The following is a 63,466-nucleotide window of genomic DNA, read 5'->3' as shown; positions in this document are numbered from 1 at the left end:
TCTGCATCACTGTAGCCGTCATGGCCGTCATCGCTCTGGGACACCACTAAGTTGGGCCTCTTGCCATCACAAGCCTCTCATTACCGTCATTGACGCTGTCATCCTTCAGGTGCGGTCTCACCTCTCTCACGTGGGTGTCCTGAGACCCAACACCACACCCTCAGGCTGCGCTGGTAACGACAACCGTTCCCCACTCACCCATCTTTTCCACCCTCACGGCCCACTCTTCCAGCCAGCCAGTCCCACCCATCTTCTGCCCCCTTACTCAGGCACCCTTTGAGGCCAAGGATGGATAGGACCAAACTCCAGTCTTCACTGGGCCCAGTGTGTGCAGATGTCTGGGCTCAGACCCCAGGGACTCTGGGGCTCAGGAGGAGGAGCCCCTGAGCGTCTCGGATCCTAGGGATGATAGATGATAGCTGGGCTGGGTGGATGGTCAGGAGGATGCCCTGTCCTCAGTGAGTGGCTCCTGAGGCCAGGCAGACGGAGTGTGGCTAAACAACGGGCGCTGCCTGGGCCTGCAGGCTGTGTCCAGGCAGCGTCCCCCTTTGTAAGCCAGGGTTAGGAGGACTGTTGGGAAGGCCCGGAAAGAATGCAGCCCCAGGCACAGAGATGGCAGGACCAGAGGCTGGCCACACACAGCCTCAGCCCGAGGGCTGGACTCTGCTGCACCCCAGCTGGCCGGAGGGCCACTTATCTTTATTTTTCATTCAACAGCTGCTTTGGTGGCTTCTTTTGGGGACAGAGTATTAAGAAGCCCAAAGCTCACGTCACTGCTCTGAAGAGCTCTGGGCTTGCCTGCAGGTGGCTCTGACCCCAGGTAGGAAGTGCTGGGACCCGCCAGGTAATGGGGTGGGAGGGGAAGCTAAGGGCAGGAGCAGTCAACACCTCGGAGAGGAAGACGGGGGCCCAGGGGCCCAGATGTCTGCCTGTGCTGGGTCCAGGCAGCCTGCCTCCTGTCTTCCAGCTGTGTCCCAGCCCTTGAAGCTCATGGGAGGGCAGGCCCGCGGTGTGGAGGGGGGCGCCAGGGGACCCAGCTGGGTGCTACAGAGATGGCACATGCCCTGGCTGGTGGCTTCGATTTGCCCAGGGATGGCACGGCATCCTCCTGTCCTCCAGGGAGGGGGTGTGTGAACTGTCACCCGCTGGGGCTGACAGCCACACAGCTGAGAGGTGGTGGGGATGCTCTGTGCCCCTGAGTGACACTGACCATTGGCTCTTTGTGTGGGGCCTGAAGCAGGAGAACTCCACTCAGGGTCTCTGAGGCGGGGGAGAAGGTGCCCGCGGGTGCCACTGGATGGTGGCGCGAGGACGCCCTCTGGTCTTGGCTTGTGTACCTGGCTGCTCCTGGTCAGTCCTGTTGGCTTCGACTGCCGCTGGCTGGCTGCTGGTGGTGGGGGAGGGGGAGGGGGAGGAAGGGACAGGGGTCTTCTAGGAGCTGCCCTGCAGCCTGCAGTGCACAGGCCGCAGGACGGAGCTGGGCTCCTCCTTTCCAGCGAGGCGTCTTTGTGGATCCGGGCGTCTTGAGGGTGCCACAAACACACGGCCGGCAGGCTTCGCCCAGCGCTCCCCACCCGGGGAAGGTCCCAGGTCAGGGACTCAGGGCTGCAGAGGTGGCCTCCCAGCCTGGGCTGCGGGCTGCTCAGTGGCAAGGCCCGGCCTTCCCCAGCCTCTCTTCCTGCAGAATCCAGAGGGCTCCTTGGAGCTGGGACAAGTTCCAGAGCCAAAGAAGACCTCTGAGAAGAGGGAGAGTGGCCTGGGGCGGGCTCAGTGTCTCCCTGCCTGCAGGTGACGGGCAGGCTCCCGTCCTTCCTTCCTCCAACTCACCAGGAAGTAAACCTCGGGGGCCCTCTGGAAACCTCCATGCCTCCGGGGCCTCCTGCCTGGGCCAGGCCCAGAGCAGAGCAGGGGCTTGTGCAGAGGCCTAGCTTCGAGGCCCCTCTCCGTGGGAGTAGGGCTGCCTCGCTCCCTGGGCTGCAGCTCCTGGAAGGAGGGTCTCTGAGGTCTCAGGATGGAGGTGAGGGCACAGGGACTGGGGTCAGAGTGGGGGTGGGCTGGGCTGGTTCCAGGAGGTCAGCATGTGGCTCCCCACCTCTGTGCCCTGTCCCATCCAACACCACAATCACAGGGCAGCAGAGTGCCCAGGGTCAGGGCTTGGTCCTGACTGTCCTGGTCCTGAGGGTAGCTGTCCAGAGGCCAGAACTGAGGTCCCTGGAGGGTGGGTGGACCGTGCATGCCCGGGGTTGCATGGACCCAGGTGGGGACTGCAGGGTGGGCAGGAGCACGGTGCGTGCACACGTGAGTCGGCACACACACCTATCCCCCGCAGACCGCAGGCGTAGCCCCCCCCCCACCTCCTTGCCGTAGCGCCTTGCGGGCCTGGTGCCTGGGCAGAATGCAGAGAGCCGGCAGCCCTCTTTCAGCACCTTGGACAGGTCACCCTGCCGCCTCAGCAGCTGCTGGCGTCCACCCCTAACCTGGGGGTGCTGGAACTGTCCCAGAGGCAGGCTTGTCTCCGCTATGGGAACAGGACCGGCAGCAGAGGGCCAGCTGCTGTCACCTCTGGGCTATCTGAGGGCGGGAACTTTCTCCCTGGTGTTCCCTGGAGAATGCCCAGAGGGCCCCCAAGTAAGAGAGGAGTGCCTTGGGGGACATCCACCTGACACCAGGGCCACCAGGGTCACCTCTGCTCCCTACTCCCTCAGAGTGCTTATCTGGAAAATGTGAAGGGTGGTGGCCTCTCGGAGGCTTGCTGGGCCCCAGAGCAGGCAGGGTGGGGCACAGGCTGCCCCTCTAGGCATGCCCCCCATCCTGCCCGTGGCGAAGTCAGGCTGCAGCTCCTGCAGGGTGACAGGCCCATCCACTGCCCTCTCTAGCTGTGGGGCCAGATGGAGCTCTGTGCCCGGAGCGGCAGCCGTGCTGGGTGGAGGGGCCTGGCACCCTTGCCCCCACCTGCTGACCTCCCAGATGCCAGACTGCGGTCGGGAGGAAGTGCTGGTTTCTCAGGCACCACCAGGCGGAGGAGGCCCCCAGGCCTGGCCCTCCAGGACACTGCCCTAGCCCCCTCAGGACACCGTGCTTGCTCTCAAGGACTCTGCCCTCTCTTCCCCTCTCTCCACTGTCACCAGTCCCTTCCTCAGCTGTGTCCACCCACCCCAGCCCCCGGGCCCAGACTCGGCCAGCAGGCATCTGCAGGCCCCTGGAGGTGGTGGCTGGTCCAGCAAACATGCCCACGTGCCACTCCCCTGGTGTCCTTCTGTGGTAAAGAGGCCACCCAGCCCAGCTGATGGGTGGGAGGCAAGAGCCTGGACCCCATGGACTCCGGCAGTGGGTTTTGGCTCAGGGGAGGAGGCAGCTCTGACTCTGAACGGGGCCTGGCTCCGGCTTTCACACTCCCCCATTCTAGAGTGAGTCAGCCCCGCAGTCACCCACTCCCATGCTGACTGTCACCCAGCGGACCTAGAGCCTCACTCAGTGTGCACTTGTGGTGGGAGAGCGGGGGAAAGTGGCCAGGGACAGCACTGACTCACACGTGGGGGAGAGGCAGGGTAGCTCTGGGCCTCCAGGCATGAGCAAGACATACAGGGGGCTCCCACTTCCCTGGCCTCAGGGACCCACAGAGGACAGGAGTCATGGCCCAGCATGTGACCAGGACCAGGGCTCAGGGTGACCAGGGTCTGGGGTTGCAGTGTGGACTGGAGCCACGGCAGGTCTGATCCTGGGATTGTTCCCTGGTCCTCTAGCAGCCCCTCCCTGTCCGCAGCCCACAGTCGCTGCAGGACCTCAGCGGCAGGCCACCTGCACTTCCCAGGAGTCCAGCAGAGGCATGTGGTCCAGTGTCTATGCCCAGCAATACTGCCTCCACCCTCAGGCTGGGAGTCTGTCCTTGCGGAGGGACAACCCCACCTGGCAGGCTGGCTGGGCCTGAGGGGCAGCAGTGAGCCCAGACACCACTGAGCAGGCTCCCTGAGTGGGCTGTGGGCTGGCTGACCCTGGCTGCCCAGGGCTGGACCACAGCGAGCCCAGGACCCCTTCCCCTACCCGGCTGTGCCATCTGCCCGCCCCAGGGTGGGGCCTGGCAGGAGGTCCTGCATCCCTGGCTGTGGCACTGATGTAGGGGTCAAACAATGTGCCCAAGTTCCAGGATCTGGCTTCAAAAGAGGGAAGGGCAGAGGGTGTGAATGAATGAGTGAGGGAGGGGGGATGAGATGGCTGAAATCCTGGTGCCCGCCCAACCTCTCCGGTCCCACCTCCCTCCTCTCCACCTCTCCCCTCCCTCCCCTCCCTCCCACTCCCCTCCCTCCTCTCCAAGTCCCTCCCCTCCCTCCCCCTCCCTCCCACCCCCCACTCCCCTCCCCTCCCTCCTGTCCTAGGCTCTCCCACCCCCTCCCTCCCGCTCTCCTCTCTGCAGGTGCAGCTGACGCAGGCACCAGCCCCATCCCTGCTGACTCACCTCCCAGGTATCCGGCCTCCTCTGCAGCGGAAAGCAGCTTTTGTGTCTGGAGAACCTTGGCGTCAGCGCGAGAGCGAGCCCCCCACAACCGTGGGGGGAGGCGCGAGCCCTTTGCCTGTGTCCTGAGCCGGGCTCCCTGCCCTCTAGGCCCTGCCCTGGCAGGGCCCTTCCCCCAGGGCCTTTGGAGGGGCCCTCAGCACCTGGGCTGGATTCTGCCTCCTCCTCCCTGGAGCAACCAGGGGCAGACCCACCTCACATCCTTCACCACACAGCCAAGTCCCTTCATCGCGCAGTGGAACCAGCACCAGGTCTCGAGGGTCTGGTCAGCTGCCAGTGCTGCTCTCCCCAGTCAACAGCGGTCCTTCCACAGAGGTCCATTCCTGTCCACCCCCACCCTGTGGCCTGGGGTCCCATGGCCCATGTGCCCTCGTTGGGCACATGGAATTCCCCATCAGCAGTGGGAGTAAGCAGCCAGAGGGTCGGGGCACAGCAGTGGGGACCTGCAGCCACATGATGTCCAATGAAGCTCTCCGGGGACCTTGAGCCAAGCCAGAGGAAGAGGCAGAGGCTTCCGGCCAGGACAGGGTGGCCGCTGCCCAGCCCAGGGGTCTCTGCTGCGCCTCCACCTCCGATGGGCTTGTGTGTATGTGTGTGGGTCAGGGGATTGGACCCAGGGAGCTCTCCACTGAGCTACCTGCCCAGCCTTTAGTGTTCATTTTGAGACAGGTATTGCTGAGCCCTGTGATCCTCCAGCCTCAACCTCCCTCCCAATAACGGATTACAGGTGCATCCTGAGGCTGGTTGTAGGTGGACAATGGGATGAACAGGTGGAGAGAGCCTGCAGGTAACCTGGCCCTCAGCACAGCAGGGGCTTCATTCAGGTCCCTGAGGCTTATGGTCTGGGTTCAAAAGAGGGAGGGACACAGGGTGTGAATGAATGAGTGAGGGAGGAGGCAAGGAGAGCAGACACAGGACTAACCCACAGCTTGCAGAATCCTGAACCATCAGTCAGTCCAGTTTCCATTGCTATAACAAAGTACCTGAGGCTGGAAACTTTATAAAGAAAAAGGTGTTTATTAGCTCACAGGTGTGGAGGGCTGAGTGCATGGTGCCAGCACCCATCCTCTTGGCCCTGGAGAGCCTCGTGGCCATGGTGAGAGCTCGTGTAGGAAGGAGAAGTCACAGACACAGAGATAGGAGGGGGCCAGCCCTGCCCTTCATAACAACCCTCTGGCTGAGGCAATCAGGTCCCCTGCAAACCACAGTCCCTTCAGAGGATAGCACTCCAGGGGCCTAAGGACCTCCCACGGGGTCCAGGCACCTCTCCCATGGCCACACTGGGAACCAGGCTTCAGCCCTTGGGAGACACACTCAACATTCACAGCACCCCTAGAAGGACGGGGCCTCCTTGCACCCCAGAGCCCCTGTGCTTACCGTGGCCATGGCTCTAACTGCAGGGCCAGCCACCCTGGCCCACAGGACACCTTGCCCTCTCTGTTACCCTCAGGGTCCACCTGCTGACCGCTGGGACCCCCATATGCTGGGAGCTGAGTCGGGGCCTGGAGCAGACACAACCCAAACTCCTCCTTGGTCTCTCTGCCCATCGTGCCCTGCCCCTTGGCCTCCTCCCCGGGGACACTCAGCAAATCCCTCTCACGGAAGAGACCTCTTTGCATCCCTAAAGGACTCTGCCTTCCGTGCGGGCCATTTGCAAAGCATCCCTAGGCTTCCCACCGCCTTGTCTCCAGGTCTCTGCGAGTGAGGAGCTGCTCAGCCTGGACCCACACGAGGCCAGAGGACTGGTGGGCAGCTGGCTCTGCTCAGGCTGGGGCGCCCCCGCTGTCTGCACGTCCCCTCCCAGAGCTGTTCCCACCCTAGGCACAGTCCCACATGGCTCTGGGGCCACCCAGGCAAAGGGCAGGAGGGGACAGGGCCGAGCCGTGCTGCTGGCTCTGGCCAGGGTAGGTTGGGGGAGCCGAGCCCAGCTGCCCCCTCTCTCCCTCCCAAACATCCCACCTTGGCCAAACCTGAGGTGAGGGTGGGAGCAGGGTGGCAGCTCGGGGGGCTGGGGGGCTGGGGGGCTGGGGGCCTGGACCTCGACGGCACCTGGGCTGGGAGGTAGCATGGCCACCCACGATTGTCCTGAGGCCACACCCCCTTTTCACCAGGGGCCTCCCAGGAATACCAGTGCCCAGGCCAGGCTCTGGCACACAGTGGTTGCTCAATAGATGCTGAAGATGATGGAGGATGAGTGGAAGAAAACACTGCAGTCAGAGGCACCAAGCCCCCAGTGGTGCTCAGCAGGAGAGCTACAAGTGAACCAGAGAGGGCAGGAGGAGCCTGAAGAAAGCGCAGCTGACTCAAGTCCATGCTGACTTGTCCACCAAGTGTGGTCACTCTGGGCTGGTGGAATGGCAGGAACTCCCCCAGGCAGCACATCTGTCCTAGAATAAGGACTGGGAAGCCAGGAGAGAAAGCCAAGCCTGGCATTTTCTGGGTGAGGTCCAGGGAGCTGGACTGCTCTACAGGAAGCAGGAATATGGCCACGGCCCCCAGTGGCTGTGTAGCTGAGGTGTGGACCCTTGCATCCCTGAAAGACCCCAACCCCACCCTGAGCCCTGCTGCCTTTCTCAGTCTCTTAGACTATATAACTCTGTCTGTTTGGGGGCAGGAGGTGAGCCGTGCGTGAGTCAGGGGTGAGAGACTGCCCGCCACCCCAGCGGGGGTCTGGGGGAGTGGACACAAGTGTAGTGAAGTTCCAGGCCTCAGGCACTCTCCCTCTGAGTGTCATGGGTGAGAAAACTCCTTAGCATGCAATGAGGAGCCCAGCAGAGTTGCTTGGGTAGATGGACAGGTGGACGGATGGTTGGGAGATGGATGCTGGATGGATGGGTGGAAGAGGATGGGTGGACAGATGCACGGGTGAGTGGATGATGGATGGATAATGGATAGACAGGTGAGGATGTGGTTGGATGGATAATGGATGAATGGATGGTTGGATCTAAGAGCAGGTGGGCAGATGGGTGATGGATAGGGTGTGGATTCTGGGTGATGGACAGGTAGATGAGTGGATAGTGCATGAATGAGGGACAGAGGGAATGAGTGAGGGAATGACACTGGCTGAGCCAGCTGAGCGAGCGTCCCTAGCCCCAGGTCCCTGCGCTCTGCACACCGTGATGGAGCCGCCAGGCCTGGCTGCAGGCTGTGCTCCTGGCGCCCGGAGGACTCCAGGCAGAAGCCTCATGGACACACATGTGCAGAAGGTCAAGACCAGAAGCAAACCCAGGCCACGTCTCTGAACAGCCCGATGCTGGACACCATGGCACCTGGTCCTCACACATGCTGATGCCCTGCTGTGCCCAGAGCGCCTTGGGCGCATGGCAAGCGTGCAGCAGATGGTTAGGGACCTCCTTTTCTCCATGTCTCCTTCAGGCCTGGGCCCTGGCCACCAAGGCCTGTTCTTATCAGGATGGCCTCCCCAGAGCCTGCACACAGTCGGTGCTCGACGAGTGTGATAAAAGGTAAAGAGGAAGAGGTAAAGGCACCCCGGATGGTGCAGCCCAGCCCTTGGCAGCCTGGCCCTATGACTTCCTGAAGCATGGGGCTGCCCCGCCCCCCCCCCCCCCCCCGCTCACGTCGCCCACTCTATCCCTCGGGGGCCAAGGATATGGGCCTGCGACTCCACATCTGACCCTCAGCCTCTCCCTGGCTTTTCCAGGCCTAGGTCCCCTCCAGGGACTGGCAAAAGACCTCAGTGTCCTCCTCCCCCAACCCCTTCCCTCGGCCTGTCCTTCCTGGCTGCCTGCTGGCCACAGAGCACAGCCTCTGCACTTCTAGGCAGGCGGGCCACCTGGGCTCTGGCCAGCTGGGCTCCAGGGAGTGAGGGGGAGGATGAAAGGACCAGGTGGGTGCTTGCCCCCTCCCTCCCTCCCTGCCTGTGTGACTTCTCAGGTTGTGGTCTCAGCTTCTGCGGGCACTCGCCCTGGGCTCGGGAGACCCTGCCTCCCCCTGTGTCCCTGCAGAGCTCCTGCTGTTGCTGGGCTCTTGGTGGCCCTGGCCTCTTCTCTGAGGGCTCCCTGGTCCTCATCCCAGAGCACCAGGCCATTGACTGTGCCGGTTGGCCATCTAGACCACACGTGGTGTGAAAAGCACTGCTTAAGCCCTTGTCCTTGAGCACCGGGCTGGGTGACCACTGCCAACGCCATTTCCCGAGCATCCTGTGGGCCAGTGAGTCTCAAGTTTCCCAGCCTGAAAATATCACCACAGCATTCTCAGGTGCATTAAGAGGCTGGAAATCACAGCCCGGAGCCGGGTGTCCTTGGCATTCATTGACATAGGAATGGAAACGTGTGTATTCCCAATGCTCCAGTCATTCACCTACTACTTTTGCAAAAGCATGAAACTCTAAAATAATATTTATTCAAAAGTTCCCTGTAGTATAGTTTAAGGTCTGGTATTGTGATGCCTCCTGCTTCACTTTTCTTGCTAAGGATTGCTTTAGCTATTCTGGGTCTCTTACTTTTCCAAATAATTTCACGTTTGCTTTTTCTATTTCTAGGAAGAATGTCATTGGGATTTTAATAGGAATTGCATTAAATCTGTTTAACGCTTCTGTTGGTACTTGACAATATGAATTCTGCCTATTCAGGAGCTGGGAGATCTCTCCATCTTCTAAGGTTTCTTTCAATTTCATTCTTTAGGGTTCTGTAGTCTTCTTTGCAGATGTCTTTAACTCTTTTGTTAGATTGATTCCCAGGTATTTTATCTTTTTTGAGGCTTTTGTGAATAGTTTTCCTGTTTCTCTTTCAGTGGATTCTTAGCTGATGTATAGGAATGAGTCTGGCTTATGGGTGTTGAATTTATATCCTGCTACTTTTCTGAATTCATTTATTCATTCTAGAAGTTTTTAAACTATATGACAGAGCTATAGTAACAAAAACAGCATGATATTGGCACCAAAATAGACTTGTAAACCAAATAAAAGACACAGAGACAAACCCACATAAATATGGTTATCTTACACTAGACAAGGGTGCAAAAACATTCATTGAAGAAAATGAATGAAACAGACATTATTACTGTGTGTGTATATGTGACTGCATGACCAATGTGATTCTGCAACGTGTACACTCAGAAAAAGGAGAAATTATATCCCACCTATGTGTGTTATATCACGGCGCATTAATGCATTCTGCTGTCATGTGTAACTAATTAAACAAATTAAAAACCAGTTCCCATTAGTGATTTATTTGTTGCTCAATTTAAGTTTTTCTGGGCATCCCCCTCAGGCAGGATGGAACTTACCAGGTTAAACAGGGACACCCTGCCCCAGGCCTGGCCGCCTCCACTCTCCTCTGTGATTTTGCCTGTTTGAATCGTTTCCTAAGGGGGACTCCGCTGCGGGCCCCCTTGTGCCTGGCTCGTCTTGCTGAGAGCAACCCTGGTCTCCAACACACAGATGGCCTGTAGACTCCCTGCTGCAACTGAGCACCAGCCCATCCTTGGGCTCTCAGGGCAAGCGCTGGCGAGGCCGGAAGGAGGACAGTGGAGGCCCACAGCAGCCGGTGGCATAAAGAATTCAAAAAACTTAACACCAAAAAACCAAATAACCCAATCAATAACCCCATGCTAGACATGGGTGACGGGCATACCTGTCCTTTTAGAGGACGCAGTGACAGTTTGATCCCATTTGTAAACCAGAAACCAGGCCTGCCAGCCCACTGCACCATGTAATGTCAGCCAATAGAACCCAATCAGTAGGAGAGCCCAGGGCCTGGCTGCAGCACAAGGGACCCAGGGGCTGGCATCCACCCCCACCCCGCCACATGAGGGCTGCTTGACTATGAACTGGCGCTGGGTGGCACCGCGTGGGAAGCAGATGACCAGGGGGCGCTGCGAGAGCCTCCACTGGGGAGTATTTGCCAAGTACCCATGGGAACAGGCCCAGGACAGGCAGACGGAGGCTTTGGGAGTCTCTGCTGCCCCTTCTGCCTGGAGCTTTCTGCAGGTCACAGCCCCAGCAGCCCATGGCCTCACTGGCTGGCATCCAGGAAGCCAAGGTAAGACACACACCTGTCTCCAATGCAGCACAGAGATCCCAACTCAGTGAGTCCCCACAGCCACCCTGAGGACTGGGGCGAGGGGCAGGCAGGGAATGAGAGGACTGGCCACTGACGGAGTGTGGCAGAGGGCACTTCTACTCACTTGTCCTGGCTGCAGAAAGCAGGCCTCTCCTGACCCGGGTGGGCTGCGGACCTCGCTGCCTCCCCTGACCCGGGTGGGCTGCGGACCTCGCTGCCTCTCCTGACCCGGGTGGGCTGCGGACCTCGCTGCCTCTCCTGACCCGGGTGGGCTGCGGACCTCGCTGCCTCTCCCCTGACCCGGGTGGGCTGCGGACCTCGCTGCCTCTCCCCTGACCCGGGTGGGCTGCGGACCTCGCTGCCCGTCCTGAGGGAGCACGCACTCTGGGTGAGCAAGATCCGCTGTGGGGAGTGGACTCTGCCTGATATTAGGAATACACTGAAGTGAGGAGCCTGGTGCTGGGCAGGAGGCCAGGGGCTGCTCACCTGGAGAGAGACCCTGGCCCAAGGGTCCTGCAGAGGGGCTGAAGCAAGCCTGGGAGGCCGGAGTGTGACGCCTGGCACATTCCCTACCCAACACCCAGGAAGCCACACGGCCTCCCAGCCCAGTCCTCCCTCTGAGGCTGACCCCAGACCTGGGACCAGCCCTGCTCTCTGCTGTTAACTAATAAGGTACTGAGGGCTGGTGGCCTCGTTCCTGGAATCACAAGTGAGGAAAGATTCATGAGTCTCCTCAAGACACACAGCCTGTGCAGGGTGACCCCATCACTGCAGAGAGAGCCCCGACTCCAGGCCTCTGGGAAGACATAACCCTGGGTTAGAATCCACTGCTCCATGATGGGTTGGTTCGCTCTGGGGAGACGGCTGTGCAGAGGGCTCCCCTGGTAAGGGCTGTAAATCCGCGGCCCTCCACGGACCCAGACCTGCCACACACCCTGGGCTCAGGTGTTCCGCCACCAAGGGCCAGGGTCACAGGAAGACCCCAGTGGCAGAAGCCATCGTGGAATGGATCCCCTTCCCCTGGGCCCCACAGGCCTAGGCCCAATCATAGGGTCACCTACCACCAGCTGTGCATCCTCAGAGGCTCCTCCACTGAGTTCAGGCCCGTCCCTAGTAGGGAGGTAACAGGGGCTGCCACAGCCCCATCCAGGCCCCTCTCCTTCCAGGACTGCCTGGGCCTCCGTCTTCAGATAACTGTGCAAGACACATGGTGACTAGCCCCTGCCTCTGACCCCTGGGGGCCCGGGGTCGTCACAGCACCACACCCTGCAAGGCCTGGGCTAAGTCTAGCTCTTCCAGGAAAGAGAACAATTCTGCCCACGTGTCCATGTCTGCAAGGTGACTGTCACCCAACCCAGGCAAGGGCAGGTCAGCACTTTTCAAGGAAGGTCTTGGGTAAAGCAGAACTGCCCCAGGGGCACGGCAGCCCTCCCTAGGCGGCTCTCTGGGGCCCAGGTCCCCTTCCTTCCCCTCTGCAGGCAGCAAGGGCACTGGCCTCTGGGACCTGGCCTGCAGGGGCAACGGGCAGGGCAGAAGACAGGCAGGCTCTGGGAGGGCCAGGGGGCAGGGGAGAGTGGCACAAGGCCATCGTGGAATGGACCCCCTTCCCCTGGCCTGTGGCTGCACTCCAGGTCGGCGGCTGCCTGCCCTGTGCCTGGCAGAGCTGACCTGTGTCACAGCAGCCCAGGAACTGTTAGGTAACTTTGAGGCTCCCCGAGTGTGGAGTGGCTCCTCGCTGTGCAGGCCCTAGCCCTGGTCTAGACCTGTTAGATGGCCCATGGCCAGAGCCCCTGGCACTTAAGGTTCGAGGATACAAACACATACTGGCCAGTCACTGCTCCACTGGGCCAGCTGCCCTCAGGGCTTTCGGGCCAGGACCACATCTATGTAAATCATGTAAGAGGCAGTGGTAGGTGGCACATCCACAGGTTGGGAGCCCCCATTCTCACAGGGTCTGGTAGGTTGGCATAGTAGCCCAAGGTCAAGGGAAAGCAAAAGGGTGGGCAGCAGGGAGCTCGGCACTCCAGCCTGGAGGCCTCTCTGTCAAGGCGCCACATGGCCTCAGGGGCACACAGAGTTCCCCGTCTTGCTGCCACCCAGGACCACACTCTAAGACCTTGGCTGTGCCCGCCTCCCCTCTGTCTCAGGGCACCTTGCAGCCAGTTCTCACCCACTGGACCAAGTTCTTCTGGAACCACGGATCTCAAGCTTTGGGGATTTGTGGACTTTGGGGATCTGAGGCCACTGGCTCTTTGGATCCTTTCTCCTGCCCTCTTCCTGGTGTCCCCCTCACAACAGTGTACACACTGGTGCCCACATCCCCCTGACACTGCTGATCTTCTCCCTTCTTCCCTCTGCTTTTCCAACTACATAATTCCTACCCATCACCTTCAAGTTCACTGCTTCTTTCTTGCTCCAGGTCAGATCTACCTTTGGGTGCCTGCTGAATTTTTAATTTCAGTACCTGTCCTTTCCAACTCCAGAGTGTCCATTTGGCTCTTACAGGATTTACTGATAAACTCTATCTTATGCAATGCACTCTCAGTCCTTCCCTTCCCTCTCTCACCTGTGTCTTGATCATGGTGCCCTTTTGGTTTTTTGACAGTATTCATAAACCTCATAGAATTCTCTTTCTGTGGAGGGAGCATCTTGCTCTGGCAGGCAGTTTCCACCACCGGCTTTTCCCCAGTCGACCGGCTCTGCTTGGTTTTTTTTTTTTTTTTAATGTTTTTTTTTTTCCGTCTTTAGGTGGATATGATATCTTTATTTTTATTTTTAGGTGGTGTTGAGGAGTGAACCCAGCGCCCCGTGCAGGCCAGGCGAGCGTGCTACTCCTGAGCCACATCCCCAGCCCTGTGCTTATTTCTTAGCACGTTTCATAATTTGTTGTTGGAAAAGGCACCTTGCAGTCCCCTTGAGTGGACCACAAAGTCCACTCCAGCGTCCTGTGGCAATCATGAGCCTCACTGCTGCTCCCGTTTACTGTGCCGAGCGGCTGGCAGGATCGCTTCAGTGGTCACCAGTCACCCTCTCCCACAGCCTCTGCCGGAGCCTCGACTGCTCCCGGGCGCAGCCTGGGTACTGGTCGCCCAGTGACGGTGGTTTGAGTGTGCTGTGCTCCCCGACTGCAGGTCCTGGCCACACCAGCTGCTGGGCCCTCTACTTGTGGCCAACTGTGCAACTTTTTCAGTAGCGCCCTGTGATAAACCACTTTAGAGCTGAGCCCAACCAAACGTGGGCTCCTGCAGTGGGACAGTTCCCGAGGCCAGTGTTTGTATTGACTCCTAGACAGCTGTCTGCTGTCTCTCCAGGAGAGCTGTGAATGACTCCCCGTGCCCTTCTCCACCCCATCATCTGGTTTTTTTGTTCATGTGGTGCTGGGATTGAATCCAAGGCTGGTACACACTCCAGGCACCTGCTCTGCCACTGAGCGCCCCAGCCCCCCACAGCCCCACTCAGTTTTGAGAGCACCCTTCCACTTGAACTTCACACCCCAGCAAATGAAGTCAGCTCCTAGAGAGGGGTCTGCAGCTGCTTCATGGCCGCTTTCCTCGGCCAGCTCTGGGCTGGGGCGGACGCTGTCACATCTCTGCATGACGCCCTTCTTCCCCTACTTCAGAGTTGAACACCGGTCTCCTGAGCTGAGGCCCACTGAGTCCCGCACCTGGGCTCACCTGAAATCCGACGTGGCTGTGGAGGGCCTGAGGCAGGAGACCTGCACTGGCCTTCCCTCCTGTGCCCAGGTGCTTTCCGGTCCTCTACAAGCATGCTGCCAGGACCCCTGGAAGCTAGCTGAGCTCATGTGAGGGACGTGGCCTGAGGGGCAGGAGAGGAAGTGAGGTGGCAGCTGAAGGGTGCTCACAGAAGTGACGGACTGTTTCCTTCAGGCTGGAAGTAGATGGTGGTGGAGCTGCAGCAGCTGAAATGATGTAAGGAGGCCCAGTCTTCTCCTCGTGCAAGGACCCAACCTCATGGTGCCCCACACTGCAACTTCACCTACCTAACCACCTTCCCAAAGCCCCACCGCCCCATGCCATCCCACCGGCAGTTAGCATCTCAACATGAACTTGGGAAGGACAGACATTGTGGGGACACGGGCATGGAGTTCTGCACACATGGCATACGTTAAGGGCATCTGAGTGGCAAACCACTCCCCTGTGCGGGTGTGCGAGCGGCACACGGCTTGCCCTGTAGGCACAGCCCTGGTGTGAGGCCACGTGCTGCAGTCCCTGCGCTTGCTGCATGGCCCACTCCTTGCCTGGCCGCTGGAGGACAGTTAGCAGACACTGCACTGGTGGCTGCCTGACTGCTTAGCTGCTGCCTGACTGTACAAACATGGTGACTGCGCAGTAAGGTCAGACCTGCTTCCTGCCTGGTCCCTGGAGGTCTGGATCAGCGACTCCGCAGCCACACTCTCCTACCCTGTTCCGTGGACCTCCTCGCTGGACGAGAGAGCCCACACAAGACATGCAGTCCACAACACTGCTGTCGCAGGGATACAGGCCACAGACCCAACACCCCATCAGAGGGCTGATGGGGTGCTGCCACTGGTGCAAGTTCTCCAACATCACATCACATGCCCCCAGGGCTGTGGACATCCCTCGCAGAGGCCGCCTGAACGGAGTCAGGGCAGCTTCACAGGGAAGTCATGACTGCCCCACCGACATTGGGGTCTCCTCCCAGTGAGAGTTCAGTGCTGAGGGCACTGGCCCAGAACAAGGCCTGACTCACTGGACAGCCACGACAGAGGCACTGACTCCTGAAACCTCTCAGGAGGGCGTGGAGAGGCTGGCCCTGCCTTGGCACTGCTGAGGGCACTGCAGGTCTGCCCCCATCCAGACTGTCAGGAAGTGGGGGCTCAGGTTTGGCCAATGGACCTCCCAGGAAGTGGCCTGCAAGGTCTGAAAGGTGACAGGGTGGGCCCCTGAACCAGTAACACCCACAGAGGGCAGGCATGTCCCCCAGGGTGGGAAGCTGCCCCTAGAGCCCTCTCACTGGGGCATGACAGAGGAGTGCAAGCACACCAGGTCCTGCCCTCAGGGGAGCCAAAGGTCAGCAAGGGGAGAAAACCCGTGGCCAGGGGACTGGGGCAGCCGGGGTCCTGACTGGACTGCAGTGCCCAGCAGCCCTCTCGACCTGCAGGGGTGGACTTGGCCAAGGTTCCCAGGTCAGAAGGCGAAGGCACTTAAATGGGACAGAGATCACACTGCTCTGCAGACCACTGGGGAAAGGGAAGACGTGCTCCCACCAGCTCAGGTGTAAAGTTGGGCATGGGGGGTCCACCCAGAACTGTTTGGGAAAGGTGCTGAGGCTAAGCTGCAGGGCCACATGACTTCTGGAGAGGCTGGTTGCAGCTGTCCAGAGAGCACAGGGCTCTTCAGGGAGCATGGAAGTACCGAGGCAGGAGCCTGTGCCAGGAACCTGGACCTGGCACTCAGAGGTGGGCAGTGGACCTGTGCCTCTGCACAGCACTCGCCTCAGGCCTTCTCTTATGGAGTCTGAAACTCTCTAGTGACAAGCCCACAAGGAAGCTGCCAAAAGCCTGCAGAGGACAGGAAGGGAGAGCAGAGGACAGGAAGGGAGAGCAGAGGACAGGAAGGGAGAGCAGAGGACAGGAAGGGAGAGTACAGGGTCAGCCCGAAGGGGGCTTGTCTCTGGAGCTGTTCTGGAAGGAGGGGTGCCCTGTGGCCACACAACACCCAGACAGGACAGGAGCAGTTGTGAGGGTGAGATGGTTCTGGATCGTAGAGTCTGATGGGCACAGATCATCTGTAGGGTGGGGAGGGCTGCCAGCAGGGTGCACATCCGCTTGGTAGGTCCAAGATTTGGCTCTGCCAGCAACAGGTGTGACGCCCGCCCTCCACCCTGCAGAACCCCAGGCAGCTGCAACACAGGCCTCCGCTGTGAGCCAGCAACGGCATGACGCAGACACACAGGCGCCCTCCACAGGCACGAAGCAGAGCACGACGGCAACACAACACGAGGCCACAGAGCCCCAAGAATCCGCAACGAAACTTCAAAAACTATCTGGTTTTTATGATCTTCCCACATGCTTCAAAGAAACACACATTCTACAACACAGCGCTATATCAACGTCACTACGGCCTCAGCGTCTGGACAGACCAGAACCACAAACCTCCCTGTAAGCCCCTTGGCTCTCAGGATCGTAGCAGCGCGTCTCTTGATGGAATACCTGAAGTGGGAATGAAACCACGTGCCAACTCAGCTGCCAGGATGCGAATCCAAGAAGGAATGGAGCTCAAGGGCAAAGGAGTGAGCTCGGAAAAACACCAATTTCATAGCCACAACGCAGCTAACGTGGTGGACAGGGCCTCTGGAGTCACAGCCAGGAAGCGTGGTGCTGCTAGAGGTAAAGCCACAGAGGGCTACTAAGGCCGAGGAAATGACCGCGTCCTAGGGTCGGCCTCCCCACACCCACTGGTACAGACAGGCCTTCCCCACGAGCAATGCTGCCCTGGAAACAGCAAGGACGAAAGCTTCCACGCTGCTGGGGCCTGTGTCACTGTCCTCAGTGGCCGTGTGCAAACCTAAGACTAGTCTCTGAACTCCTGATGGCGGCTTGTCCATTAGGGCTCTAACTGAAAGTCTGGGAGCATGGAATACCGACTTTGTAGTGGTCTCTGAGCCAAATGCTAAAAACAACAGTCCAGGGTCCCTGGGGGTGACAAGAGGGCCTGCCTGGGCCTGAAGGGCAGGCTCTTCTGCTGAGCATGACAGTGGCTGTGCCAATGGGGAGACGTGTGGCCCGAGGGCACTTGAGGTCAGGAACTGAGTCCCTGCCCTCACACTCGACTTGGGGTCCACCCAGCACATGACTACTGCCAGCCCAGCCTACCCAGCCTCCCTGGGGCAGGAGGTGCTGCCCCTGTGGGCTAGCACAGCGCTCTTCTCTGCCAGGACAGACACACCACTATCCAACACAGCAAGGTTTGCCAGGCAACAGATGATTCGGAATTCACCCAGCCTGGCCCCCAGTCTCAACAGAGGAGGCTTGGGTGTGCTTAAGGTAGCATGGGCTCTTCCAGAGGGTCCCCTCCCATTCACAGGACGTAGCACATGACACAGGTTTCAATCAGCCAAAACACACAGGCCTGGGTCCTTCTGAGTAATGGAGACAATGTGCTGGGGGCACCACCCCCTGGGGGAGCGCTTAAGCTCTCTTTGAGCATGCTCTCCCGCCCAGCGGGTAGTCTGTGTCCCAGGACTGACCCCAGGTCCTAGGGGTCAAATGGGTGTGATGACAGCCATCAGTTATCACTGGCTGTGGATGAGCAGGGCAGTGGGGAGTGGGCTGTGGCCCTGCACCTGCCCGGGTGATCCTGGAGGGCCTCAAGCTTCACCATGGCCCTCAGGGCGACGGGCTGCTGCCTCAGCTGCAGCCGCCTCCTGAAGGCAGAGTGCAGCGCGTGCAGCTGCCCCACCTCCTGCGTGCTGAAGCAGGGCTGCTGCTCCGAGAAGTGCACAATCGCCTCAAAGGCTGCGGCCGCCTGCTCCCAGGCCACCTCGGCCGCAGAGTCCTCCCCAGCGTCTCTCTCCACCCGGTCTGCATTCCCGTCAGCCTCAGCCAGCAGCATAGCAGCGGGTGCCTCCTCCACCTCCCTCCCTGCACTGGGCGGAGGCCTGTGGCCTGGGCAGAAGGGGCCCTCCCTCACGAGCTCGAGGATGTGGGCCAAAGTCTTGTTATGAGGCTTGGCACTGCAAGGCTCGGCCTCTTCGTCCTCCTCGCCCTCGGAAGAGCCTTCTGCAAACATGACAGCAGGCCACAGCTTCCTCCAGGCCCTCCTGAAGACATGGCTGGGCACAGCGTTCCAGGCACAGGCCACGCTGAGTATGGCATCGTTCATGCTGTACCGCGGGTGGAAGCCCTGCAGGCTCCCAGGGGGGTTGATGAAGTGCCTCATGAAGTCTCTTCGGATGCCCTGCTCCATGGGCTGGATCAACGACGTCACACTGGCAGGCAAGAAGATGGTGAAGATGTTATCAGATGCCAACGCAGCCTCCTGTGGGTGGGCCCTGGAGTCGTCCAGCAACAGGATGGCCTTGCTGTCTGCCGGCAGACCTATGGTTCTAAAGTGTTCTCTGACCGAGGGGACAAAGATGCGGTGGAACCAATCTGAGAAGATCTCCTTGTCCACCCAGGCGTTACCCTGGGCCTTGTAGGCGACAGGCAGGTGCTGGATGCCGGTGAAAGCCCTGGGGCCACGGCATTTCCCGATGGCCAAGGGCTTGATTCTATGGGAACCTGTGGCATTGGCACACATCAGGACAGTCAGTCTGTCCTTGCCCTGCTTGAGGCTGGGCATAGTCCCACCATCTGGGTTGGGACTTGGCAAGCACCTCCAGAAAAGACCGGTCTCATCGGCACTGTACACCTGCTCAGGAGATAGCCCGTGCTCAGTGGTCAGGCTCCTAAAGAAGCCACAGAACTGCTCCGCTGCCTGGTGGTCAGCTACCTGCTTCTCACTGGATGCATCTAGCTTTTTAATGCCATGCCTGGCCTTAAAACGCCAAAGCCACCCTCCAGAGAACACACAGGGCTCGGTCAGCCGCATCTGCTCGTAGAAGTCCTTGGCCTTCTCGATGAGCATGGGGCCTGACACGGGGACACCCTCAGCACGCTTCACCAGGAACCACTCATACAATACCCGGTCCAGGTGCTCCAGCTTGGGTGTGTGCAGCGTGCGCCGCTGCTCCAGTGCCTGGTTGGAGTCAGAATTGGCGAAGAACCGGAGCAGCTGGGCCTTGTGGGCCTTGATGTCGTATAGGGTGGACATGCCCACGTTGTACTCCTGCATCAGCGCCTTTCTGCTCTCGCCCCGCTCCAGGCGTGTGCAGATGTCAATCTTCTCCTTCAGCGTCAGCACCACCCGCTTCCGCTTCCCCACCCTGCCCTTCACGGCAGCCTGCTTAGAGGCCATGGGAAGGGTGGCCGGCCTGCTGCCTCTTGTTCCCACTGTGAGCTTCCCCTCCGTGACTCAGGTTCTCCCTTCTTGTCTCTGCTGCTCCTGGGCTCAAGCCCAGTCCTCCTTGGCTCTACCCTCTACCTGCAGCAACCTCTTCCTCAGCTTCCCCTGGGCATCCAGGCTCTGGAAGCTCAGGCTTCAGCTACTGGCAAAGTGGTCAGCTGCTGATCCTCACCGCAGGGGAAATTTTCAGCATCAATCTGCCCTAGACTGCTTGGTGTGGCTGGATCCTCAGTCTTCTTCTCAGGGACAGTAGCAGGTGTTCCTCAAACAATGCCCAGTTTCTGATTAATGAAGGTATTGTGGCATAAGCGAGGTGCTCGTTTCCAGGGTCCACAATGGTGTCTCACCCACAGTGCTTCAGAAACTAAAAAGCAGAGGAGAAGGAAAACATCACGTCAAGCGCCAGGACATACCTGCGCACGTCCTCACTACTCAGACCCAACAGGAAGCTTTACCTGAAACAAGTGCTATGACATTCCTGCCACCCTCTCAACTCCAGCCCTTCCTGGCACAGGGAGAGCGTACAGATCACAGAGGCTGCAGCACCACCACCCCGTTCTTTGATGAAAAGGCACATAGGAACCCCAAAAGAACTCCTGAGGGGTCCACTCCTCCCACCTCCCTTCTAAACCTTTATGTGGATTGCTTCATCCAACTTCCTGCAGTCCAAGAAGCCAGAAGGCTACTTACAGGTACAGCATGTAAAACACACACCCCATAAGACCACACAGGGCAGGCTTGTCACCAGTCACCTCTGGGAACTCCTTTCTCCATCAGTTGGCCTCCTGGTCTGCCAAACGTCCTGCTGGTGCTTTGCACCACAGTACTGAGTGTGAGTGAGCACCCTGCCTAGCACAGCACACACAGCCCAGGAGGTGCATCACACTGTGGGAAGAGATGGCAATCAGGCCGTAGGCCAGCCTCAGGAGGATTTCTAAAAGGAAACTGGGGGATACGTGGGATCACACAGGAACCTGTGAGGGGCCAACAAATTTCAGGAGGAGTTTCATGGCGTTGGATGTGCAAATGTGTGCAGGTGTTATGAGGTGGCTGAAAACGCTGCTGTCTGGCTTGCAAGACAAAGCGCTTGAAATGCCTTCCTTAGAAATGAAATTCAGAAATGGCAAGAGACATTCTGGTGGCTTCTTCCCTTGCAATTCAGAGGAAGCACTGACATCATGAGGCCACGTGACCGTGGACTTCAAGTATCCTCCTGAGCCCAGGGGTGGACAACACACTGAGTGGTGGTGGACAGGACAGAGGTGCGGCAGGAAGGACAGCGGCACTCGTCCACTCTCAGACACGGTCCTGTGTGCAAGGACATAAATTTCCTTAGGCCAAGGTTGTTAAGGATGGACCTTTTCACCGACGACTATGGTTGTGCGCGGGCAAACGCGGGCATCCATCAGGGGCAAAGATCCAAAACACAAGTGTCCTGGAGACTGGGCAGGCGAGGACCCGGAGCCCCGGGAGGAAGGGTCCCGGGAGAGACTCCAGTGCACATTGCAGAGGGGGTGCGGGCGCGTTGGGGGCCGCGGAGGGACACCGCCTGCATCCCGGGCACCACGACCGCGAGCAAACTCCGTGCGAGGGAAGCGGCGGCCACGGCCCGGCCAGGGGGGCGCCAAAGGCCGGGGCCGCGCAGACCTGGTCCCGGGACAGCGGCGAGGGCAGGCCCGGCCGTGCGAGCCTCGAGGGCGCCGCGGCAGCCCGGCCCCGCCCCGCCGGCCGGCCGCAACCGGGCCCACTCACCTGCGTCCGGGCCGCCGCTGTCGGCCGGAAGTGCGCCGCGCCGCTCTCCCCAGCCCGCGCCTCGCCGCCTTCCCCGGCCACTTCCGGGACGCTCTAGGCAGGCGGAGGACTCGTCCTCTCTGTGGCCCTCCCAGGGGTCTGAGAGGGACTGGAAGTACCCAGCGCAGGGATGCTGCAGGTCGGCAGGTGCTGCCGGCCCCGCGCTGTGCGAGGCTTGTTGGGACCGCTGTTGCTGGGCCAGTGCCTGCGGCAGTGTGGCTTCCCCACAGGGACATCCCGCCCAACCTCCTACTTAGCTAAAGCCCCATTCGCGGCTCCCCTAGATGATTTTGAAACAGGTGAGCTGGAGAGGCGTCTCTGAGATTTGCACTGGTGTTGGTGGACACCGAGGAACTCAATGCGTTTTGCTGGTGAACTGTGGAGTGCACTGTGGTGGGCTGAATGGTGGCCCCCGAGGGTGCCCCCTCCTAATTTTCAGAACCTGTGTATTCATGGCCTGGCATGCCAGAGGAGACTTGGCAGATGTGATTAAGTTAAGGGTCCTGAGACGGGAGGTTATTCGGGTTGTGTGGGTGGGCCCCGTGTCATTACAAGGGTCCTGTAAGAGGGAGCAGGAAGGTCAGGTGGGAGAAGACAGTGTGCCCATGAAGGCAAAAAGATCACAGCTGGGACCCGAGAGCCACGTGCTTTACTGGCAGAGGAACTGTCAGATCAGGCCAGGCAGGCAGCCATCAAAAGAAGCAGATTTAAAAGGGCCACTGAACCAGGCTTTATTGAGATATCATTCCCCGGGCGGAACTCGATCGGACCCACAGAGTGGATATGAGAAGGGTCTGAGGAAAAACCGCGTGGAAGCTTGACCGGACTGGACTTTTATGGGGCTTACAGCAGGAAGGGAAGGGCTGGGGACAGGAAAAGGTGTTTTTAGGGTCCTTTGTCCCCTTGGAGTTGGTCAGGGGAGATGGCTGAACTCCAGGATTGGCCAGGGATCCTGCTGATTGACGGGCGTTTCTGCCAGCACCTGATTGATGTTCCTTTTCCCGGGCGGGCGGCGGCTGGTCCCCAGTGGGGGAGGCTTCGAGAACCTGGGAAAGCCAGGAAGCAGATTCTCTTGGGGCGTGCACCTGTGACACCTGGATTTTTGCATCATAAGACTCATTTCAGACTCTGACCTGCTTCGGCTGCTACACTGGAGCCACCCTGCAACTTACACAGCAGCCCTTGAAACAGTGACCACCCTGTGGTCAGGAGTGGCATGCTGGAGTTGAGTGTTTGACAGAGGAAGAAACATGAGATAATGGGTCTCACTATGGCACCTGGTCACAGCCCCCACAAAAACTCATACGGAGCTTGCTAACTCACTCCTTGATTCACAGTCCTCCCTTGGGCCAGCCCTGCCACCACCTGGTTCTCTCCTTGCCCTCCCTCACTGGTCCCCACCTGGCTCACTTCCTGGCTCTCCACCCACTCACACTCCCAGGTGGTTTCCAGTATCAGGGCCTCAGTACCAGGGAAGGCTGGCTGCTCCCAAGTCAAGTCTCTTGCCAGGCCCTCCCCTGAAATCCAAACTCCTCTTCCTACAGAACACTTCTGCACAGCTTCCTAAGAGGCATTTCTAGGCTCTACTCTCTCTCTCCAGCCACTCCACACCACACCCCACAGACCAGGAGCTCTGATTGGCTCTGCCCCTGGTCCTGCCTCAGGCCAGCAGTGGTCACACCCACCCCACCCGGCTCTTTTCTTTGTCCTTTGTCCCATTGTCAGCTTTTGGCTGCTGCAGAGTGAACCACCCCGAAACTCTGTGGGAAACTCAGTGGCATGACAGGTGCTGTTTGCTAGCATTAAGTGTGTTTGACAGGAAGAGATAGTGAGGGAGCCTAACAGGGGACCCCAAGACCCCCAGGCTCCCTGATGGGGCTTCCAGGACAGCCAGGTGCCCAGACTGGCTGGCCTACCAGTGGTTCTCTGCTGCCGCCTACTGGACCCAGAATTGAAAGTACCTCCCAGACCAGCCGTGCTGGAAGGGTGGGACTGGGCATGGGACTGGGGCCTGGGATGTCACTCCAGGACCCTTGGACCTCATCAGATGGACTGAGTTCACTCTGGCAGTGGGGAGGGGGTTCAGATAGAGGCCTGGCACTGAGCACTCTCCCCAGCTTACAGGATAAAGCCCTTAAACCACAGCCACAGCCTCCTTGCTGACCACTCCTCACAGCCAGAGTGACCTTGGAGAGGTCAGTCTGGGAAGGTCACTCCTCCCTCAAGGCCAAGTGTTCTGGACCCACAGCCCTTTACCAAGCCCTGGTCCATCCTGTGGGCTGTGCCCTCTGCTGTAGCCCCCTTTGCCTGGAGGTGTGCCTGGACCTGGCAGTGCCCCTCACTCCAGCTCTGGAGGCCTCAGGTGGGAAAGGCAACAGCCAGTCCTCCCTTCAGGAGGGTCTCGGGGATACCTGTCTCCCACAGTGAAGAGGGGACTGCAGCTCCCCGTCTGAGGCCCGTGGCAGAGAGGGAAACTGTCCTGGGTGGGCCTGGGGTCTCCACTCACTGACTTCCCTCCAGGAGTGGGGGTAGAAGAAAAGGTAAGGAAAGGGGCACAGAGAGGGGCTTGGAGGGTGCATTGCACAGGAGGGAAGGTGGTCTGGGGCCAGGCCCTCTGGGGAAGTAGAGGTGGGAGGGGATTCAGAAATAGAGGAAGGGAAGAAGGGCATTGATGTCAGGCGCAGGAGGGGCTCTAGGCTGCCCAGGCGGCTCCCCAGAGGGTGAGCGCCCCAACTCCTATCTGCATACAGGCTCACACTCCCATGTGGCACACATTTACACACTCATGCTCACATACAGCCTACAGACAGCACACATTCAAATCACTCAGAGTTTGCAAGACATGGCCTTTGTTTCCAAGAGGAGGCTCAGCTCTGCTGTGTACAGGCCATGCTCCTGGCTGCAGGCAGTCTTCACAGGAAGAGACCCTCGGTGGTGTAAATGGAAGTCAATTCTTTTTGTGATTTACATGCTTATTTTTAAAAACTAGCTGTGCATGAAATAAAAATATACAAATACGATGTGTGTTCCAGCAGGGGCCTGAGTGGCAGGCTCCACTGGAAATGGTGGTCTGTGGGCAAGACCGCCCTGTGAGGGGTCCACACCCAGGGAGAAGCAGCTCCTGTGGTATGTGGACAGGCAGGATCTCCAGGGAGCCCAGCAGGTTTGAGACTGCAGTGACTGGGCAGGTCAGGTAGGGCCATAAGAGCAGAAGAATCTGGAGTCCCAGGAACTGGCTAGAGAACAAGGGACAGAGGTAAAGATTGAGTCATGTTGAGGCCCCATCTGGACCCCATCCACTCACGGAGGGACCACAGGGGTCATTCCTTTCTGCAACAAACCCTCCAGGAAGCAGGACCACCAGAGGATCAGGCCCAGTGTGGCTCAGGGGCGGCATGTGATATGTGCCCAAAGAGTGAAGGACAGAGGGCAGACATCAGTGGGTGGATGTGCTCCTGGCTTATTTGGGGACCAGGGTCAGAGTTCAGAGTGAGGTCTCAGTGCTGGGCTGAGGTCAGGGTGGGGCTATAAGGAAGCTGTGGCTACTAGGCCACCCTTAGACCAGGGCTCTCACCCTTAGCACTACTGATATTTAGGGCAGGGATTGGGGAGGGGAGTGGCTGTCCTGTGCACAGCAGGATGTTGAGCAGATCCTGGGACCACTCAACCCCATGCCAGCAACACCCTGGGTTGGGACAACCCAAGCCGCCTGCAGGCAATGCTAAACACACTTCATATCACATCCAGTGGACAAACATTTACACACCTGTAAATGTTTGGGGAATGAGTGTTCCAGGTCAGTGCTGGTGCCGGGTGCCACCAGTGCGGAGACAGATAAGGAAGGCTCTGTCCAGGGCAGCCAGAGTTCTCGTGGGCTGGGGTTGGTGGGAGGACCAGGCAGGTGGGCAGCCACACGAGGAAACAGCCTCGGAGAGCTGAATCCCTGCATGTGGCGCCTGCGCTGCACTAACAGGCCTGTGGGCTGGAGGGGATGTTCAGAGAGAAAGTTCCAGATGAGAGCAGAGGGTATGAAGGGGTCCTGGGGATGCCACACGCAGCCTGTGTGACCTTGAGCCCAGTCCTGTCCCCCCCCCCCACTGAGCCCCAGGTTTCTCACTGCCAGAAAAGAGAATTTATGAGAAAAGAGACCAACCCAGAGGTGCTGGAGAGCTGGGCAGTTCATGGGCTTCTGCCACAGAGTGCTGGAGGATCTAGGCCTTATGTCACCCGTCCCATCAGCTAGGTCACCTTACCCAGGCTCTGGTGGTTCCTGCAAGCTGCTGGGCTCAGGACCCCAGGATGCAGGTGCCTCTTGGCCTTTCTGAGCCCCTCAGTAGTCCTTGGGTTGGGCTGATTCCCTGCACCCACTGCCCACCCTAGCATGCCAGGGCCTTTCTAGAGAGGATATCCCCAGGGTAGGAAGAATAGTTCAGTGCCCATCAGCAGGGAAAGGAGGGTACCAGAGGACAAGGGGCTCTTTCCCAGCCGTGTAAAACTGACCAGTGGCCGTGGCCAGCACTTCTGTCCACAGTCATCGGCTGGAGCAACAGTGTACCCAAAGGGTCACAGGAGCATGGCGGAGGGGCCGAGTATGCAGACAAGCCTCAGTAGAGATGGGCAACAGGGACCATGAGTCACCCCAGGGCCAGCAGCAGCAGGAAGCTACTGTCCTGGGCCTGGCAGGGCAGACAGGAGGAAGAGTGACCAGAGCTGGCTGGGGAGCTGGTCCATAGCACCTGGGGCCCCTCCAGAGGGACACGGCACCTCCAACCCAGCCCTGCAGTCAGGGTGCTGGAGAAGGAAACAGCTGGGCCAGGGCCGGGTGCAGAGGGGTCTGGGTAGCTGAGCCAGCTGGAGTGCCGACTCCTCACCCCTCCTCCTGTGCGGGGGCTGCTGAAAGCCATGTGGTCCCCAACTTCCTTGCACCTGAAGTTCCAAGCTGTGGATTAAATATGGTCCTGTTGAGAAAGCCCATGGCCATCTGAGGTCCCCACTGGCCTCCAGCCCCTTCCCTAGAGAAAGCAACTCCGGAACGGCCCAGCCCAGGGGCGGCTTCCTAGCAGCTGCTCTTGCCATGGGCAGCACTTGCTGCTGATCTGTCTGATCAAGGCCTGTCTCCCCCATGGACCGCAGGCCACAGGAGGGAGGACAGGCCTCCCTCTGTAGGGCATGAGGCATAATCTGGGGCCTGAGGACTTCCCAGCCCTCATTCTGGGGGTGGCTGAAAAACAGCCTCCCCGGGGAGAATGGCTCCACCCTGGGCAGGCTGTGTCCTCTGAGGCAGAAAGAAGGACAAAGGAGTGGGAGGGGCCATTTGGGAGGGCCCAGATTGGAATCTGCCCAGCCTGAGCCTCACTGGCCCCCAGGAGCCCGTCACTGTTGACTGAAGGCCCACGGAGCCTCCCTGCCTGCTGAAGTCATATAAAGCCTCCCTGAGGCCTGTCCCCCACCCGCCTGTGACCATGAAGGCTGTCCTCCTTACCCTGCTGGCCATTGGCTTGGCCCTCCAGCCAGGTGAGCCTCAGCCAGCCACGGGGCAGGACTGAAGGAAGGGGCCTGTGGAGGCCAGAAGGGTCCCAGGGAGCAAGCGGGGGGAGGAGGAGGAGGAGGGTCAGGTGGGAGGAAGGAGGCGGGTGTCTGCCCACTGGGCTCCCTGGAGGGTGACTCTGGGCACATCTGGGAAGCAAGGATGACACCTTGCAGTGAATTTTTCCCTGCTGCTCGCAGGGTTGGAGGGGCAGAAGTCAAATGGACAGGGACAGGGATGCTGACCAACAGTCCTGGGAGGCACAGGGGCAAGACATCTCGTGCTCAGAAGGGAAGGAAGGAGGTTGGAATGAGGAGGTGCTGGGGTTGCACTGAGAAGACCCGAGGCCACACCAGCCCTGACGTCCACCCCACGGGAGAGCTTGTGTCCAGGTGGAGGACCCAAGGGGATGGTTCAGCCTGTGCTGTGGCTGGCCAAGTCACTGACCCTCTGAGATCTCAGTGTCCTCTTCTGGAAAGTGTGGGCAGGGGGCTGTCCCCCGAGGCCACCAGGAAATTGAGCAGGACAACACTCCAAGGGCACCCAGGGTAGGGCTGGGGAGGCGCTTGGACCTGTTTTCAAGGAGGTGCTGCGGAGCCAGTTGCAGCAGCTTTGAAGGGAGGAGACTTAAGCAGGACACCCTGGTAGCTGGGGTCACTGGACCCAGGGAGGGCAGGACCTGACCAGGGGCCACTTGTGGTCACATAGCACCAAGAGGCCTGAGAGGGGCTGAGACCAGGTGGGCCTAGGGGATAAGAATGGATAGGCCTGAGGCCTGGTGGCCTAGGAAAGTCAGGGAACAGTCTCCTGACACCCCCACCCTTCCTCTCCAGGGCCCAGCTGGGCCCCTGCAAGACAGGGTGAGCCAGGCCACACGGGGGCTGGTCATCTCTGCCCTTCAGGGAGCATGGCATGGTATGCAGCCAGGGGCTGCAACGTGGGCATGGAGGGGAAGCCATTCACAGGCGCAGCAGGGGAAGTGGGTGCCAGTCCTCGGTGGACTGGGTACACCCAGGACCTCGTGAGGGGCCTGGGCTCAGGTCTGCACCCCCAGCAGTCTGGAAGGGCTCATGCCTTTCTCCATGCTGGTGGGGGAGAGAAAGTGTGGCAGGCCCAGGCTGGGAGGACAGCCTCTGACCTCACTGCCCTGCCTGCCCGCCTCACAGGTACCGCCCTCCAGTGTTACTTCTGCACGGCCCAGGTGAGCAACAGGGACTGCCACAACGTGCAGAACTGCACCCAAGGCCAGACCCAGTGCAAGACAGAGCGCATCCGTAAGTGCCTTTGCCCGGCTCCCTCCCTGCCACTGGCTGACCCAGGAGCCTGGGCTGGGTCTCTAACACTGTTCAGCCTTCTGTCCTCTGCCCACCTGACCATCTACCCATAATCCACATGTCCCACCCCTTCCAGCGCCCTCATCACCCCACACATCTACCCACCCCATCCTGCACTCACCTACCCACTCAATCTGTCTGGTGCTCAGCCCAAGGCCCAGCTGCCCTGGGTCCTTGGACATGGACAAGACCAAGCCCCTGGTCTCCTGCTGCTGGCAGCCTGGCGACCAGCTTGGGGTGTGGCTGTGGAGCTTGAGTTAGGGACAGGACTGGCTTCCCCAGCGGTCACCATGCCCCTCCAGGTGCAGTTGGGCTCGTGACCGTTATCAGTAAGGGCTGCAGCTCGGACTGTGTGGAAGATGCGGAGAACTACTACGTGGGCAAGAAGAACATCACGTGCTGTTCCAGGGATCTGTGCAATGCCAGTGGGGCCCACGGCCTGCAGCCAGCCACCGCACTGGGGCTGCTCGCCACGCTTGGCAGCCTGCTGCTGTGGGGGCCCAGCCAGCTGTAGGCTCCAGGAGGGTCCACAGCCAATGCCGTGTCCCTGACCTCATGACCTGGCAGAGGTCTAACCCTCACCCTGCTCCCCACCTCCACAGCTCCCCTGGGACTCCTGCCCGGTGCCCGCCTGCCCAGCAGGCTGGGCTGCAGTGCCTTAGAACAGCCTGCAGCCGGCTCCTCTGCAGGCCTTGGCTGCTGCTGTTGCCACAGCCCATGTTTTGGCCACCTTTGCTCAGGTGCCTCCTCTAGGAAGCCTTCTCTGCCCTCTCCTCCAGGATTGAGCCAGGGTCCTCCAAGGCTGAGATGAGACGGGCTGGGTAGCAGTCGGGCTGGGAGGGTCACAAGGCCCTGGATCTAGATGAGGCAGGCAGGGAGGGACGAGACCCCGTTCATGGACAACCTGGGAGCAGCCTGCATACAGTATGCTCTTAATAAACACCTGTTGGACAAGCTGCAGAGAGCCTGTGTCCTTGACAGTCCAAGTCCAGGCCTGGGAGGTGTGTGGGCTCCACCTAGGCCATGTCTGTGCTCGTGGACGTGGCCTTGACTGAGAGGGCTGGAGTGCTGGCCTTGGCAAGAGCAAATGTGTGGCACCCAGAAGGGAGGAGGCCCACGGGAGGCAGGAGGTCACCTCTCAGCCCCCTTGGCCTTTGATGTGCAGCCTTGAGCCTGTGGCCAAGACTCTGAGCCTGCATGCTCATCTGTGGACCTCCCTGTTGTGGGGACAGGCCCCCCCCCGAGCTCTCGGGAGGAGCATCTCCTGCTGGAAGGACAAGTGCCCGCTTTGGTTCCAACAAACCTGTTTTTCAAAGCTGTTTTGTTTGTGCAAAAAGCTACAGGCGTACAGTAAACACTCAAAGACTGTGAGGGACCGGCTGCCACCCTCATCCAACCCCCAGGTCCATGCTCTGCTCTCTGCTGCCCCATCACACCTCCCGGGCTCCTTTGGGTGAATCTGTGTCCATGCTCACAGAGTGCTGGAGGCCCCTGGAAGGGTATGCCCACCCCTTCCTTTGTCATTCCTGGGAAAGCCCCTTCGAAAGCAGCCTGGTGGGGGACATTCTCTGAGCAACAGCAAATGAGCTCAAAGCACATAACACCCTCTGTCTCTTCACCAGAGGGGTCACCCTCTCCAAGACAGGGCTCAGATCCCAACCAGAACAAGTAGGTGTTACAGGGACAACAGTGAGCAATGAATGCTTGGGAGAAGCTAGAGCTGCCCTGACAGGCAGTGAGCTCCCTGTCTCTGGGGGTATCCAAGAAGATCCAGGAAACCGGGAAACAGATCCGATCCCACTGCCACAGCTGCTGGCTGCGGGAGCAAAGCAGACCCAGAAAAACAAGTACTTTAGTTTCTGCTCTTGACGCAGACCAAAGCGAATGGCTTGCCCAGACCAAAAAAAAAAAAAAAAGAATCCAGGGGCAGGGGAGTGGCAGTGGTGGTGTTGCCCCTGAGGGCCGCTTCTTTTCAAGGCGGCCTCAAACGTGCAGGACAAAGCGCTGCTGCGGTGGTCCCCAGAGCCTTTGGACCGCGGCAGGTTCCTGCACCAAGTGCAGACCTCAGGGTCGGCCTCCAGGGTCACCGACACTCGCGGTCATCGGAGAGGCTAGGGGCCTGCGGGAGAGAGCCGGTTGGGTCTTCTCGGGGTCAACTGCCATCCCTGGGGCAACGGACTGACACCGAGCGTGTGTGGCAGCCTGGAGGCCAAACGCTGGCACCTCCATCTCGGTGGCCTTTACGTCCGCCCGGCTCCTCCCCCTCCACTTCGGACGTTACCAGCAGCGGTTTCTAAAGGGGCAAGGGGCAGAAATGCTTGGGATGGGCTTGGGGTTACCGATCTTTGGCGGGGTCGGGGTGAGTGTTGGGAGCAATGAGGTTGCAGTCTGGAATGAAATCCACACGGGGCTCTGTCTCTGTGGGCGAGAGGCCTGGGGCCGGTGCGTCGGGTGCAGGTGGAGTCGCGCAGCAGCGCCTTTGGGGACCCGCTGTGTTCCATTTTTCCTGGCAGAGTCCCGCAGCCAGGGCCCGAGAAATGGAGCTCTGACTCAGCTCAGATAAGGAACCAGACTCAGGACGCGTCTTCAAGAACCGGAGAGACACCGGCTCGGGACTCGCAACCGGAGCCTGCGTGGCTGGGTCCGCTGCCGCCGCCTCTGCTCCCGCAGTGCCGGGAGCGGCCGCCGAGTGTCGCTATGATGCCCAGCGCGCCTCGCCCAGGCTGGCCCTTCCCTGCCGCGCCCAGCCCCGCCCCACGAAAAGCGAAAGCGGCGTCGGCGGGGGGGACGCGGAACCGACCACCGAGCGCGAATAGGGGGGGCCGGGAGCTGTAGGCGGGCTCCTGCCCGCGGCTTCCGGTTCGCTTCCCCCTCAACCGGCCTCGCGCGGTGGTTTGCTCCAGCAGCGGCGCTTGCTGGCTCCCAAGCTGCTGGCGGCGGGTAGCGGCGCAGCGGCTCCGGCTGGCATCCGCATAGCAGGCTCCGCCGCACGCCGCGATGTTGGGGTTGCTGGTGGCGTCGCTGGCCCTGGCACTCTCCTTCTTCGCGCTGCTGGATGGCTGGTACCTGGTGCGCGTGCCGTGCGCTGTGCTGCGCGCGCGCCTGCTGCAGCCGCGCGTCCGCGACCTGCTGGCGGAGCAACGCTATGCGGGCCGCGTGCTACCTACGGACTTGGATCTGCTGCTGCATATGAACAACGCGCGCTACCTGCGCGAGGCTGACGTTGCGCGCGCTGCGCACCTGACTCGCTGCGGTGTGCTTGGGGCGCTGCGCGAGTTGGGGGCGCACGCCGTGCTGGCCGCCTCGTGTGCGCGCTACCGCCGCTCGCTGCGCCTGTTTGAGCCCTTCGAGGTGCGCACCCGCCTGCTAGGCTGGGACGACCGCGCCTTCTACTTGGAGGCGCGCTTTGTCAGTCTGCGCGACGGCTTCTTGTGCGCACTGTTGCGTTCCCGGCAGCACGTGCTGGGCACCTCGCCCGAGCGCGTCGTGCAGCACTTGTGCAAGCGCAGGGTGAGCAGCCCCCGACCCGTGGCACGACCCCCGGGGCTCCTCGTCTCCGACCTTCTCCCCCAGGGAAGGCCAGCCATCTGCTTCTCCTGGAGTACCCCGCCCAGCACTGTACCCTCTCTTGCCTTTAACTGAGGGCTCAGGGCCTTCCTCACCCGTGCCCATGTTCTGGGGGTCCCAGGGTCCCAGGATCAACTCTTCACAGTCAGGCTTAGCCATTCCTGAGCTTAGCCCCTCACGGTTTTCCTTACCCATTACCCCTTCAAAAACATGTCAGACCAGGCCTCTGACCTGGAGTCCAAGTCTTGGTACTGGTGGCCTGGAGTAATGAGCCACCACCTCTGGTTCTTGGTTCTGAACATGGGATGGATAAGGCAGTTAAAGGTGGTTGCTGGGAGTTTGGGGGGACCCGAGCCTCCCTTTCATACAGCTTAGAGCTAAAGGGCTTGGTCCTGATGGAGTTGGCTGACCCTGGAAGGCTGCAGCTTTTCTGCCTTCCACAGTTGGAGAAGGGAGGCCCACACCTTCCTGGGCTGAAGGCCCCTCCCAGGGCCTGCTCCATGGCAGCAGGCTGCTGCAGCCAGGCAACCTTGGCCCTGGGGATGGCCAGGGCAGTCATGGTTGCCAAGACGGTTTCTGCCACAGACTGCCTCCTGAAAGATGCCAGGGTCTGCTCACCCTCGTGCACCCTCTCGCATCAGACAGGCACCTCCAGAGCACGGGAGGGACAGTCCCACCCTTATGAGGGGCTGTATCTGAGTTGGGGAATTGGGTGCAGAGAAAGTGGTACTGCCTAGGGCTGCAGAATGACCAGACCCTTGGTTTTATCTTTATTGAGGTGACTCCGAAATCAGTACTTAAGTGAGAGCAACCCCAGCCCCAGCCCTGCCTGGACTAGCCCTGTGAGTGGGACACTTTGTCCTGGCCCAGTCCACCGTGTGGCTGCTTGTCCTGAGGTGGGGTGGGCACCTGCTCCTCCCTTCATTCTGGCAGCTCTTGAAGCCCTGCAAGGCATCCAACCCAAGGCATATGACCTCATCCATAAGAGTGTGCAGGGAGGGATGGGGACACAGTGGGCAGGCCCAGAGCTGACCTGGGACATTAAGTTGGGTCTTCTTGGTGCTTGACGAACAGAAGGGCTCCCAGAAAGCCTCTGCCCTGCATCCTGTCTTCTAATGGCTCCAGGATTCTGCCTGGCTCTGGAGAGGCAGGCCTGGCAGAGGCGGGGTTGTATCTAGAGAGCTAGGACCAAAGTGAGAGCTCAGAGGGGCCTGGGGACTGAGTAGGTGACAGGGAGGGGCCTCATGGAAGGTCACATGCCTGGGAACAGCATGGGCAGAAGCCCAGAGATGGGAGGGCAGCAGCCTGGCTGGTACAGGACCCTGGGCTGTACCCCTCACTCATCCCCATAGCAGCAGGTGGAAGCCCCGGAGCCTCACCCTCCTGTCCTGCAGGTGGAGCCCCCCGAGCTGCCAGAGGACCTGCAGCACTGGATCACCTACAATGAGGCCAGCAGCCAGCTGCTTCGGGCTGAGAGTGGACTCAGTGATGTCATCAAGGACCAGTGACCGCTTCCTCCACTGCCTGCCCATCAGCTTCCTCCTAGGGGCAGTTGGTTACCTACCCAGCTGGTCAGTTGGCATTTCCCACAAAATGGGCAGGCCAGGCTGGGCTTCAGCTGGAGTGACCTTGTGACCACCATAGTCCCCTTCACCTGCTTGACACCCTCTGCTGGGCCCCATGCTGGACGCAATGGAGTGGCATTGGTGCCTGACCCAGTTTTGCCTGCTAGTTGGGGATGGATGGGCAGAGGGGGCCCTGATCATCCCTGTAGTAAGGCCACTATCCCATAGTTCCAGGTAGGGATGTACCTGGAGCAGAGGGACAGCAGGAGTGGCCTGAGCATGGATCCTGAGCTGAAGCTGTGCTGAGTGAAGCAGGGGCCAGAGCAGTGCTGGGCATGGGCTCTGCTCCTGGCCCTCTGCAGGGACAGCATTGTAAGCCTGCTCCCTCTGGCCCCCAGTAAGGCTCGGGCTCAGGAGGGGAGTAGAGTTGGGGTGGTGGTGGAAAGCACTTGGGAGGGAACATTCCCAGGATGTTTTCTGGTGGCAGGGATGCTGTGTAGGCGGGTTGGGCCACCCTTGAGCCCAGGGTCAGGCTGGCAGGGCAGGACTTGTCCAGTTCCTGCAGAACATGAGACCAGGAGTTGCCCCAAGTTCCCAGCTGGCCTCCCTGCCCTGCTGGCCCATGAGCCTTGCACCTGCCCCAGAGAACAGAGTCCCCTGGTGCAGAGTTGGTCTCCTGCCTCTCCTTCCAGGCTGTGTTGGAGGGCGGAGCAGGCAACCGGGGTTTGTGGCCCAGAGGTTCCTGGAAGGGTTGCTGGGAGTGTTCTGGTTAGGGAGGGAACAGCTGGGGGTATTCTGCAAGGGCACCCTCAACTACCTGCACCCATCCGTACCCACTAGGCCTGTGCTACCTCAGGCTGAAGCCTGCCCTCTGGGCCAACAGCCCCTCTCTCCCCCAAGTGTGCCTGCCCCATACCCTGCCCCACTCTAAGCGCTGCTCCCTGCATGGACTGGGGTCAGGGAAGGGTCTTGCATTCTCTGTGATATAGGTCCCTGGGCAGCTGCTCTCAGGCCTTCCTAAGGGACACTGGAAGCTGGCTCAGGCTGCCTACTCCTGCCTAATCCCTTACCTTACAACAGGGGAAACAGGCCTGGGTCAACCCAGAGCTGCTGAGAAAACCCAGGACCAAGTGGGGCTGGTCCCGAGGCTCTGGCCACATCTTGTCTAGCTGGGGTACTGAGGCCAGGGGCTCTGGGTGTGGGGATCTCTGTTTGCCTGCTCCGGGAACCCCCACACCTGCCCTGCCAGCCCAGGGTCAGGACATCACCTGAAGGCCAGAACTGCCTCCCCCAGGAGCTGCCCTGGACCCTCACCTGCCACCTCCCGCCCCATGCTGCCCTCCTGGCCATAGCTGCTCCTTTTTGTCTTAATTAAAGAAAGCACAAGATTAAAGAGTTTTAAAGGTGTGTGTGCTGGGAAAACTCTGGTTCCAAAGCCTGGACCCCCCCTGGGGTCCCATTCCCAGGATGGCAGGGGATGCTGTGTAGGCGGGTTGGGCCACCCTTGAGCTTAGGGTCAGGCTGGCAGGGCAGGACTTGTCCAGTTCCTGCAGAACATGAGACCAGGAGTTGCCCCAACTTCCCAGCTGGCCTCCCTGCCCCGCTGGCCCATGAGCCTTGCACTAGACCACAGGTACCTGCCCAGGCCTCTGGTTCCTTCCAGTCAAGGGATGGCTCTAAGAGGTCATGCCCCATCTGGGTTGGGGACCCTCAACTTCGGGACTTGGGACAGGATGGAGGTGGCAGTTAGGGGCAGAGGCCACTGGGCCCTGGTGGAGGAGAGACAGCATAGGAGCTGCTGTGCAGGCCTTTTGAGGAGTGGTCCCCAAGACAGAGCAGGTGAATGTGGAGTGTGCACCATGTCTGTGCTCTGCCCACCTGCCCAAGGAGTCCTGGAAAGGCAAGGGGAGTGGGACTGGAGAGACTGCCCCCTGCTCTGGTATCTGCACCCTGCTGTGAGCCTGTGGGCACTGCACAGGGGTGGCCACTCAGTGCCTTTCCCCCTCATCTAAGGGGTCCAGGAAGGTTCTGGCTAGACCTTTCAAGGCTTTCTGAGGGACATCTGGAGAGGACGCGCTGGGGCGCTGCTGGGATGTGGCAAGGTCTGAACTGTGCTGCCAGACAGGGGCAGCTTGTCTGGGCAGAACTCCAGACTGGAAGTGGTGGGCATCGGGCCACTGTACCCAGTGCCGGTGGGAGCTGGGAGTGGGGCCGGCAGGGGATGCTCAGGTGGGGCCATGGCCCTTGCTTGGCACATGGGAGGAGCCTCTCCGGGGTCCCTGGTCAGCAGCTGCCCCTGGGGTCGGTGGAGCATCTCTCCTGGACAGAATTCTGGGCTTAGTGATTCGAATAAGATATTATATCCATGTGTGCGGTCGGGGCAGGTGAGCGTTCCCAAGGTCAACCAAGAGCAACGGCTTTCGGAGCTCCCTGAGTCTCTTGGGCAGGAGGCTTAGCCAGGCTCGGGGTGTGGATTCCCCCAGGTCCCGCAGTGCCCTGGTGCGCGGAGGGATCCTGACTATGGGGACTTCCCGGGCTTGGACGCGCGCCCTCTGCTGGCCGCGCTGCCGCCGCCCCAGGGATGGGGATGACCATCAAGGCTCTCCCATCCCCACCTCCTCTGCCTCTCAAAGGGCCTGGAGGCAGCATCCCCAATTCCTCTGCTGGGGAGTGACATCTGCTCGGTCCCCAGGGCAAGGCTGCGGCTCTGACCCCTAGACGACTCTGATCCAAGATCCCGGGGTGAACTGGAGGTCTGTAACGCGGGAAATGATCCTAACTGGGGACTGCAGGTGCCAGCCCCGCAGAGAACCCAGCCGGGTGCCTTCAGGCAGGTAGAGGAGCCTCGCCACCATCCCAGCTACTTCCCTGTGCCCTTGGGTGTGTGCGGGGTGTTTGCCAAGCCGGCCAGCCTGCTGTCATCAGTGCTTAGCAGGTGCCACAGGGACCCCAGGGTCATGGCCTGGTGGCCTACGGAGCCTGATGACCCACGACTTCGCAGGGCAGAACCCAGAAAATGCCACGAGGACACGGATGGGAACTGGGGCCTGGAAAGGGCACCAACACTGGGCACCCAGGATGGAGCGGAGCGCCGTGAGGGGCGAGGGCCGAGTGAGAACCTGAGGGCACACTCTTGGGGGTCAGCCCTGAGGACTGTATGTCCCCCAGACAGCCCTGGCTGGTGCTCACTGGGACTGCTACAAGTCCAGGCTGGCACAGAACCCTCTTGGCCATGGGGTCTGGGAGACAAGCTGGCACTGTCCAGTCTCATCTGGTTGTCCCAGCTGTCCCAAGGTGATGAGCAGACCATTGTCAGAGGGGTGACTGAAGCCTGGGAGTTGCATCTGCCCTGGGGAGACCTGGGGTGGGGGGCTCTTGTGACCTCCTGTTCTGCCTCCCCTGGCTGCATCGATGGCACCGCCAGGCTGGTCAGAACCAGACCCCCCCAGTCATGGGGAATATCAGATCCTAACACCCTTTCCACCCTGGGGAGGCAGTGACCCCCAGGATTTGAGGGGGGTGCTTCTTAGGAAGAGTTTCCTGGGACTAAGGAACAGGTTCTGGCCTGAGACGTGGGGCTAGTCTGCAGGAAGGGTGACCCAGAAGGCATTTCTGCCCCAGGCCTCCGTCTCCCCATCTGGGAAATGGATCCAAAGGCCTTGGGTGAAAAAGAGGGTCGGGAGCCTGGAGCAGGCCAAGCGGGCCCAGCTCTCCTAAAGACCCCTCTGTGGGCTCTCAGTGCCCAGGAAGGACAAAACTCATCTCCACCCTTGGCTTATTTATTTTCTACACGTTTTGGGGACAGAGTGAGTGGCCTGAGGCCCAGTGAGCTCCGCTCACGGAGACATGTAGGCAGGGGTGGCCACCAGCAGTGCTAGGCCCTGTCAGGAGAGGAGGTGCCCGAGGAGCACTGCTCCCACTGTGGACAGAGTCCCAGCACCCAGCTGGGCTGCCTCCACTGAGTTGCAGAGGTCGCGGAAGCAGCAGAAGACGGGGTGGGCAGCCCCGATGCTGTCGGGGTCAGTGGCTAGGCAGGAGTCGGAGCAGGAGCGGGTCACCATGGGGCTCTGGTCGAAGGGGTACTCTGCAGGGTGGGCAGGCGTCAGAGCCTGCACCCACTGCAGTGCCTGCCTGGCTCTGTGTGTCCCCCCTGCTGCTCCTGATCACCACCTTTGCTTCCTACCTCCTCCAACCCCACCGGCATTCCTGTCCCAGATCTGGGAGCCTTCCAGTCCCCAACCCCAACGGTGACAGGTTTTTCTAATAAAAGCACCAGTGCCCGGAGCACCTGTGGTGCCCGGGCCTGAGAGGAAGCCCAGCCCTGAGGCTGCAGCAGCACCATCCAACAGTCAGCAGAGTGCACCCCACTCCCAGTGCCTGGGGCCTGGGGTCTGGGGTGCTGAGCTTCCCTTGCTGCAGGCACCCCTCTCAGATGGGAAGCCTCCATCCTGTACTTCCTGCCCCTCTGCCTCCCAGGCCAAGAGGAGCAAGGTGCATCCAGGGAGGCCTTGGGGAGAGGTGGGCCCGCCCTGTGCTGGGGCCTGCCCTGGGCCTCACCATTCTCCACCTTCTCCAGTGTGGTCTTGCAGGCCGTGTCCTCCAGCTTGCAGTAGGTAATGTTTTTGCAGGCGTAAATGGGCGTGGGCCGCTCACAGGAGTAGCACCTGAAGGCCTCACCTGGGGGGGGGGGGCAGCAGAACCTCATCACCTGGCCAGCTCAGCCCATCCTGGAGCCCGGGGATGGGGCTGGAGGACACCTGCTGAGCTCCTTTGGCTGGAGACGGGTGTGAACCTGCACCTTACCACCCCAGCCTCGTCTCCCTTCAAGGAGAGTGGAGCCATGACACTCTCCCAGGGTGCAGTTGGGCTCTGGAGGCTCACTGAGAGCCATACAGCCCCCGCCCTCTGGGAGGTGGGCAGACTGAGGCCCCGGGCAGGGTCCCGCCGGATTCCCCCACTACTCACCACAGCCCATGCTCCAGGCTGCGAGGAGCAGCAGCCGCGTGGCCCAGGAAGAGGCCATTCCTGGGTGCTTGGCGCTGGGAGGGTGGCTGGGCCCATGTTAAGGATTTATACCAGCCCCCGCAGCTCCTGCTCCTGGGCGGCGGCGGATCTGGCCGTGACTCAGTGGGGCGGCACAGGGCAGAGTGGGGAGGGCTGGCAGGACTGGGTGGTGGCCCGGGAACGGTTGTCACTCACCAACCCTCCGGGGCGGGACCCCTCGGAGGCCTCCCTGGGAGCCCCGGTCTGAGAAGCGTGGCCCTGCCCTGTGCTGGCACACCTCCAGCAGACCCCCCTCGTGTCACCTGCTCTGCCCCTGGGGTTCACAGATGCCTTGGAGGCCCCCAGACCCAGGTGTAGGTCAGCTGCAGGGAGACCCCACAGGAACTGCAGCCTGGCTGGCCAGCTAGGGTCCTGGCAGGTGTCCTCGGTCCTGGACTCTCTCCACCTGGTGCCCACAAAGCAGAGGCCTGACCCACGTGGGAAAGGGCGAGTGCCTAGTAAAGTGGGGGTGGCACGGGGGTGCTGCTGGCCAGTAGGCCCCTTTGGGTGTGGGGCCCCGGCCTGGCCCCTCATCATTGCCCGTCTTCTCCCAACTGAGGACCTTTGGACCAAACCTGAGCTTGGGAGTTTTAGGCCCCTGACAGCAGGGCTCTGCCAGCCCTCTGGCCTTCTTCACTGTCCACCTCTTACCACACACCAACTCACGTCCACACCCTTTCCTGTGCCAGGCATCTCACAGTGATGGCTCACATCTTCCCTGTGTCATAAGGCCACCCAGGTGCTCCTCCTTCATAGCCCTTCCCAGGATCCGCCTCCTCCATTTCTGTTCTTCAAGGTCCTGATCGGTGGTTGGCTGTGTGGCCAGATCCATGGTGAATGAATGGAGGATGGGTGGGTGGTGTGTCGATGGATGATGGATGGGAGAATGGATAGATGGAGGATGCCTAGATAGATGGGCGGACGGCTGGATTGATGGGTAGAGGGATGAGCGGGTGGGTGGAGAATGACATTCCGATGGGTGGTATTGAGAAAGTGAGTGGTGGAGAGATGAAAGGAGAGGAGTATTTATGGATGGGCAGACGGAAGATGATGGATGGATGGGTGGGTGGGCGGGTGGAGTGATGGAGGGGCAGGTAAGTAGACAAGTGGGAGTGGAGTGTGGATGAGGAGCTCACTGGGCAGGTGTGCACGTGGCTCCCTGGAAGGCTGAAGGTGGGTCCTCTGTGGCAGAGGCCGGTCACACTCTGTGTGGCGGGTGGGATGCTGAAAGGGTTCCTGGGCAGGTACCTAGGAGTTTTCCCTTGCAGCCGTCCCCGTGGCCTTGGGTGGCTCCCTTGCCCCTCCAGACCTTGGCTTCCTGTTTGTCTGCTGCAGGGTGGAAATGTCCTGGCTTTGTGAGTGAAGGGAGTTGTACAAGGCTTTGCAAGAAAGCAAAGGGTGTGGTTTTGCAAGGGAGAGAATGATACTTCAAACAATGGGGCCACCTGAGGGGAGGTGCAGGGACAGCAGCAGGGGCGGCTCGTCCCTGGGCTGAGGCCACAATACGCCCAGACACTCTGAGAGGTGCCAAGGAATGTGTGGTTCCAAAGCCTGGTAGACAGCCCAGCGCTGGCTCCACCTGGCCTCCTGTGGCCTCCTGGGTGGCCTGGGTTTACCCCAAGACACTCATTCTGGTCTCCCTCCTTCATCTGTAAACTGGACAGAGGGACATCTGCTCCAGAGGGTGACTGGCTAGTGCTCAGCAAAGGACAGGTCTCTTTGGAGCTGTGAGCCCCCTGCAGCCCACAGTGCAGGTGAACCTGCAGCACATGGGCAGACGGTGCCCATGTGCCAAGGAAAGGTACAGGCCTGGGCGCTGGGGACAGGAGACACTGACACGTCGCCAGGTGAGGGTGCCTGAGGAGGGAGGACCTCGGAGGTCAGGATGGCAGGGAGGATGCTGGGTGGAGTGACAGAGCAGGGGCACTTGCAGCTTTCTGCAGGCAGAGTGGGCACCACGTGGCCATCGGAGCCAGCACCCAGTTGGAGGTGGGAAAGCAGCCCCATGCCTGGGCAGACGCCACTGTGCAGGGCAGAAATCATTCCAGTTAAGCAGCTGCCCTCCCCTCTGCCCACATCCTTGTGTCCCCAGGTGTGGAACCAACGGGGAGAGCAGGTTGGAATCCAGACCAGGGCAGAGTTGACATGGAGGGCAGTTCACTCCCTGAGCCTAGCACCCTGCAGTTGGGGACAAGGCTTTGCACTGGCCTGGGTGAGCACTGGTCTTGACAGCTGCTTGTGGTGACTGTGAGACCAGGACAAAGGACAGGTAGCTGATTATCAAAGAAAAGGAGTGGACAGATCCACCATGTGAGCACGTGGGGGCGCGCGCGCACACACACACACACACACACACACACACACACATTGCTAACAGCCTCCAGGGGAGGGGAAGGATCACAGTTCATAGCACAAGCACTCACCCCTGGACAGCTCTCCTCCTGCCCTTTTGGTCACCTAGGCAGGGTGGGAAGGACCTGAAATCTATAAAGGGGGGGACATCCCCACTCCCCGGGCACCAGCTCTGGAGCCCTCTTCTCTGGAGGAGTCTCTCTCTTCCTCTCTCTGTTCTGTTTCTTAAATAAAATCTACTTTGTGGCTTGCTTGGCGTTTCTCAGGTGTTGATCGTCAACATGGGGGACGCCCGTCGGGTTTCCTCTGGAAGAGGCCTTTCTCCTCTCCGTGACCCTGATGATCTTCCTCGTCCTCGGGTTTTGGAGAGGGCGTGTGTCAACCTCCAAGACTCGGGGGACCCTGCCCTCACTGCGTCCTCTCACAGCCTGCCCCAGAAGGGGAGCCCCCAATCTCCAGGGTCACTCCCCAGCCTGGCCAGGCAACCAAAGCAATCCTCTCCTCCTTTCCAAGACGGCCCACAGGCCCTTGCTTGTTCCCTTCAACCATCCCCAGGCTTCCTGGATCCTCCTCCTTGGCCACACCCTGTACCTTCCACTCCGAGGGACTGGCTACGATGCCAGCACAGCGCACACTGCTCTCCCCAGAAACGCTCCAGCCCTCCACTCCTTCAGCATGCGGCAGAGCCATCCCCGCCACTGGCACTCACGCCTGCCCTTCCCTGCCTGGCCCGAGGCCTGCTAGACAGTCAGCTCCCTGTGTGGAGGAACATGATCCCACTCCCCTGGGACTCCTGCATCCTACCTACTCTGCCGTGCTGACTACTGGGCAGCATTTGCTGGAGGGTGGGTGGATGGGTAAGGAATGGAAAGAGGATGCGGAGGTGGATGCCAGGACCTAAGGCATGTAGGAGCCATCGAGGCCCTGGGGACAGCTGGGTGGGTTCCACGTTCCCCTTAGAGGCTGGGGCTAAGCTCTGGCCTTACCCTGGCTCAAGCCCAGGCTTGCCAGGCAGTCTGAGGGCATGTTTGTCTGCATCAGAGACCCAGATATCTGTGCCCTGACGGTGGTGAGGCAGGGTACTCGCTCCTGGGCAGGAAAGTCAAGGTGGGCAATCACTGGTGGGGCTCCCTCTGCTGGTCAGGGCAAGAATCGGTGCCAGAGTGAGGTCAGAGACAGGCAGGTGGTCTTGTCCCTCCTGATTTCAGGGCCAGGGTGAAGGGTCCAGGAGAGGAGCAGAGCCCAGCCCACTGCACCAATCGGACCAGGGCTGGGGTTGGCTGGGCCCACCAGACTGAACTCAGCTCTTTCCTCCCCTGCCGGCTTCTGTCTGCTCTTCCAGCCAAAGTTTGGAGCCACCAACTCCTCCCTTCTCTCCCTCCCTAATTCCTGTCCTGTCCAGTTCCTTCTGGCTGTGGACTTCCAGGCCACCATAGTGGTAAGGCCTGGCTCAGGTGGAGTCCTTGCCCTAGCACTCACTTTCTGGCCGTCCTTCCCTACCGGTGAGTCGGTGGGGCTGAAGGACTCAGGCGATAGCAATGCCGAGTTAGCTCTCAGCCAGGGCGGTTGAGGTCAGACTCCTTCCCACCACACACTGAGCCTTGCTTGACCATGGTCACGGTTTAGTCCTGATCCTTGGTTCCAGACTGAGCCTGATCTGATCACAGGCTGAACTCTGGTCACCATGGGGCCTGGTCTGCAGTCTGGGGAGTACATATGTACGCGCAGGGTGTGTGTGTGTGTGTGTGTGTGTGTGTGTGTGATGGGAGAAAAGCCAGGTGGTGTGGACAGGACATCTCTCCCTCTTGACAGTCAGGGCTCAGGGTCACAGCCCCAGATGGGGGCACCCAGGCCAGCACTAGACATTCTATCTCCCTGCCACCCCCATTCTGGGAAGCTGCCCTTGTTCTGTCCCCAGGAGCTTCCAGACAGATGGTGGCCATGCTGGGCTGTGCCTTGGAGCTGGTGGTGGGACTCAGTGGGCTGTGGGTTCCACCCAGGCCCAGGACTGCAGAGCCCCTACAGGCATGTCCTCGTGTGCCCAGCCGTGGGAGCCTCCTCTGGGACAGAGCCCCCCCCCCCCAGCAGGGGCAGGAAACTTTTGAGAGGCGCCAGGGCTCAGGGGGAGGGAGGACTCAGGCAGGGCCAGGAGGCAGCCTGACCTGCCCATCTCAGTGTGGCTGGAAACACCACTCAGGGGCTGAGGGGGCCACCTTATGCAGGGCCCTGGAGCAGGGACATGAGATGGGCAGGGCCAGTGGGGGTCTGCAGAGTCGGAGGAGGGGCAGATGCCAGGGTGAATGGGGGGGGCCCAGGTGATCTTCTCCACCCCCGCCCACCCTGACCTGGCTCCCCTTGGTCCCCAAGGGCCTGAGGGGCAAAGATCTGCCTGATCTGGGTGGGGGTCCCAGACTTGGTGGCTATCCTTGCTTGTGGAGTGGACCTTGAACCCATCACAAGAGACAGGAGGAGAAACAGACGTGGATAGGGATGGGGACAAAGTCAGATGCCGCCAGGAGACCCTTCTCCCTGCCCCCCAGGGCAGGCCTGTGCCCAGCAATGAGACCCAGAGGCCAGGTTCAGGAGGCAGCTGCATTTCTTCAAGGCAGAGGGGTGGGGGCTGGGCACTGGTGGGGCAGTAGGGTGGGCAGGGCTCTACAGCAGGAGCCCCAGGAGCGGGGTGAGCGTGAGGGCGAGGGCCAGGCTGTGGGGGCTGCCCAGGGAGGGCGCCCCGTCCACGTTGCACAGCTCAGTGTTGCAGCAGGACACTGGCCGGGTCTGGCCAATGCCGTCGACATCCGAGGGCTCACACCTGCTGGCGCAGGATTTGGTCACTGTGGAGTCTCCCAGGAAGGGGTACACTGTGGAGGCATCGGCCCTCAGGGTCAGTTCTTTACTGCTTCCCAGCCCCAGCCCCAGAGTCCCCCAGCCCCGTGGTCCCTGCTGAGTGAGGGGCCAGGGGCACACATGGCGTTGTGCGGTGGGTTCCTGGCCTCACTCAGTAGGAGGAGGAAGAGGGGAAGGAGGGAGAAGGCCCAAGTGGTTCTATAGCTGGTGGCTTCATGCTGACAGGGGGCCCAGCTGGCCAGGGGAGACTGGGCTGGAGGCAGCCGTGACCCTGGGTCCCAGCCCTGCCCCACCCAATGCCTACTAACCAATCTCTCGGGAGTAGAGCGTGGTCTTGCACATGGTTTCGTTGGCATCGCAGTTGGTGATGGTGATGCAGCTGGACACACCCGTGGGTTCGAGACAGGTGTAGCATTTTAAGGCCATTGCTGGAGAGAAGTGATGAGAGGGCAGGTCAGCAGGCTCTGCCCCTCCCAAACTCCAGACAGGTGATGCCACACCCAGCCAGTCCCCAGAGAACAATGACACTAGCCAGGGGCCGGCTGCCCACCATCCAAAGCTTAGGGAAGATGACTCAGGCCAGGCTCTGACTTGGACCCCTGGGTTCCAGAGGCCAAGGCTGTCCTGGGGGAGGTGGGCTCCACCTGTGGGGAAAAGCCACTCGGAGCAGCTGGGAGGCACACGGGACCAAGCCCTGGACACTGCCACAGCAAGAGGCACTAAGGGATGAAGGGCTTCGGTGAGAACAGGCAAGGATCCCCTCCACTTCCTCAGTAGCACCCGGGTTAGGGGTCAGGCAAGGAGGTCCACAGAGTGCAGGGTGGCTGGCTATGCTCAGGAGACTGCAGGTCCTAGCTGGACAGCGTCCTCTCCCCAAGGGTGGTGCGGGTGGGTAAGTTGTCGGCCAGCTACTGCACTTCCCTGCACGGTGTCCCTGTCCAAGTCCAGGAGCCCGGGGACCTGGCTGGCTCCAAGTGGCCCAAGCCCCAGCCCAGGTGTGCAGGGAGGCCACAGGTCTCAGACAGGGCCTCTACCCTCTCTGGCTGACCTCAGTTTCTCACTCTGGACCATGGGCAGAGCATGCTGGCTTAGCCCCCACCACCCAACTCCTTTCCTGTTGCGTTGGGGCCCCTCAGGTCCAGGATGTGGGTCCCAGGTCCAGGAATCACCCCACGGTGGGACCCCTCTGGGTCTCCTTCCCTCCTCTCCTTCCCCACCGGCACTCCCAGGTTCCCCGCAGCCTCAGGGCCTCCCTTCTCCTCCCCTGTACAGAGCCCCTCTGGCCAGGCTCTGCCCTACCTGGGAGGCTGGCCTTCTCTGCCCAACTTGGGCCCAGGGACCAGTCCTTCCACCCGGGACACACCCAGCCCTCGGTTGCTTCCCTTCCCATCTTGGACAGAACTGGTGGGACACAGCTTCCCACTCCCCTTTGGTCCTCCTCCTCCCAGAGGCTCTGTCCTGAGTGCCTTCACTGCGGACAGGACAGTACCAGTACGCAGTGTCCACAGGTGAGGACCCACCCACCAGTCCGGCTTAGACCTGGTCCCGCACCAGCCCGGCGCCCCTCACCGAGCTCCCCGCAGGTGGCCAGAGCCAACGCCAGAAGTGCCAGCCTCATCCCTTGCATGGTCCCCGCTGCCCGGCGGGCTCTGAACACCGCGCGCGCGGTGGTCCAACCAGTCGGCGCAGCGGATTAGCGGGATCTTGTTTCTGGGCGGGCGGAGGCGCGACGACCCCGCCCCAGCCCCGGCCCTCCCCGCCTGCTCCTCTGGACATCCCACCCCCTAGGGTTCTCCTCCCGCCCCTTCCCGACCCTCCAGGCCCCCCTCCTCCTCCGGATCCCTCCCCGCCCTTTCCTCATTCCTTGGGCACTCTAGGCGGGTACTGCTGCTCCTTTGTGGACCCTGGGCACTGCCCCTTCTCCACTGGGGGCCCCACCTCCCTCCCCAATTCCTAACCTTTCTGCTTCCTCCTCCTCCCTCCCACCCAGGACGTTCCGGGCACAGACAGGAAGGAGACAGCAGAGGGAGGGGCTTTCTCCAGGACCCCTGGACGCTGCCTCTGCTGCCACCGACCCGGCAGGTTGTTGGTCTAGCACTCTGGGCTGGAATCTTCCCAGGACCACTTTGCCCTCTCTGGGCCCCTTTGAGGTGGCCATCTGGGGCACCGGGTGTGGGGCTGCACTGCCATCCACAACCAGCCCAGAGTTTGCTCAGAGGCTTAAGGAACAAAAAACGAAAACTGCTAGGTCAACAGAAAAGGGCCTGGCTGGAGGGTGAGTGTAGGGAAGGGGCCAGGGTCACGTTGGGGACATTAGTCCCAGTGTCCTCTGGGGGCCAGCCCCACCCTGCTGGTCCCTCAGAGGGACTTCCCTGGCCCAGGATCAGGAGAGAGCCACCAATAGCTTCCACCCCTACCTGCATCCCCAGGGGTCCTGGTCACCCCTGCTCCAGGCCCAGCTGCCAGAGTATGTGGGGGGAGTGTGGCTGGGTCCACGGGCCTGGCTTGTCTCTCCCCCAGTGGTCCAGGGCACAGTCTCAACATGCTGGGCAGGACTCACACTGGGGTGGGGGTGGGGCCGGTGGAGTGTCCGAGGCTCACTCCCTTCCTGATTCTTGCTTCTCTGACCCCACTGCAGAAGATGCCCCTCCAATGGATGGAATTTTGCCTATGGGGGTCTCTGATGGTCCTTTTATGGTCCTAGGCCTTCTACTGGGTCAGCTCCACTGGGATCTGGGCTTCCCCCGGTGTGGGAGAGCCTTCATCCTCCTGAGCACTGGGCAGGGTGAGTGCACGACGGGAGGGGAGCCGGCCTGGCAGCTGCTGGATCTGTTTTTCCTCCTGACAGCTCTGGAGGTGCACAGTGCTAATTAATTTTAGTTGGATAAGGAAACTGGGCTCTCAGAAGCTAATTGATTTAGGCAAGGTCACCTGGTGAGCCAGGCAGCAGCTTGGGCCTGTCTGATTTTGCATGTCAGTCACCACACCACGGTGCTGTCACCTGGAGGGACATGGCCGCAGCTAACTGGATCAGACACCCACCACACACACCCAGGCGCCTCCCTAGGTCTGACCCAGCTCCCCTGCCAGGCGGCCTCCCACGGCTCCTTCCTGTCCTCAGGGCAGGGGCTCCTCCTTCCCCTTACACTCACACACCCAGACCCCAGGCTTGGGCTCCTCCTAGAGTTCCTGCCTGCTGCACCTCTCTGCTTGGGGCAGGAAGGAATGTGGCCTGCCAGGGTCTGGGCTGGCTTTGCTTGGGGCCTGTGCTCCAAGAGGGCCACACCCTTCCCTCAGTTTTTCCCGGAACCTCTGGGTCAGGGCTCAGTGTATGTCCAGGGTCCGGCAGGGCTCCGCGTGTGACCACGGTCAGAACTCAGTGTGTGAATAGGGAGGGCCGCTGCAGAGATGCTGCTCACCTGGGGTGATTCTGCCACTGGAGCTGGGCCCTCGAGAACTTGCCCTTGAACCTTGATCCAGGAATTGAAGGTTGCCCATTTACTCCTCCCCTGCCCCTCAGCCTGACTTCTGGGTATTCTGGGACTCTGCTGGGCAGACCCTCTTCAGGCCTTGATCAGACTTCTCCCCACAGGTCAAGGTGAAGGTGCAGCTCTGTCCATGGGGGAGCAGCGTGAGGAGAGGCCATGCCATTCCCTTGGCCGTGTCTGCTAAGAGCTCAGTGGCCCAGACAGTGCCCAGTGTGGAATGGCTACAGAGGTACATGGTCTCCAGTGTCCCACGCCACCATGTCCCAAAGTCTGTGTTCATCCAGTGTCTGTGGTCCCCAGTGTCCCATGTCACTCCATGTCCACTGTCAACCAACGTCTGTGATAAGTCAACATCTGATGGTCACCTGCATGCACTGTCTCAGGTTTCTGTGGGTCAGAGATGGGCTAGTTTTGCTGTACTCCAGGGCACCTCCCAGGCCACTGTCCAGGTTGGCGTAGGCTGCAGTCACCATGCCCAACGGGCAGGGGCAGCTTCCCAGCTCATGTGCAGCTGGCAGGGAGGCTCTGACGGGTGTCGGTGGAGACAGCCCTCAGGTCCTTGCCATGTGGCCTTTCCAGCACAGTTCCTTGAGATTCCTGGGAGTGCTCATGGGGTAGTGCTCGTCACGCTGGACCCAGAGCCGACCCAGGGCTGGCCGTCCACAGTGTAACCCCCCCCCCCATCACCATCTCTGCCTCGGCTCGGGCTTCAGGAAATGACCAACCAGTCACCAACCAGGGGACCCATGGGCTGAACAGGGACCTTTGAGAGACCCCTGGCCGTGGGAACCGGTTTCATCTGGCCCCTCCTTGGCTCCCAAATCCCAGATGTGTCTAGGGGATGCTGTGGGGCCAGTGTTTAGGGGCACTCGAGAGTACCCCACTTGCCCTTGGGGCAGTGCCCCTCCTTCCTGGCCATGGCCTCCGACCTCCTTGCTGTGGGGCTGTGGCTGAGCTTCCCTGTGGTCAGTCCCTGTGGTCAGCCGCCAGCCTGGCTGGGCAGGACCTCTGCGCATTTCCTGTGGGGCTTCCCCTCCCTGGGGAGCTGCAAGCCCCCGCTGTACCTGGAGAGCACAGTCCTTGGCCTGCAGGCGGGCATTTCCTGGTCACCTTGCCTTTGCTGTGGTGTCCCTTGTCATCGCACTGGAGTCATCTATGAATTCCTCCATCTGAACTTGGCGCCTTGTTCATCTTTGTCTTTCAGGTTTTTGACAGACGGCTTGAACCTGCTGCACACCATGTGCAGGTCGCCACCTCGCACGTGGTCCAGCGGTCCTAGTCACTTGCAGTGGGTAGCACTTCTCATTTCAAAGGCACGGCGTCTTCAGCCACCACCTGCCCTTCCCCTCCCCAGCTCTGGGAAACACACTCTGTCCCCAACCCAGTTTCTTGGTGCAATCTCCTAGATCTCCTGGAATCTCCAGAGCAACAGAGTGTCTTCTGTGAGCTCAAAAGGTGACTGACAGCTGGGTACCGCTGGATAGTTTCACGGGGAGACTGGTCACCCCAAATACACTGCAGCCTCACCAGCCTCCAGGGAGGTCCAAGGGGCTGGAGGTTGAGTTGGTCACCAGTGGTCGGGGGCCAGCCATGCCCACGTGTTGAAGCCTCAAGACCCCAGAAGGACAGGGTTCGGGGAGCTTCTGGGCAGCCAGACACACAGAGGTTCCAGAGGGTGGCGCACCCAGGGAGCGCCTGGGAGTCCGGGCCTGTCCCACAGCCTCACCCTCTGCACCTCTCCTCCCCTGTCCATCGCATCCTTTGTCTATCCTTGATAATAAACTTTTTAGGTAAACATAACAAAAGTGTGAGGCCCTCTCCCTAGCTCCTCAACCCCAGCAGGGTCAGAGCTGGCCAGGCAGACGCGAGGCCACATCCTGGGGATTCATATGGGAAGAGGGGGAGTCTGGAAGTGAGCCCTCAGCCCATGCCATCTCATGTTGTCTCCATGACAATGGTGCCAGGAGGTGCCCAGCTCATGCCTGCTTCAAGATTGCTTGCCTGCTGTTGGGGCATGTGAAAGTCGGTGACCCCAGGATGAAATCCCTCTTCTCAGGCCAGGCAGAACCAGAGCCAGGAGGTAACAGCTGGGAAGGGCTCCTCGCTCGTTCCTGTACCTGCTCAAGGAATTCCTCAGAGCCTCACAAGAGATCCCCTGTTCTACACGCCCCGGGCTTTGTGCGCCTGGCACGCGTCCACACAGGTCCCTGCACAGGTCACCTTAGCATTCTCTAGGACAGGGGCAGCTCAGACGAGAGGCTCTGGCCGGAGCACAGCAAAGGCCCCTGCACCAAAGCCCTGACGCCAAGTCCTGGGGGGTCTCCGAGACCATGGAGCTCTGGATCCAAGCAGCTCCCGAGCTTCTCCCCCACCCCCAGCCTCCTCAAGCGAGAGCCCCCAGTTTGCCATTGCAACACTCCGTTATTCCAAAATAAGACCACTGTTCTTGGGGGAGTGTCTCCCGGTTATTTGGATGGACAAGAGAGCCCTCGGTATTTAGCGGAGCAGAGGCGGGGCTGTGTTGAGCCGTGGCAGAAGGAAGCACAACTTCCCCCTCCAGGAATCTGCCTCCCGTCCTCCGCAGCCTCGGATCACTGCACAGATGTCCCCACTCTGCCCTTTCCTGGGACAGCACTGGAGGACAGGGTCTGTGTGTGTGACACCTTTCACTCAGTGTTGTTGCGAGGGTCCCCATGCGGAGCCAGGTGGTGGGGCCGGGTGGCGTCTGCCCTGGGCGCCTGGCCTGTTGTCCCTGGGCTGCCAGGCGAGGACATTTGGGTAGTTTCCACGGCTGCTGTGAACAGTGCTGTGAGCGTCTGTGGCCTATGTGTGTGGGCGAGCCCCACTGCCCTTGGGTGTATGTGCCCAGGGGCTCCTCTGTGGGGCATGTGGTAACTCTGGGCTTCTCCATTCAGTTAATGGTTTGCCAGACTAGAAAATCCAGTCAGAGCCTCGGGAGGACTTCTGAACTGTCGAGCACTTTTAAATTCTTCTGTGGGCACTGGAGTCTTGGGCTCCTTGGAATGCCTGTTCACTTGGTTTCTCGCAGGTGTGGCCAGCTGCCCGCCCGGCGGGCGGCGTCCTTCCCTGCCGACCTCCCTGGCACCCTAGCTGGCACGCGCTCCCTGCTCCCCGCTCTTGTGCCCACTTGGGCGCCGCGAGCATGGCGGCTATTTGCTCTCTGGGTGAGGTGGGCGCTGGGGCAGTCCCCCTCCCGTGGGCATCTGTTTATTTTCATGAGAAGGCTGCCCGGCGAGAGCACGGGAGGCTGGGGGAAGGGCCTGCAGCCTGCTTCCTGGCAGGACTTACCTGGGGAGGGACCGGGTCGCCGACTTCCCTCACTGTCTCTGAAACCAGGAGCCCGAAACTTAGCCCAGGGCCTGGTGATTAAATATTTGCTGAGCGAGTGAGTGGGCAGCTTCCACACACCCTCCTCCTTAACTCCCGTGTCCACCCTGAGACAGCGATCGCCACGGAGGTGGCCAGCCCATTCCCACACCTCACGGGCACAGCTCCACTGTGGCCTGAGGGCTCTGGGCCCTGTGGGCAGGCTGGTGGCCTGCAGGAGCTGGCGGCAGAGTCTGCCCAGGGAGGGGCAGGCAGGGCCTGAGTGGCCCGGAGGCTCCTGGGAGAGCTCAGCTAGGGGAGCGGGAAGCCCAGGACCGCGGGTTGGCGTGGCTGAAGGTGTCAGAAGCACCCAGCCAAGGGGACAGGTTTCCCATGAGCAGTGACGGAGCTGTGCGTGAGACAGGGGGCCCCACCCTAGCTGACAGGTTGCAGCGAGGCCTGTCACCGCAGTGCCACCTCCTCCAGGAGGCCCCTCCCTCCCCTGGGCCTCCAGAGCCTCCCCGTCTCTCTCCCTGAGACTTCTGGACTCCCCCTCTGGGCACCCACTCTGCTTCCAGCCCAGCTCCCCTTCCCGCCGGCTCAGGAGCAGTGCCGGCCTGGAGGTCACTAGGTCCTATCTCTGGGCTGACCTTTCAGGCCCTGCGGTCTGGCTGGAGCTGGGAGGACTGGTGGTAGAGGAGGGTGCTGGAGTGGGTGTCGCTGGGGACGGCCTGGGGTGAGGAGGCCACAGCTTGGAGGAGGTGGGGGGGCCAAGGCTTGGTGGACCCATCGCTTTAACCCCAAGCCTGGAGTGCGCCGCGGCTTTCACTGGACGACTTGTGCTGGGTGGTGGCCACAGTTTATTGGGGGTTTGTGGGGACTGTGGTGGGGGAGATGAAATACAGGGAGGGGTGCTTAGGCATGCACTACAGCGGATGGAGGCAAGACTTCATGCAGGACTTCCCCAGGAAGAGTGAGTTTGGGGAGGTGTGGGCTGGCCAGTCTGAGAGGGTCTACAGGGGCTAGGCCAGGGTAGGGAACATGGTCTGTCAGGCTGGACATGATGGAGGAGAGTGGTCAGTCATGGTTACAGAGGCTGGACTGGCAGCAGGCAATGGAGACATGGGGTCCCAGGCCCAGGCTGGGGACATCAGGGCAGCCCTTGTAGCACATCTTGGTGACCAGAGGCAGGTCCTGGAAGCTGATGGGGGACCCTGGGGAGGCAGGAGAGGGTCCCTGAGGCTCTGAGCAGCCCGAATCCCCTCGTCCCACCTGCCCCTGAGCTCAGGGTCCCATCCAGATTCATCAGAAATATGGGCCACAGCGGACATGTTCAGCCCCAGTCTGGACCCTGTCCAGGGCAGAGTCTGACAGATGTCCCCACTCTACCTCAGACTGTGGGCACCTGGGTCTGCTCTTCCCCCTCTGAGCCTGGATCTCCAAACCTGGGCCAGACAGCTGTAGCCTGCCCCCCGCCCACTCACGGGTGGCCATGAGCACACAGTGGGTGGAGCCCCGGGCACTCACGGGTGGCGATGACCACACAGTGGGTGGAGCCCCCCGGGCAGCTGGACACGTGGGAGCAACCTCCGAAGCCTTTGCACAGGTGGCACCGCAGGCCCTGGGCTGTAGCTGCAGACAGACAGACAGACGGGGCACAGGTGGGTGCCTCCTGCAGGGCCACACCCATTCTCCCACCCTCAGGCCAGTCCCTAGCTTGGTGGCCCAGTCCCCCGTCCCATCCTGCGGTGCCAGTCCCCATGGACCTTGGGGCACCCTGTTCCAGGTCTCTGGGGGCTGGTGAGAGGCGGGTGTTCAGCCCGCCATTGTGAAGCTGCTCGTCACAGGGTGCAGGGGACCACGTCGCAGCCAGCTGGCCTGCCTCCCTCTGCCAGGACACCACGCAGGAGTGGCGCTTTGGGGGAGTGGGGAGGGTGGGCTTTTGGGGGGAGGCGTGGCAGGGTGGGTGGCGGGCGCCTGGCTGTGCTCTCTGGCCATGCCCACCTGCGCCTCTGGAGACCCAGGCAGACCCTTTAGAGCCGGGGGCTCCGATCTGGGGGCTGAGATGATGGGCCTTGCTGCTTAGGAGGGGACCCCTGGCCAGGCTGACTGAAGGAATGCAGGGCGGACTAAGCTCTGTTTGCCTGTTCCTGCAAATGGGCGTCCTTGTCCCGGCTGCCCTGCCCTTGGCTGTCGCCTCCCGATGCCCCTGCTCTCCACTCCTGCCCTCTGCCCCTGCCCCAGGCCCTGCATCTGCTTCTTAATCCCCAACTCCCTGTCTCCCTCCTCCCTTCTCCCAAGGAAAGCAGAGTTGTCCTGGTGCTCAGGGGCCTACAGAGGGCCAGGCCCCACGCCACGCTGGCGCCCACGGCCCCTCCTGGTCCCGAGCTGGCTCAGTCCTGCTGTGCTCCAGGGAGCTGAGTCGAAGCCTGGGCCCCACACAGCCCTCCTGATGCCCAGCTGGCCAGGCGCCCTCCCCCAGTCCTGAGGTCAGCAGCAGCCCAGCACCCCCAGGGCTAGTGTGCGGGGACGCTCAGCCCTGGGCCTGTGCTGGAGCCTCAGCCTGTGCACATTGAAGCAGTGGCAGTAGGACACCCCAACAGGGCCCCTCGCAGCTCAGTGGTCTACCAGGACGGTGGAGCAAGCCGAGACCCTGTCCAGGAGCAAGAAGGCCCAGGCACCTCACCTGCCCGAGCTGCTCAAGCTACCCAGAGAGCTTGGGCTCCGCTGCCAGACGGTGAGGCCAGGCACCGCTGGGTGTTTGAGGGGTGTCCCTCAGGCATAGGACCCTCAGGTAGGCAGTGGGCCGAGTGTGCAGGCTGCCACACCCACCCTCATGGCAGGGTCCCAGGCCCTTCCCCTCTGACCTCTGCTGCTGCATATACCTGTCAAGTGTCAAAGGTTCGGGTCTAGACAAGACCAGCTCCTCCAGGTAGGCCACCCAGATTTCCACACAGGAGTATTGGTGCCTCCTTTGGCACACCAGCCCCAGCTGAGGGCTACACTGGTGGCACCGTGTTCGGGACTCCCCCCCTCACCAGACACGAGGCCCTGGGGCTCTCTTCCTGCTCCTCAGTGTCCCCCAAGGCATCCACCACACAGCAGCCCTCCTCCACACCCAGTGAGGCCAAGAGAGGCCGACTCTGGGTGGAGGCTGGTCATCAAGGAAAGAACGGTCATGTCCCTTATGGGGTTTGTCGTCAGCTGTAGGCAGTGCCCAGTGGGACACTGCCTTCAGGATGGAGTGTGGGGTCCCGGGGACAGAGCCAGAGCAGGGCCTGCGCCTGAGCAGGGGGTCTGGGGAGGAGGGAGGAGAGCCGATGGGTGGGCTCTGGGGGCAGAAGGCCTGTGGGCGCTCAGCGCCTCCCTCCGGCCTGATGTGCTCATCTGACGCGGGGGGCGGGCAGACAGCCCCTCCTGGGCCACCATGAGTTCTGCGGAGATGCCACTGCCATGTGTGACAGAGCAGGTGCCCAGTCACACAGAGGACACGGGCACCAACTCTTCGTCTGTGACCAGATTGGGCTCTGTTCCTCTGGGGCAGGGGCAGGGAGGGCCCAGGGCGCCCTCCAGTGGGGATGCTCTGGGGTAGGAACCCTGGACAGTGCAGCTGCCCCTGGAGCCCCAGCCTGACAATGGCAGAGGCTTCCCCTCACTCTGAGCTCGATCCCAGGAGGCCTGTGGGTCTGCCCTGATGACCCGGTCAGACCCCCAGGATCAGTGGTGTGGCCTCTCCCGGGACAGAAGGTCCCTGTGGGGCCAGGCCAACAAGGGTGTCTCTGGGGATGGGGACATCTGGATGGGTGCCGTCTAAGGGGGCTCTGTGGCCCCAGGGCCTGCCCACCCACAGATGGGGACACTGAGGCTTTGCCAGTGGGGCCGCAGGAACCGGGGCTGGTGAGGTTTGGAGGCGAAGGAGCTGGTGGATCACGGGTTGGCTGGTTCTGTCCAGCTGCCAGACGGAGAGGCCAGGCACCTCTGTTTGAGGGGTGTCCCTCAGGCATGGGACCCTCAGGTAGGCAGTGGCCAGCTGCTCCAGGCTGGGCAGGAAGATCCAGTGGAGGGGACGAGGGAAGGCAGAGCCAGAGGAGATGACCCGAGGTCAGAGGGGGAGGGCATCAGGACAGGGTGGCCTCAGGAGACAGGCCAGCTGGGCCGAGCCCGGAGAGCTGGAGCAGCCCCGTGCTGAGTGGCCGTGCACCTGCTGATGTGTGCTTGAGGGGTCACCGTGGAACTGAGGGGCTTGGGGTGGGTGGGGGCAGAGGGGGCTGCAGGCAGAGGCAGTGCCCGAGGAGTGAGGGGCCAGAGGGAGGGCGCACAAGGGGGAGCAGCTCGTGGGTTTCAGGAGGAAAGCTGTGAGTGCCGCCGGTGGGTGGAGGGGCCAGGTCAAGGGCTCCCCAGGGGTACTCTGTCCAGGGCTAGTGGTGGCCAGACAGGAGGGAGGCGTGGGAGGGGAGGAGGGCTGGGGGTGGGCTGACCCCGGACTCACCCAGCGCCAGGCTCAAGACCACAGCCAGCAGGAGCCAGAAGCGGAGCTGCATGTTCTCCTGGTGAAGGGGAGGCCTGGCGCCTGGCGTGCCCTTATACCTGACTGCTCCCACCCCGCCTGGCCTCCCGGCCACGGGCTCCCAGCTCTGAGTCACCCAGCACCCAGCTCAGCCAGGAGCTGGGCTGGCTCAGGCAGTGGTGGAACCAGCCTGCCCCAGATGTGCCACGGTCTGTCCTCTAGGGAGCCTGGTGGGAGCCCGGAGCCTGCGTCCCTGTCCACTGCTGTCAGGATCCAGGCTGTGGCAGGGGCTGGCGGGGGCGGGGCGCTCTCCCCGGCGGCTGGGGCACCCCTGGCGCCATGAAGTGCAGCTGAAACTGAGGGTGGCTGGAAGCCAGAGCCTTCCTCAGCACCCACCCAGAGGGCGGCTGGTGCCAGATGGGCCTGCAGACCTGTGCGACCTCCCAGGGGCCGAGGAGAGCCAAGGGAGCCTGTGGTGGGTCTGTCTCCAGGAAGCAGTGAGCAGCCAGGCCGGCGCTGTGTGGTACAGGGATGGACCGCGAACGGGCCCCGCGGGGTGGGTGGGGCAGAAGGCCCTGGGTGTTCAGGGGCCCGAGATGGGGTAGCAGCCAGAAGAGTCACACTGCAAGGAAGGGGCCATTCTACCAAACGCCAGTGAGGACAGGGGTGCGGGGGCTCTCACGGGAGTTGACCCTGCTGACCGGCACCCTCTGTCTGGTGGCCTTCCTTGGCTGGGGAGGTGGGCCCAGAGGAGGGAGATGCTGAGATTCAGCCCCTCTTCCTAGGGGAGGTGGGGAAACAGGTCAGGAACAGAAGAGGGGTGGGAAAGAGCAGGTCCTGAGCTCCCGGCCCCCGGCCTCCCCCAGGGCTTGTGGCTCCTCAGAGCTGCTGGGTCTGTCCCTCTCTCATGGAACTGGGGGTGATTCCCAGGGAGCCCCAGGAAACTTCTTGCCCCCCACCCTGTGCCTGGGTGGGTCCCAAGGTCAGATCAGGCCTGGAGGAGAGGAAGGAAAAACTGGAGATGGAAGGGCTGGGGTAGACAGAGGCAGGACCACCCGGGCCAGGAGACCCCACCAAGCAGACTGGACAGGCGAGGCTGGGCTCAGGCCAGCTTGTCGGAGGGAGAGAGGGGCAGACACATGCCTCTGTCCATTTATTCATGCATTCCACAGGGGACACTGACAGGCCCTCTCCTGGGGGCTGGGTGTGTGTGCTCAGTAAGGGGGACTGTGGCACAGGGGTGGCAGTTCACATCCTGGCCAGGTGCGGGTTGGGACTTAGGGTTCACGTTAGCTGCTGGCAGGCACATGGCCCCAGGAAGCTCCTGGACCCTAGGGAGTTAGGAGGGAAGGGCACCACCCATCTGGGGCCCCTGTGTCCAGGCCCCAGGCTGGAAACTTACACCCACGGCCGTCTGGTCAATGAGATGGCTGAGGTTTGGAGCTATGCTGAGAAGCCCAGAGTTCTGGGACCCACAGAGTGTGCTAGGGAAGGGATGGAGTGGCGAGGAAGGGGACCCTCCATTTCTGTGTGTCTTCAGAGTTGGGGTTGGGAACACACATGCCCTGTGACAGGCACTGAGAGGAAGCTGGGAGGTGCAGCTGCCAGTCGCCTCCCTTCCCACCTCCAGTTCCTGGGGAGAGTCCAGATGTCACGGCAGGGCCTGGCCTGCCACAGTTCCACCTCACAGCCTCTCTGCGACAGGGCCAGACCAGGCCCACAGCTGCCGAGCATGCCTTTTGCTGCTGGTTCAGGTCTGGCCTGCAGGCGGTGGCCAGAGCTGCAGCTAGACAGGGGGTCTAGACAGCTAGACAGGGCCACGGAGAACACACAACACTCCTGGCACCACAGTGTCATCCGTAGCCTGTCTCGAGGCTGGGACTCCATAGAGAGCAGCAGCGAATAGCCCTGAGCACCCTCCTACATGGGAGGGGCTCTTATTTCTCCCAGAGCAGGGACATCCACTGCCTGGCCTGCAGACCTGAGCCCAGACACAGGCAGGAGGGCCAGCCCTTGGTGCCCGGTGGCCCTCTGCCCTCCTCTGCCTGTTCACCGCCTTCCCCTTCACAGCCGGTTGCAGGACTGGATCGACGGGCCTGTGGCTTCTCAAACCTATGGTTCCAATTTTCCCTTCCAAGCTTTCCTGCTGCCTAGGTTCTTACATAACATGGCAAGACTCTGAAGGTTCTAAGCACTCCACCCACTCCCAGGCCTGGAGGAGCAGCCTGTGGGGAAGAACCTGCAAGGTGGCTGGGCTGTGGGCCTGTGGGAGGCCAGCTGGCCTTGGGGCAACTAATGGCTTCCCCTCTCGGGGCCTCAGTCTCCTCACCTGTTGGGGCATGGCTGTGGCTCCTGCCTTGCAGGCTGCCATGGAGTGCTCAGAGACAGCTGCAGTGGGAGTGGACAGGATCAGGACAGGCCAACCCCCAGCACTGCTGTCCGAGTTCCCCAGTATGCAAGCCGTCGCTGCCCTCGGCCAGCCTTGGCCCAGAAGGACACCTTCCACATGCTCTGTACTAGGTCCCAGGGACAGGCCAGGCAGGCAGGACCCTTGGCTGTGGAGGTGGCACGGGCAGCACAGCACTAGGGTTGAGGGCAGTGTGGTCACTGGGCTGGGGCAGGTCAGGGGAGGAGACATGGACAGATAGGAGGCAGGTCTGAGCAGCTGCCCTGCAGCATTCCAGCCACCCTGGGGAGCTACAAGAGCAAAGGAAGGACCAGCCTGGGGCCCCACCCAACTGTCTCAGGATGCCATCTGACTGGGGACAATGGCCTTGCACAAGTGGGGTAGTGACAGCTTCCTGGGCCATTCCCATGGAGTCAGGGCCCACACCTGTCCCTTGTCCCCAGCCAGTACTTTGAGACCTGCACTGGTCACTACTGTCTTGAGGCTGGCTGCCTGCTGGTGGGGGTCCAGTGGGAGCTCAGGTCAGTACCTGGCTTTCTGCCAGCCTGCAAAGAGGGCCTTGGGGGAAGGAGATGTCAGTTGGAGCCAGGGTGGTCTCTTGGGCTTGGCACTGGCCCCACAGTGTGTGTCCAGGCCTGCCCCCTGTGTGTGCTACTCCTTTCTCTCTCTGGGAAGTCAATATGCTCTTACCCCTGGGCCCCTTCCCACCAGAGTCACCTCTGCAAGAGGTCCACACTGTCCTCCCTGAGGAACTGGCGAGCCCTCAGTGGGACTCCACTTCCCCACTCCAGCTACCTGTCTCCAGAGAAGCTAATGGAGGTGGGAAAATCCACCCCCAGCCCCAGTAGTAGAGCCCAGGCCTGCATAAGGCTGGGGAGAGGAGCCCCAGGATGGAAGTCCTCATCTCCTGAACACCCCTGGAGGGGTAGTCACAAGCAACGGTCTCAGGATGCAGTGCCAGCAGGCCTCCCCCATGAGGACCATGCTTTGGAGCCAGGGATAATGCTACACATGAACATTGGCCACCACCCTACCCACTTGGGCTGGGTCAGCTTAGGGGTCTCGTCAGCCAGCACTGGTCTGGGGCACTGATCAGGGAGGAAGATCCAGCCCCATCTGGTCTCACTGGAAAGGACAGCTGCTCCCCAGGCCCTCTACAGTTGAACGGCAGGTGTTGGGCCGACCCAGCCTCCCAGATCTGGGCTGGGTGGAGCTCCTGGAGTCAAGGGCTCTCAGGCAGTGGGTGCAGCCCTGGGGGCCTCCCTGGGCACTCCTTCCCTTCTATTGAGATCTAGAGCAATCGGCAGGGCAGAGGGGCCTGCAGGACCCAGGAGGCAGCCTCGGATCCCACTCCTGTTGTCACACTTCACTGTTCCTTGGGTCCTCCTGTTCCCCAAGGCTGCCTGATTTGTGGGCACATTTCTTTCTCTACCAGGGTCACTGGGCTGAGGACCAGGCCTGGGTGGCCTATCTGCCCTGCCCTGCCCAGAATAGCCCTGGCCCTGGTCAGTGCAGGCTAGACCAAATATAGCTTGGCCTGCCCACTCCAAGTCCTGCCAGTCTTGGGCTGATTAAGCTTGTCCAGCACCCGGGTGGGGGTGGGGATGGAAAAGCTAGAGTTCTGGCTGATCCGGAGGGCACAAATCTCTCCTTGGGTCTGTCGAGGCAGGGTGACCCCTCCTATGCTGAGGGCCACTCAGACACCAGGCCAGGCACAGTTCCTGTGACAGCTGATAATGAGAGTCCTTCCTCACATGCCCTGGGCACCAGCTGGCCTCAGTAGGATGCAGGGAGGTCCTGCTGGGTTTTGCATGCCCCACAGTGGGTTCCTGTCTCCCTCCCGCTCCAGCACACCCACCAGCTGCTGCAGGCAGGGTGGAGTCTGGCCCTACTCCCATCAAATCAGTGCTTCTCAGCTGATGGATCTCCCCATAAATAGCACTTTCCCAGATCTCTGTCCCTGGACTGAGGCAGGGCCCAGCCTGCCCACCAAGGCCAGGCACCCATGGGAGGTCCAGTCCCACACAGCAGCTGTTTAAAAATGAAAGCCCAAGGCCTCAGAGGGAGGCCTTGTGGGCGGTGGGAGGCCAGGAGTCCCTCTGCAGACAGCTCTGCATCTGGGTGTGGCTGAGGGGGTCTTGGGAGGCAGAATGTCAGGTGGGGACACCATGTGAGAGCGTGCAGCTGTCTCTTGAGAGCTCTGTCCTCGAGTGGGTTTGCCAGGGGACCAGGGCTTTAGAGCAGGGCCCAGAGGGTGGCCAGGAGAATGGGGGCCAGGGCCAGGGTCCCTGGGGCAGCCAAGCCAGCACCATTACAGAGGTCATACTGGCAGCAGGAGGTGGTGGACGCGTGCTTGGAGTAGCCGTCATACACAGTCTCAAAGCATCTGGGCACACAGGACTTGCTGACCTTCATCTTGTACGGGGTGTAATCTGAAGAGGCAAGAAGGCTTCCTGAGAGGGGAGGGACTCTGCGTGGCTCAATCCCAGCATGCAGGGCCATTAAGCAGACCCTCAGCAGGAACTCCCAGGAAGGACCCTCCCTCCTGTACCCCAATGCTCCGGGGCAGGGACCAGGGTCCGCCAGACTCACAGGTACGTGTAGTCATGCAGTAGGTGACCATGGCCGGGCAGCGCATGGGGTTGAAGCAATTGTCTCCATTGTAGGCGCACACATGGCAGTCCAGAGCCTGGGCTTGGGTCAGGATGAGGGGGTGGTCACAGAACTGGGAGAAGCCCCACCCACTGCCCAGCCCAATCCCTCCCCACCACAGGACAACTGGAAGGAAAGGAAAGGTGGTCACTGGGAATTGTAGCCAGCCTCTCCACTTCCAGCCTGCTTCCCCCAAACATGGGTCTTGCACTCCTCTGGCCCTGGCTATCTTACCTAGAGGCAGGCCCACCAGGGCGGCCAGGAACAGCACCAGCAGGGGCGCCATGACTGGAGGCCAGCGACAGTGTGGTGGTGGGGAGGTGAGCAGCACCAGTCCCAGGTCCAGCTCAGGAGGGGGACAGCCCCTGCCCTCCCAGAGCTCCAGGCCAAGAGAAGGGAGGCAGGCTGCATAATTGGTGACAAAGACAGATGGTCAGTGCTGGACAGGCATGTGGTGGGCAAAGGAGTCACCCAACTCAATAGATATCAGGACAGGGTTTCTGGACACTTGCGATTAGAGGCAGCAGAGACAGCACATTCCAACCAGAGACCAGCACTGACCAAGTCCAAGACTGAGGCACAGCCTGGAGGATGAGGGGCAGGGCTAGAGAAGAGTAGGAGAGGCTGGAGGGCCCTGAAGATCTGTACCCTGGACAGGAGCTGCCCTGTGGAAGGCTACAGAAGCCTGGTACACAGCTCCCTCCCCTTAGGTCCCTGGGCCCAGCAGGCAGGGCAGGACAGGACTCGGCCCCAGGAGAGCGTCTCTTCTCACTGGTCTTCCTCTACTTTGCCCCTGGCTGACCCTGTGTTCCGTCTCCCAGGAAGGCCTTTGGAGCCCTGCTTGGACTCTCAGGTCTGAGTCCTTAGCACCGCAGGAGCCCCGGGTCGCGATGAGCTCTGTCCACAACCCAGGGAAATGCACTTGACAGGCCTAGGGAGGGCACTCGGGCAGGCCGGGAGGAAGAACTCCCAGTCCGGGTGATTGGGACGGAGAGGGCCAGTGTCTGGGCAGGGATTTGGCCGGGAAGCCGGGATCTGGACCAGGACTGTCTCTCCCCGCCGCATACCAGGGCCGACCCTGCCCCCAGGGACTAAATCAGACTCCCTGGAAGACACTCCCGTCTTTCCCGACCCATTTCCCAGGCACCCACCCGGGCCTGAGTGAGCGCAGGCCTGCGGCTCCGGAGCTTCCCGCCCCCTCTCGGAGAGCCCCGCCCCCAAGACTGCGGCACCAACCAAGGGAGGGCTCCAGACGGGTGCGGTACCTGGTGACCAAGACAGTGACCTTCAACAGCTCGAGACCCCGCCGCGCCAGGAACTCACCCGCGGCCTCTAGCCCGTCCCTCCCCCGGTCTGATGCGCGTTGGTCCGAACTTTCCGCAGCGCTGCTGGTGGTGGTGCATCACCGGCCCCGCAAGCTCCGCAGCCCGGGCTGAGCGGAGCGAGCGCACAAATGGCCCCGCCCCGTCCTCGCCCTGTTCCCGCCCCCAATGCCGCTCCGCCCCGCGAGCTCACCTCCGGCGCCATCCCTGTCCGGCCCCGGTACCACCCCGCCCCGCGAGCTGCCCGCAGGCCCCACCCCAGGCCCGCCTCCGTCCCTCCGAAAGCCCCGCCCCGTGCCTCTCTGGCCACCCTGCTCATCACAGACCCACCCCGTCCCCACCCCCTGCTCCGCCGAAGGCCCCGCCCCCGGCCCCTTGCTTCTCTGCCCCACCATAGGCCCCGCCCCGCCCCGCCCCGTGCCTCTGCCCCCTCACCATAGGCCCCTCCCGGCCCCGCCCAATGCCCGCCCCCGCCCCGCCCCGCCCCTTGCCTCTGCCCCCTCACCATAGGCCCCGCCCGCGGCCCCTTGCCTCTCTGCCCCCACCATAGGCCCCGCCCCGCCCCGTGCATCTGCCCCCTCACCATAGGCCCCGCCCCCGCCCCCTGCCTTTCTGCCCCCACCATAGGCCCCGCCCCCGTCCCGCCCCGTACCTCTCTGCCCCGCCTCACCATAGGCCCCGCCCGGCCCCGCCCAAGGCCCGCCCCCGCCCCGCCCCGCGCCACTCTGCCACCAGAGCTCACCGCCGGCCCAGTCGCTGGGCTGCCCCTATACTGAGCATTATTTTGTGTACTTTGCCTCGAGTGGCCCTGGCCGGCTCGAGGGTTGCCCGCGGAGACCTCGACACCCAAGGAGCACTGCAGTGTCAACCTGGTGACCTCAGGCGAGAGCGCACCTCCCGAGCGCTGTCCCCCGTGTCCCGCCGGAGTCCTCCCACGGTGAGCTTCTCCTGCAGCGGCGGGCGAGCTAAACCCGTTCCCCAGGGTGAGCTGACTCCGGACCGACGCCGGCTTCGCTGCCCGGTGACCCACGGCCTGGGAACGTCTCTGCGCCTTGGTCTACAAGCAGAGCCTGGAAGTCCGGGAGACACAGCTGCCATTTCATGTGGTTAACGCTTCCCTCCCACTGTCGTGATTCCAATGTTAAATGATTATTTTTATATGACTTAAAACTTTTTCATTTTATTTTATGGCCTGTTTAAGGCAAAATTTAAGAAACTTTCATGGGCCCTAAAATTTTCGTTTTTTCTATTGTGAAAAAAATCACATTGTTTGGATATTTTGCCTTGTTTTTCAGTTTTTATGGACAGGACAGTGAGTGCACTTCCTATTTCTTCAAGCAGGTCTGATGCTTAAGCCCTCAACACGCTCAGCTGTTGCTGTATGGGTTTATTTCAAGAGTGTTGGTTCCTTTGACCTTGACAGCGCCCCCTCTCTCTTTCTATCATGGGCCTGGCTGCTGGAGAGGTAGCTTGATTCTGGGGTTCATGGCAACTGGACTGGATGGTCGTGCTTTTCACCAAGTGTGCTGAAAGTCCTGCTGCAGGAGGGAGTAAAGCCCACCCCATTCCCACAATCCTAGCCGTGTGGAACCATCAGACCCCATGACAGAATGGGAAGTGGATTCACTGTCCTGACTTTAAAAACTGAAAATTGAGGCAAAGTACACAAAATAATGCTTTTTCAGATCTTGCTCTACAAGTGCACAGGGCAGTGACCCCTGAATAAAGGGGCAGGGAGTGAGCTATCTTTGCCCTCAGGCACTGGGCAGGCTGTTTTGGAACAGTGCGCAGTGTCCTAGGAAGGAGACTGGGGGGTGTCTAAGGGGGGCAAAGATGCTGGAATTCACAGGGCAAAAGTACCCCAGAAGAGAGCCAGGAGGTTGGCAGAGGACTTCCCACAACCTTCAACTGAGTTCTGACCCTTGTGTGAGTTTGGGGAACCTACCCAAAGGTGTGGACAGCACCCCTGGGTAGGAGCCGGCAGACAATCCCCAGAGCTAGCACTGATCTGGGAGCTTCACTGGCGTGGCCAGGAGAAACCCTGCCAGTCACAGGCCACAGTGGGCCTGCTCTGCAGGGACCACCTGCCTTATGGCAGGCAAATCAGCCCCGGGCCAAAGGCCACCCTGGCCTCAAGGATCGCAGCTGAAGCACTCCTCAAAAGCTTCTGATCACTTCCTAGAACAAAACTCAAAGTTTGATCAATATGAAGCCCAT

The 63,466-nt window shown here is 61.1% G+C and overlaps 7 protein-coding genes and 1 long non-coding RNA gene across 13 annotated transcripts in view; 3 read left to right on the top strand and 5 right to left on the bottom strand.

The window, feature by feature from the left end:
- Window positions 1-16,318: 16,318 nt before the first annotated feature.
- Jrk (Jrk helix-turn-helix protein) lies at window positions 16,319-21,308 on the bottom strand. Of its 3 annotated transcripts, none has more exons than XM_026403053.2 (2): window positions 21,273-21,308; window positions 16,319-19,884 (listed from the first exon to the last, which is right to left on the bottom strand). In XM_026403053.2, the coding sequence occupies exon 2, from the start codon at window positions 19,470-19,472 to the stop codon at window positions 17,802-17,804; it is 1,671 nt and encodes a 556-aa protein (XP_026258838.2). In that variant the 5' UTR covers window positions 19,473-19,884; window positions 21,273-21,308; the 3' UTR covers window positions 16,319-17,801. The 3 variants fall into 3 exon arrangements, with proteins under 3 accessions (XP_026258838.2, XP_026258839.2, XP_026258840.2); XM_026403054.2 differs by lacking the exon at window positions 21,273-21,308 and adding an exon at window positions 20,211-21,094; XM_026403055.2 differs by lacking the exon at window positions 21,273-21,308 and adding an exon at window positions 20,273-21,094.
- A 5,465-nt stretch (window positions 21,309-26,773) lies between these two features.
- On the top strand, window positions 26,774-28,686 carry Psca (prostate stem cell antigen). Its single transcript, XM_026403077.2, has 3 exons — window positions 26,774-26,825; window positions 28,005-28,112; window positions 28,475-28,686. Exons 1-3 carry the CDS (start codon window positions 26,774-26,776, stop codon window positions 28,684-28,686), a joined length of 372 nt encoding a protein of 123 aa, XP_026258862.2.
- A 2,354-nt stretch (window positions 28,687-31,040) lies between these two features.
- Window positions 31,041-34,678, top strand: Them6 (thioesterase superfamily member 6). 2 transcript variants are annotated; one of them, XR_003302062.2, is made up of 3 exons: window positions 31,041-31,682; window positions 33,134-33,310; window positions 33,533-34,678. XR_003302062.2 is itself a non-coding variant. In XM_026403049.2 (2 exons), exons 1-2 carry the CDS (start codon window positions 31,170-31,172, stop codon window positions 33,245-33,247), a joined length of 627 nt encoding a protein of 208 aa, XP_026258834.2. In that variant the 5' UTR covers window positions 31,041-31,169; the 3' UTR covers window positions 33,248-34,678. The 2 variants fall into 2 exon arrangements, 1 of the variants encoding a protein (XP_026258834.2); XM_026403049.2 differs by having other exon boundaries at window positions 33,134-34,678.
- A 2,510-nt stretch (window positions 34,679-37,188) lies between these two features.
- Window positions 37,189-38,327, bottom strand: Slurp1 (secreted LY6/PLAUR domain containing 1). Its single transcript, XM_026403071.2, has 3 exons — window positions 38,270-38,327; window positions 37,862-37,981; window positions 37,189-37,388 (listed from the first exon to the last, which is right to left on the bottom strand). Exons 1-3 carry the CDS (start codon window positions 38,325-38,327, stop codon window positions 37,189-37,191), a joined length of 378 nt encoding a protein of 125 aa, XP_026258856.1.
- A 5,027-nt stretch (window positions 38,328-43,354) lies between these two features.
- Lypd2 (LY6/PLAUR domain containing 2) lies at window positions 43,355-45,173 on the bottom strand. The gene is made up of 3 exons (XM_026403024.1): window positions 45,116-45,173; window positions 43,855-43,974; window positions 43,355-43,560 (listed from the first exon to the last, which is right to left on the bottom strand). The coding sequence occupies exons 1-3, from the start codon at window positions 45,171-45,173 to the stop codon at window positions 43,355-43,357; spliced, it is 384 nt and encodes a 127-aa protein (XP_026258809.1).
- Window positions 45,174-51,225: 6,052 nt separating this feature from the next.
- On the bottom strand, window positions 51,226-54,902 carry Slurp2 (secreted LY6/PLAUR domain containing 2). Its single transcript, XM_026403041.2, has 3 exons — window positions 54,851-54,902; window positions 51,889-51,993; window positions 51,226-51,575 (listed from the first exon to the last, which is right to left on the bottom strand). The coding sequence occupies exons 1-3, from the start codon at window positions 54,900-54,902 to the stop codon at window positions 51,439-51,441; spliced, it is 294 nt and encodes a 97-aa protein (XP_026258826.1). The 3' UTR covers window positions 51,226-51,438.
- A 4,192-nt stretch (window positions 54,903-59,094) lies between these two features.
- On the bottom strand, window positions 59,095-61,493 carry LOC113192808 (ly-6/neurotoxin-like protein 1). Of its 3 annotated transcripts, none has more exons than XM_026403040.1 (4): window positions 61,443-61,493; window positions 60,162-60,332; window positions 59,868-59,969; window positions 59,095-59,707 (listed from the first exon to the last, which is right to left on the bottom strand). In XM_026403040.1, the coding sequence occupies exons 2-4, from the start codon at window positions 60,211-60,213 to the stop codon at window positions 59,511-59,513; spliced, it is 351 nt and encodes a 116-aa protein (XP_026258825.1). In that variant the 5' UTR covers window positions 60,214-60,332; window positions 61,443-61,493; the 3' UTR covers window positions 59,095-59,510. The 3 variants fall into 3 exon arrangements, with proteins under 3 accessions (XP_026258825.1, XP_026258824.1, XP_026258823.1); XM_026403039.1 differs by lacking the exon at window positions 61,443-61,493 and adding an exon at window positions 61,193-61,395; XM_026403038.1 differs by lacking the exon at window positions 61,443-61,493 and adding an exon at window positions 61,251-61,395.
- Window positions 61,494-62,009: 516 nt separating this feature from the next.
- The window catches only part of LOC144255846 (uncharacterized), a 6,462-nt gene continuing 5,005 nt past the window's right edge, over window positions 62,010-63,466 (top strand). Inside the window, exon 1 of the long non-coding RNA XR_013343964.1 lies at window positions 62,010-62,186. This is a non-coding gene — a long non-coding RNA (uncharacterized LOC144255846). The remainder of the gene's footprint in view (window positions 62,187-63,466) is intronic.

This window comes from Urocitellus parryii, chromosome 7 (assembly GCF_045843805.1).
Source record: "Urocitellus parryii isolate mUroPar1 chromosome 7, mUroPar1.hap1, whole genome shotgun sequence".
Lineage (NCBI taxonomy): Eukaryota > Metazoa > Chordata > Mammalia > Rodentia > Sciuridae > Urocitellus > Urocitellus parryii.
Note: the sequence above shows the minus strand (reverse complement) of the source record. Positions and strands in the feature narration are given on the sequence as shown.

What these genes read in the sequence shown, in the direction of transcription:
- Jrk (XM_026403053.2), bottom strand. Translation starts at nt 19,472, where the DNA reads ATGGCCTCTAAGCAGGCTGCCGTGAAGGGCAGGGTGGGGAAGCGGAAG.
- Psca (XM_026403077.2), top strand. Translation starts at nt 26,774, where the DNA reads ATGAAGGCTGTCCTCCTTACCCTGCTGGCCATTGGCTTGGCCCTCCAG. An exon ending in TGGCTTGGCCCTCCAGCCAG is followed by an intron (nt 26,826 to 28,004) that starts GTGAGCCTCAGC and finishes CCCGCCTCACAG; the next exon opens with GTACCGCCCTCCAGTGTTAC. An exon ending in GTGCAAGACAGAGCGCATCC is followed by an intron (nt 28,113 to 28,474) that starts GTAAGTGCCTTT and finishes ATGCCCCTCCAG; the next exon opens with GTGCAGTTGGGCTCGTGACC.
- Them6 (XM_026403049.2), top strand. Translation starts at nt 31,170, where the DNA reads ATGTTGGGGTTGCTGGTGGCGTCGCTGGCCCTGGCACTCTCCTTCTTC. An exon ending in AGCACTTGTGCAAGCGCAGG is followed by an intron (nt 31,683 to 33,133) that starts GTGAGCAGCCCC and finishes CCTGTCCTGCAG; the next exon opens with GTGGAGCCCCCCGAGCTGCC.
- Slurp1 (XM_026403071.2), bottom strand. Translation starts at nt 38,327, where the DNA reads ATGGCCTCTTCCTGGGCCACGCGGCTGCTGCTCCTCGCAGCCTGGAGC. An exon ending in AGCCTGGAGCATGGGCTGTG is followed by an intron (nt 37,982 to 38,269) that starts GTGAGTAGTGGG and finishes CCCCCCCCCCAG; the next exon opens with GTGAGGCCTTCAGGTGCTAC. An exon ending in ACTGGAGAAGGTGGAGAATG is followed by an intron (nt 37,389 to 37,861) that starts GTGAGGCCCAGG and finishes CCCACCCTGCAG; the next exon opens with AGTACCCCTTCGACCAGAGC.
- Lypd2 (XM_026403024.1), bottom strand. Translation starts at nt 45,173, where the DNA reads ATGCAAGGGATGAGGCTGGCACTTCTGGCGTTGGCTCTGGCCACCTGC. An exon ending in GGCCACCTGCGGGGAGCTCG is followed by an intron (nt 43,975 to 45,115) that starts GTGAGGGGCGCC and finishes ACTTCTCTCCAG; the next exon opens with CAATGGCCTTAAAATGCTAC. An exon ending in GCTCTACTCCCGAGAGATTG is followed by an intron (nt 43,561 to 43,854) that starts GTTAGTAGGCAT and finishes ATGCCTCCACAG; the next exon opens with TGTACCCCTTCCTGGGAGAC.
- Slurp2 (XM_026403041.2), bottom strand. Translation starts at nt 54,902, where the DNA reads ATGCAGCTCCGCTTCTGGCTCCTGCTGGCTGTGGTCTTGAGCCTGGCG. An exon ending in GGTCTTGAGCCTGGCGCTGG is followed by an intron (nt 51,994 to 54,850) that starts GTGAGTCCGGGG and finishes GTCTGTCTGCAG; the next exon opens with CTACAGCCCAGGGCCTGCGG. An exon ending in CTGTGTGGTCATCGCCACCC is followed by an intron (nt 51,576 to 51,888) that starts GTGAGTGCCCGG and finishes CTGCCTCCCCAG; the next exon opens with GGTCCCCCATCAGCTTCCAG.
- LOC113192808 (XM_026403040.1), bottom strand. Translation starts at nt 60,213, where the DNA reads ATGGCGCCCCTGCTGGTGCTGTTCCTGGCCGCCCTGGTGGGCCTGCCT. An exon ending in CCTGGTGGGCCTGCCTCTAG is followed by an intron (nt 59,970 to 60,161) that starts GTAAGATAGCCA and finishes TCCTGACCCAAG; the next exon opens with CCCAGGCTCTGGACTGCCAT. An exon ending in CTGCATGACTACACGTACCT is followed by an intron (nt 59,708 to 59,867) that starts GTGAGTCTGGCG and finishes TTGCCTCTTCAG; the next exon opens with ATTACACCCCGTACAAGATG.